The sequence below is a fragment of the Leucopleurus acutus genome (genome assembly GCF_964270905.1).
Source record: "Leucopleurus acutus genome assembly, chromosome: 16".
Classification (NCBI taxonomy): domain Eukaryota; kingdom Metazoa; phylum Chordata; class Mammalia; order Artiodactyla; family Delphinidae; genus Leucopleurus; species Leucopleurus acutus.
This window is the reverse complement of record NC_139158.1, coordinates 51,878,555-51,950,643: the sequence shown is the minus strand read 5'-3', so window position 1 is coordinate 51,950,643 and position 72,089 is coordinate 51,878,555. Positions and strand designations below refer to the sequence as shown.

General features: G+C 39.8%; 1 pseudogene across 1 annotated transcript; it reads right to left on the bottom strand.

Moving 5' to 3' along the window:
* Positions 1-46,514: 46,514 nt before the first annotated feature.
* Positions 46,515-55,386, bottom strand: LOC309973510 (ran-specific GTPase-activating protein-like; annotated as a pseudogene). The gene is made up of 2 exons: positions 54,841-55,386; positions 46,515-46,693 (listed from the first exon to the last, which is right to left on the bottom strand). The product of its transcript is annotated as a ran-specific GTPase-activating protein-like (transcript).
* Between the last annotated feature and the right edge of the window lie 16,703 nt (positions 55,387-72,089).

Sequence of the window (72,089 nt, the reverse complement as noted above, 5' to 3'; positions counted from 1 at the left end):
GTGTCCAGTATCATCAGAAATCTGCTAAATATAACTTCTCAAACTTTATTTGTAGATTTTCGTGTAAATTTTTGAGCCTTAGTCAGTTGTTATGAATTACTTTAAGATGCAAAAAAAAAAGAAATAAGGAAAGTGAGCTGGTGCCTAAGAAAAGAGGTATTTTAATGTTTAAGCCTTTTCTTAGTTCAAGCTCTGGAACTTCTTACGGCAGTTAATTTAATGTGAACCTTGATATATTTTTTTCTGTAAATGGGGCAGTGTCTGGCTGCTGGTGGGGTCAAATGCAAAGGAGAATATGAATGCTTTTGGCCTATTTTTCTGGGTGTACTTTAAGCAAAGTAAGCATTCGTGAAGGGATTCCAAATTTGCTAGAAAGCTTGGAGTTTTGGGCAAGAGATTTAAAAGGAGAAGTTGTGTACAGAGATCTACTTTAAGCATAGGGGTAAAAGTATCTTTACCCCGTTTCTTTTATTATAAGGCCCATCTTTGAAAATGATTAGCCTTTGGTGAAGATTGAACACTTTGAAAAATAACTTTGTAGAGGAAAAGCTGTGTGTGCAATAGTGGTATTTAACTGAGAATACACTTTTTCTTTACCATGGGAAAGTATTGAAATGGGTTAGCTGAAAAAAAAAAAAGGAGTAGTTTATCTTCCTAAAGATAATTCATCCATTATTTAGAAGAAGACCCCAGGTCCTTATACTAATGAATTTTTTTTTTCGCCAAAGATCTGTGTATGGAACATTTGAAAATGATAGATAACTAATAGAAAGGGGGAGGAAAAAATGGAAACATGTTTTATCACATAAGAACCATCCCACAGTAAGTTTGGCTTCTAACACATTTTTCAGGTTAAAAAAAAAAAGATATTAGATAGCTGTCCTGATAGAAATGGTGACTTGCAAAATACTCTGTATTGTTTAAAAATTGGTGGAAGACTTAACCTGAAATAGCAGAGCAAAGAAGATTGTGATTAGGCTAATACAGTTAAGTTTTTCATCTCTGCGCATACCTCACAGACTGTGCACATCTTGTGGCAAAATGATTACCAAATGTTTCAGGGGTGGTGAGTCTATTTCTTCTCCATGAGAATTTATGAAGTTGTTAAATTAGGTTTCTTTGGAGTCATAACAATTTATTTCATTAAGATGTTTACTGGATAAATATTTCCACTAAATTTTCATCAGTTTCGAAGAGGTATTATTTATTCAATGAAAAGTGTTAGCAGTCTGTTGCAAAATACATCCTTTTTTTTTTTTCCTTCAACAGTGGATATTTTCCCCCTTTAGTTCAAATGAGTCTCTTACTTTAAACTGCTTCAGTAGATCTGATATCTTGTGTGCACAGATGCCGTGGGTTTTATTGTAAGCCCACCCACCGGCATCTCCAAGGCACATACATGCAAGCTGTCGTGCATGTGTTTACTATACGTGGGTGGGACGGGGAGGGCTGTTGATTTCTAAGAGAAACTGAAACCCTTGGCACATAGGTTTATTTTGCATCATTTCTAGGTCATATAAGTACATAGTGACTTTTTTTTTGGGGGGGGGGACATGCTGTAGGTATGTAGCTCCTTTGTAATTCCTTACAGCTGTCAAATGAGCTAGAGGTTAGTGTCTGTGTCATGCCAAAGCATGTCTGATTAGTGACATGGGCAAAAAGTAATTGTTCTTGAGGTTACAATGGACCCTCACCCTGCATATATGGTTTTGAGGCCATAAACTGAAGGTTCTCGTGAATGTTATATCAGCTAATGTATGCAATTTATAAACAATATTTTAGTAGAGACCAAAGTGAGGAAGCAGCATGATAAAGCAGAAAAGTGAGAGCTGACATTCCTGGGTTTGAATATCAGGTCTGCCTTTTAGTGAGTATGTGACCCTGGTTTGGCTCCCTAGCTCCCTCTGAACTTGTCCTGGTCTGAAAGGGGAGACCCTAGTGACTAACTGGGATGCGGGGGTGTGTTGTGGAGATTAATGAAATACTGGGTGTAAAGCCCCTAACACATCACCTGGCTTAAAATAGTTTCTTCCTAAGTGTAGTTCTTTCCCCTTTTCTTTTCTTTTCTTCTCGTAGACATTTGAATTAAATATGGTATGTTGGGTCACTTGAACAGTTCATACACCTCATTATATTTCTAGAAAAATCATGATCCCAGACTCGATTTTATTTTGGGGGGATTGCATTCTTTTCATAAAATCTCTTGGAAAAGGAATCTGTACGTTGCTTTGCTCATTTCTTCATTCAGCGGTTGTCAGTACTTGTTACTCACCAGCTTTCCTGAGCCCTAGGAGTTTATGTTCCATCAAGAGACATCAACAATTAAGAGAGAAGTGACTGTAGAATTTTACGTTCCACAGGAGGTACATTGCTGAGGCCCCGTAGAAGCACGGAGTAGGGGCCTCTGAACCAGGATACCCTTCAAGCCCTCAAGAGGTGCCCTCCTTCCTATTCTTGTTTTCTGTTTCTCAGAGATGTTTCATTTCTGATGTTTAGTTTAGCCAGACCTCTAAATATTCCCTTTCCTTCTTTGTTGAGACACACATGTTTTGAAGACTGTCTGAAGTGAGAAGATCCTCCATTTCTTGGTCATTGGAATAGTACTACTCTCTTTTCCTGATGGCTGCCTGCCCTTAATCTTGTTGGCATTTTAGTGTGAGGGATCCTCTTGACAAGTGGGAGCTGTTGATGAGGTAAGCGATGATTACATAACCCTGTTACTGGACAGTTATATGGAGTATCACAGTCACTGGAAATAGAAGCAGCTTCTGAGAACACAGGGGGAAAGATAAATTATATCTGGTGTTTGTTGGAATATTTCTGCCTGTGAATTACAGAAGACAGCAGCTTAAACGCAAAGAAGTCACACCTAACATGAAGTGCGAGGTTAGGGATCCAGACTTGTTGGGAGGGGCAGCATCTCAGCAATGCCACTGAGAACCAGGCTCTTTCTGTCTTTCACTCTTTATCATCTGGCTTTTGTCCCCATGGTGACGAGGTGGCTCTGCACTGTCCAGAAGCTATTCCCAAGAAAGTGGGAAGGGGTTGTCTTCATATCTTGATTGCAGACTTTCTCAGAGCCTTCTTTCTTGCATCTTATTGGTCAAAACTGCGTCACATGGCTTCCCCTTCATTTTCCTAAGGGTGTTCTGGGGAACAGACCATTTTAGCCTGACACATTGCCTCACCCCCCAGAAGAAAATTAAGTTTATGAATGTTGGTTAGACAAATAGCCATGACCACCGTACCTGGGGATTTTATTTTTGTCATTTCTAATGACCTTTGATTTAGATTTCATGATGTGGTATAAGTAACCACCTCATTCATTCTTTTATCTGACAAATATTTATTAAATGCATAGGACTTTGTATTATACTATTCCCAATTTAATAAAACTAGGCCTCGAATTATGGCTGCTTGAATGAAAAATATGTGAGTATGGGTGTAAGCTAATGGAAGTTTCTCTTAGCTCATGTAGTAAATTGCTGGAACCGTGATTTTCAAATTGACAAAAACTCAGTTTTGTTTAGCTGACCTTCATCGTGCAACTCGTTCGTAATTATTACCCCCACACTCCCTTCTCTGACCCTCAGTCCTTTTTTACCAATAAATTTGGAGGCCTGCCTCCTAAGGCCAAGTTGTACTGGTTTTCCCCTAATACTCCCTTTTCCAGCTTTTATGTGCTTATCCATTAAGTCAGACAAATTTCCTTTTCAGAATTTGGCATTGTTTCTTTACTGGAAAGAAAATAAGTTGTTTTAGGCCTGGAAAACTTGAAAAAGAAAACAGAAAACCGTCAACTACTTTTTTTTTTCTTTTTTTTTTCAAATCATCAAATCCCTTGTTAGGATTTTCAGTGTTGGGTCTTGTGCATACTCTGGTCAGAGGGAACCAAAGTTTGTTCTTGTCCTGGCTCATCTTTGAAGCAGGCGTGGCACATCTCGACACATGGTCTTCCCCCAAACCATGACATAAATCTGCTTTTTAACTTATGTCCAGAATTAGATTTCCAGTAGTGGTGTCTGGCAGGGTCAGTCAGTCAAATTCCAAGGCTGTGAGGATGATCTTACTTGGTATGTGACTTTCCCCGTTTATTGTGGAAACTAGATTCTAGCCTTGTATGACCCCTTCTAGTTTCTTCCAAATTCTGGCCAAATTAGTGGTTTTCATATATAAAGTGCCCATATTTTGGCTGATTCCCAGTGACAGATCTCTCAGGTAGCATAAGTGGTTTGGAGATATGATGGTTTATATCTGTGGTCCCAAAGTTTGCACCAATAAAGGACGCTATTTTTTTTTTAATGGTGTCCTCTCAGATCTCTTGTTTAATAGGATATTTGTTCATGACACAGATCATGTTGATATTAGTTGTAGGTCATCCATTTTCCCACTTATATTAATCAAAGGCATATTAACTACCAACAATTTCTGACAAGCATGAGATAACCGGTGTTTCTATGTTGATATCACTTACTTCAAATCAGAGATATTTAAAATAAAAAAAAAAGCTTTATTATCGTTAAATACATACCTCTAATTTGGCTTTTGAAATATTGAAAGGAAGCTTTAAGGCCATTATTATTTCATTTATAAAACCATAACTACAGGCTGTTCATTTTTCCTAGTGTGATATTCAATTAAATTTTTTTTTGCTTATTTCCCTAGATTTTCCATTTTTGGTGAAGGGTGTTTGGAAAACAAGGTTATGGTATTTATGGTCTGTGTATTCCTCTCTTTCTCATATTTTCACACATGAGTTTCATCAGGTGATCATTCATTTTAACTTTTCATCATGGAAAATTTTAAATTTAAAAGTAGAGCAGATATTATAATGAACCTTCATGTGTTCATGGTTAAACTACAGCAAACTCATGGTTGCTTTTGTTTCATCTCTCACTTGCCATCTACGACCCCAACTGGATTGTTTGGAGACAAATCCTAGATATCATATTTTTTTCTGGACAGCCAGTTATGAATTAAAGATCTGCAAGGAGCCCCATCCCAGTAATTACTAAGCCAGAGATTAGGGTTTGGCTCAGTGTGTGCATGTTGACCCACGTTTCTAGATTAGTCATCAATCTGTCTTGGCTTTCTTTTGTTAGCAGGACTTATCTGCAACTGCGATTTCAGAAACTAGAATGGGCAGCTGTGACACTTAGTACTACACTGGCAGTGAGAGAGTAATGCTGGCTGATGTCTAAGTTAAGGAAGCAGGAGAGAAGAGGTCCTAGATGCTCATTTAATCTAGTGATTCCATGTGGGGAATTGGTGTTGCTTTAAAGCAAAGAGGTTCTGGAACTAAATGTAGCCAAAAGGGTCGTATTCAGCCTTGGCTCTTTGCAGGCGTGGGTGTGGTTGCAGGTTTCATGCTCCTTAAGGTAAGACGTTGGGAGAATTTCTTATTTAAAGTTTAGAAAGGATTTTGATTGTCTGAAAAGAAAGGGCAGCCTAAAAAAGCACAGGCTAATCTAGGAGTCCCCATTGAATGTTTCTGTGTGTGTGTGTGTATGTGTGTGAGAGAGAGAGAACTTGTGTGTGTGTGTGTGTGTGTGTGTGTGTGTGTGTATGAGTCCTCTGGTCTGTGATTGCCTTGAATTTATGCCTTGGTGGTCATTTCAAATCGTTGAAGCTCTTTTGGTTCGGAAATCGTGGTCATTGTTTCTGAATCTACACATCCCCCACTGGAAGTTAAATTACTTTTCACATGGAACCTAACGCATCAGGGTCAGAGTCAGAATTACATTCTTGTGAACATTATTCCATTAGCTGTTTTACTTAGATTTGGTGGAAATCGTTAATAGTAGTAGATGATTAACTTGCATTAAATTAAACCATTCCCTTCCTAATTTGTGCTTGAGTGTATAAGGTCAAAATATTAGAATAATTTAATGTACAACAAAAAGTAATTTTGAATAGAAAAGTTAGTATTTATTAGTGACTAATAGATTTTTATGTCAACTATTTATTGTAAATAGTAAATGTAAAATAAAATCAGAGGTATCCTTTTAAAAAATTTATTGAAGTATAGTTGATGTACAATGTTGTGTTAATTTCTACTATACAACAAAGTGATTCAGTTATACACACACACACACACACACACACACACACACACACACACACACACATATATACACATTCTTTTTCATATTCTTTTCCATTATGGTTTACCACAGGATACTGAATTTAGTTCCCTGTGCTATACAGTAGGACCTTGTTGTTTACCCCTTGTATATATAATAGTTTGCATCTGCTAATCCCAAACTCCCAATCCACCCCCCATCCTACCCTCCCCCTTGGCAACCACAACTCTGTTCTGTATGACTGTGAGTCTGTTTCTGTTTCATAAAAGTTCATTTGTGTCATATTTTAGGTTGAGGGATCCTATTTTGATTTGCTTTCCTTTTTTTCTTTTTTACTTTCCTTTCCTGTTTTTCTTAATCCAAAAGTCTAAGCTAAGAAAAACAGAGCCCTTAAATGGCCTATTGGTCTGGACAATAAAAAATGCTTTAACAGAAGGAGATAGTAGCTTATGATTCTGTTACATTATGTTACCTGCACAGGCTATTACAATCTCCTCATATCATTTCCCACTGGGAGTATTGAAACAGGAGTGGAGTTTTATACATTTACTTCTTTATTTATACATTTACTTCATGAAATTAAACTGTTTGAGGCTATGACATTGGGATAGATGTGAAGTGAATATTCAAATTCTAATTTTGAAAAATTCCCATTTATTTTTACCATTTGCTCCTAAGAAATCGTCTTTTTTTTTTTTTTTGCGTGGCTTGCAGAATCTTAGTTCCCCCACCAGGGAATGAACCCTGGCCCAAGGCAGTGAAAGTGTGGAATCTTAACCACTGGACAACCAGGAATTCCCAGAAATCAAGTCTTTGGAATCAAAGTCTTTAACATATTTCATTTAGGTAGAAATTAAGAACTATTTTAAGTCTAAGATGATAGATTGCATTTGTGAATGTTGTAACTGAAACCGTAACATGAGGAAATTATAGCAGGTCTTAAAAGTTCACCTTTGCTACTTTCTGTTATTAGCAGATAGTCTTTCTTCTTTTCTCCCCACAGGAAAAGATGGTTTCTCTACGCTATGGAATCCTGAAACATGATCTTTCTTAAAAGGGTAGGTGTCTGTGCTTTTAAAATTAACTTATTATGACTTTTAAAAAATTTTGTTATCTTGAATAAATTACAACCCAAGCTATTTAATTGAGAAGCCAATTTTAGGCAGCTAATGCATGCCATTGTAAGTTGAATTAAAACCTCAGACCAGCTTTCTAAATTCAATATTGAGTTTTCCAGGCTTTTTAAAGAATGACTATTTTGAGTGAATAGCTGTTATCTATAGTAGTCAATGCATGTGATGTGTAATAAGTGAATGTCTCTCACTAGGCACATTTTTTATTGAAATAGACAATTTCAACCTATGTGGCTGAAATACGTTCCTATTTTTTCAGTGGGTGACATCATTCTGGGAAGCCCAGAGAGTTTGGAAATATACAATGGTCTGTGGCCAAAGTTGTCACATCTTCCATTTTTTCTATGGGATTTCTTTCTCAGAGCATGGATTGTGATTTGCTTGATACTTTATCAGCTATAACAAGGTCGTGGCCACTCTAGGTTTATGGAGGCTTTTGGTAATCTATACAGAGTCTCCAAGAGGTTATTAAATTTCATGGATGGAGCTCCTAGCCTAGCAGTTGCTTTGTTTTCCTGGTAACTTTTACTCTGTCATATGGACCAACATCTGCTGGCTCTTTTGTTCTGAAAGATATGCTTGGGGACTTTGATTCTGATGAGAGTGATGTGTCCAGAAGTCTGTATAGATGCTGGAAAAGCTCTAGACACAAGTGCTGTGGTGGGTCTGATGTGGCCATCACCCCAAACCACAGGATTACCTCTGAGATTTTGGGATGTTCCAAGATCCCAGCAGTCAAACTTGACCTTGAACCACTATCCTTCAATGTGTCCCTCTAGTCTCCTCTCAGATTTTAGGAGTTTAGCTCTTAGATCTTTGGGCAGAGAAGTTATGGTGTGGAAACATTCTTCCCCATTTTATAATCACAGATTTGTGAAGCTGATGGGGTCTGTCTTCATTCTTCTGTCAGCTTCATAAAAGTGGCTTTTCACCTCCAGCTTTCAATGACCTTGTCCAGCTCATGGCCATCTCCAGCCAGGGGATGGTTCAGTTCTCCTCTCTGCCAGAGCTCCCAAAGTTAATTACCCATATATTACTTATAAAACATCACCTGCCTCTAGATAGCAAAAGGGGAGAATTATGACATGGACTAGATCTTTGGAAATCTGGGGTGGAGAACAAACATGCTTTCTTATCTCTGAATTGGAAATAGAGGAGGTGAAACTGAGATGAAATATTTGTCCCATTTAAGATAAATTGAAACACCAGTGTACACTCAGCATTTGGACATAAATACTACAGGGGTGTATTTGTAAACAGAGATATTAAATGGAGAAATTGCAGCTAATTTGCTGCACAAATGGACTTCAGAAATCTGCTCTGTGCAGATTACTTACATGAAGTGACTGCAGAGTTACTAAGTAAATGTTTGCTTTATTTTATTTTTTCCTGAAATTATTTCTTCAGATTTTTGGCTTCAAAGATGACACAGAGAAACATGAGTTAATCACAGGCGGAGAACTGATGAACATTATATAAATGTTGAGTTATAAAAGTACACTTTTAGGAAATCCAAATTGTTAGACCTTGATCTTCGCAGCTAGAATGATAATTGGGCTTCACTGCAGCATAAATAATTTATATTGTACATCTGCTACCAGATATACATTGAAAAAATTTGACTTCCAAGCTTTAGAAAAGTTGCATTTTCTCATTTCTCTAATACCAATCCAAACTCCCCTTGTGAACAAAGACCTACATCTGTACAACATGTATCACATATCTGGTGGATACTTGGGAACATGGTCTTTAAAAGAGGGCTCCTAACCTGTGTGCACAGAGCCCAGGAGGCAGTGGGAGATTGTAAGAGGTCCTAGAATCCATGATAATATCAAGGATTGCTCATATATTAAATAAATAATGTATCCTGTGTTTATGTGTATGATTATTTGAAAACCCTATATAGTTGCTGCTGTTATGAGGAAATATACATGAATATAAGTGCTATTGAATTAAGAGGAGCTCTTTACTATAATAGATTTTCTTAACAGGAGGTAAAGCACAACTATTGTAAACAGTTAATAACCCATTTTGACTTTAAAAATGGGTCCTCACCACCTCACACAGGTTAGAATGATCATCATTAAAAAGTCTACAAATAATAAATACTGGAGAAGGTGTGGAAAAAAGGGAACCCTCTTGCACTGTTGATGGGAACGTAAGTTGATACAGCCACTATGGAGAACAGTATGGAGGTTCCCCAAAAGACAAAAAATAGAGTTGCCATATGATCCAGCAATCCCACTGCTGGGCATAAACCCAGACAAGACTATAATTTGAAAAGATACATGCACCCCTATGTTCATAGCAGCACTATTTACAATAGCTAAGACAACCTAAATGTCCATCGATAGATGAATGGGTAAAGAAGATGTGGTACATATATACAATAGAATATTACTCAGCCATAAAAAAGAATGAAATAATGCCATTTGCAGCAATGTCGATGGACCTAGAGATTATCATACCAAGCAAAGTAAGTCAGAAAGAGAAAGACAAATACTATATTATATCATTTATATGTACAATCTAAAATACAATATAAATGAACCTATCTACAAAAGAGGAACAGACTGACAGACATAGAGAACAGACTTGTGGTTGCCAAGGGGGAGGAGGGGAGGGGGAAGGAATTATTGGGATTAGCAGATACAAGCTATTACATATAGGATGGATAAACAACAAGGTCTTACTGTATAGCACAGGGAACAATATTCAATATCCTGTGATAAACCATAATGGAAAAGAATATGAAAAAGAATATATACATGTGTAACTGAATCACTTTGCTGTACAGCAGAAATTAACACAACATTGTAAATCAACTGTACTTCAATGAAATAAAAATATGGGCTCTCATAATCAGGATTTAGAATTGTTGCTCTAGAACTTTGTGAGGTTATTTAAATCAGGTTAGAATTGAACCCATGATCCAGCCAAGACAGAGCCAGAATGTTTTAAACAGTTACAGGAAAGAAATACCCACACATATTTTTTTACGATATTAGATTGGATTGCTGAGGGCAATGAAGCAACTTCCTTCAGAAGACTTCAGTCTCCTCTCTTATACACTGGGTTGGTTCAACACCACCAGGAAGGGTAGACCTGCACTGTCCACTGTGATAGCCAGTAGTCACATGTGGTTATTGAAATCTAAATTTAAATTAATAAAATTAAAAATTGAGTTTATCATTCACACTAGCAACAATTTCAGTGCTCAATGGCCACATGTGGCTAGAGGCTGCATACCGGACAACGCACAGAACATTTTCATCATCACAGAAAGTTCTTTTAGACAGTGCTGGGAATGACTGTCATCACTAGGACTATTCCCTACCACTTTTAGTAGCTTGATCCTGAGGTCCTGGCATTGAATGGAGAAGACAAAGCCTGGTTTGCCTGGTAGAGTCTTCGGGGATTTTATGGACATGAAACCCGAGGGCATGAGTAGAAAATCGTTTCGCCTATAATCTTCTTTCAGGTTTTCTCCCTCTGATAACAGCCCACATCTCATGACAGGTGGCAGGAGTCTGTGTCTATTAAAGTTGTTAACATTTTATCATGTCTGTAGTAGACATTTGTCACAATTTGGGCTGTCTAGCATCTGGATCCTTTTCCTGAATTTGGGGGAATCCATCATTTTTGAAGGTGGGTGGGTGAGACAGCCCTGTTCCTCTTAGATTCCCAAATAGAAATGCCTACTTTTGTTTTCCCTGAGTTCTGCCAGCTAGAAGGAGCACAGGACTTCAGGCCTGCCAAAGCTGGGACTGTGCCTCTGGAATGAGGACTCAGAGATGCAGAAGATGGTTTAGAATTCTGCCTATCACTGGTGCACGAAGCAGCATCGGTGGCCATGGACAGGAGCCAGCTGTGTTACCAGGGCCAGCAGCTTTGGTAGCAGGTCTGTGTCTATACCTGTTGAGTCAGCTGTTGAGAAAAAAAGAGAAATACTAAGGAAATCAGCCTTTCTAAGTATGTAAGGAGCCCAGACTAGCTTTGCCTATTCCTACTGACATCCTTCTCTATGTGGAGTAATAATAACAGGATAATTAAAGAAAATCAAGAGAATCAGACATCAATATTCCCTTAAATTAGTCATAACACAAGTAAGATATCCCAATATTCTGTAATGGAAAGAAAGCCTTTCATTATCCTTTAATGAAAGAATACATAACTCAGACTTATAAACATCCCACTTTGATTAAAAATGGAATGACTCTGTTTTTTTTTTTTTTTAAGAGATTGGTGTTTATAATTCTGTTTCTTACACTCAGAGTCTAATCAAAACTGTTGCCTGTGAATAATTACACCATATATGACTCCTACCAGCTAGATGGAATAGGCAGTTTTACTTGTTTTCTAGAAGAAGTAAACTGTGGCATATTGTTTGTTTGTTTTTGAATTTTATTTTATTTATATTTTTATACAGCATGTTCTTATTAGTTATCCATTTTATACATATTAGTGTATATATGTCAATCCCAATCTCCCAATTCATCACACACACACACCCCGCCACTTTCCCCTCTTGGTGTCCATATGTTTGTTCTCTACATCTGTGTCTCTATTTCTGCCCTGCAAACCGGTTCATCTGTACTGTTTTTATAGGTTCCACATATATGTGTTGATATACAATATTTGTTTTTCTCTTTCTACTACCTTCACTTTGTATTGACAGTCTCTAGATCCATCCATGTCTCTACAAATGACCCATTTTCATTCCTTTTTATGGCTGAGTAATACTCCATTGTATATATGTACCACATCTTCTTTATCCATTACTCTGTCCGTGGGCATTTAGGTTGCTTCCATGACCTGGCTATTGAAAATAGTGCTGCAATGAACATTGGGGTGCATGTGTCTTTTTGAATTATGGTTTTCTCTGGGTATATGCCCAGTAGTGGGATTGCTGGATCATATGGTACTTCTATTTTTAGTTTATTAAGGAACCTCCATACTGTTTTCCATAGTGGCTATATCAATTTACATTCCCACCAACAGTGCAAGAGGGTTCCCTTTTCTACAGACCCTCTCCAGCACTTATTGTTTGTAGATTTTCTGATGATGCCCATTCTAACTGGTGTGAGGTGATACATCATTGTAGTTTTGATTTGCATTTCTCTAATAATTAGTGATGTTGAGCATCTTTTCATGTGTTTTTAACCATCTGTATGTCTTCTGTGAAGAAATGTCTATTTAGGTCTTCTGCCCACTTTTTGATAGGGTTGTTTGTTTTTTTAAAATTGAGCTGCATGAGCTGTTTATATATTTTGGAAATTAATCCTTTGTCCATTGATTCGTTTGCAAATATTTTCTCCCATTCTGAGGGTTGTCTTTTTGTCTTGTTTGTAGTTTCCTTTGCTTTGCAAAAGCTTTTAAGTTTCATTAGGTCCCATTTGTTTATTTTTGTTTTTATTTTCATTACTCTAGGAGGTGAGTCAAAAAAGACCTTGCTGTGACTTATGTCAAAGAGTGTTCTGCCTATGTTTTCCTCTCAGAGTTTTATAGTGTCTGGTCTTACATTTAGGTCTCTAATCCATTTTGAGTTTATTTTTGTGTATGGTGTTAGGGAGTGTTCTAATTTCATTCTTTTACATTACCTGTCCAGTTTTCCCAGCACCACTTATTGAAGGGGCTGTCTTGTCTCCATTGTATATCCCTGCCTCCTTTGTCATAGATTAGTTGACCATAGGTGTGTGGGTTTATCTCCAGGCTTTCTATCCTGTTCCATTGATCTATAATTCTGTTTTTGTGCCAGTACCATATTGTCTTGATTACTGTAGCTCTGTAGTATAGTCTTAAGTCAGGGAGCCTGATTCCTCCAGCTCCGTTATTTTCCCTCAAGACTGCTTTGGCTATTCGGGGTCTTTTGTGTCTCCATACAAATTTTAAGATTTTTTGCTCTACTTCTGTAAAAAAATGACATTGGTAATTTGATAGGGATAGCATTGAATCTGTAGGTTGCTTTGGGTAGTATAGTCATTTTCACAATATTGATTCTTCCAATTCAAGAACATGGTATATCTCTCCATCTGTTTATATCATCTTTAATTTCTTTCATCAGTGTCTTATAGTTTTCTGCATACAGTTCTTTTGTCTCCCTAGGTAGGCTTATTCCTAGGTATTTTATTCTTTTTGTTGCAGTGGTAAATAGGAGTGTTTCCTTAATTTCTCTTTCAGATTTTTCATCATTAGTGTATAGGAATGCAAGAGATTTCTGTGCATTAATTTTGTATCCTGCAACTTTACCAAATTCCTGGATTAGCTCTAGTAGTTTTCTGGTGGCATCCTTAGAATTCTATATGTATAGTATCATGTCATCTGCAAACAATGACAGTTTTACTTCTTCTTTTCCAATTTGGATTCCTTTTATTTCTGTTTCTTCTCTGACTGCTGTGGCTAGGACTTCCAAAACTATGTTGAATAATTGTGGCGAGAGTGGACATCCTTGTCTTGTTCCTGATCTTAGAGGAAATGCTTTCAGTTTTTCACCATTGAGAATGATGTTTGCTGTGGGTTTTTCGTATATGGCCTTTATTATGTTGAGGTAGCTTCCCACTATGTCCACATTCTGGAGAGTTTTTATCATAAATGGGTGTTGAATTTTGTCAAAAGCTTTTTCTGCCTCTATTGAGGTGATCATATGGTTTTTCTTCTTCAATTTGTTAATATGGTGTATCACATTGATTGATTTGCATATATTGAAGAATCCTTGCATCCCTGGGATAAATCCCACTTGATCATGGTGTATGACCTTTTTAATGTGTTGTTGGATTCTGTTAGCTAGTATTTCGTTGAGGATTTTTGCATCTATATTCATCAGTGATATTGGTCTGTAATTTTCTTTTTTTTGTAGTATCTCTGTTTGGCTTTGGTAGCAGGGTGATGGTGGCCTCATAGAATGAGTTTGGGAGTGTTCCTTCCTCTGCAATATTTTGGAAGAGTTTGAGAAGGATGGGTGTTAGCTCTTCTTTAAATGTTTGATAGAATTCACCTGTGAAGCCATCTGGTCCGGGACCTTTGTTTGTTGGAAGATTTTTCATCACAGTTTCAATTTCATTACTTGTGATTGGTCTGTTCATATTTTCTATTTCTTCCTGGTTCAGTCTTGGAACGTTATACCTTTTTAAGAATTTGTCCATTTCTTCCAGGTTGTCCCTTTTATTGGCATAGAGTTGCTTGTAGTAGTCTCTTAGGATGCTTTGTATTTCTGTGGTGTCAGTTGTAACTTCTCCTTTTTCATTTCTGATTTTATTGATTTGAGTCCTCTCCCCCTTTTCTTGATGAGCCTGGCTAATGGTTTATCAATTTTGTTTATCTTCTCAAAGAACCAGCTTTTAGTTTTACTGATCTTTGCTATTGCTTTATTTGTTTCTATTTCATTTATTTCTGTTCTGATCTTTATGATTTCTTTCCTTGTACTAATTTTGGGTTTTGTTTGTTCTTCTTTCTCTAGTTCCTTTACTTGTAAGCTAGATTGTTTATTTGAGATTTTTCTTGTTTCTTGAGGTAGGCTTGTATTGCTATAAACTTCACTCTTAGAACCACTTTTGCTGCATCCCATAGGTTTTGGATTGTCGTGTTTTCGTTGTCATTTGTCTCTAGGTATTTTTTGATTTCCTCTTTGATTTCTTCAGTGATCTCTTGGTTATTTAGTAACGTATTGTTTAGCCTCCATGTGTTTGTGTTTTTTTACGTTTTTTTCCCTGTAATTGATTTCTAATCTCATAGTGTTGTGGTCAGAAAAGATGCTTGATATGATTTCAATTTTCTTAAATTTGCTGAGGCTTGATTTGTGACCCAAGATGTGATCTATCCTGGAGTATGTTCCGTGTGCACTTGAGAAGAAAGTGTAATCTGCTGTTTATGGATGGAATGTCGTATAAATATTAATTAAATCTATCTGATGTATTGTGTCATTTAAAGCTTGTGTTTCCTTATTTATTTTCTGTTTGAATGATCTGTCCATTGGTGTAAGTGAGGTGTTAAAGTCCCCCACTATTATTGTGTTACCGTCAATTTCCTCTTTTATAGCTGTTAGCAGTTGTCTTATGTATTGGGGTGCTCCTATGTTGGGTGCATATATATTTATAATTGTTATATCTTCTTCTTGGATTGATCCCTTGATCATTATGTAGTGCCCTTCCTTGTCTCTTTATTTTAAAGTCTATTTTATCTGATATGAGTATTGCTACTCCAGCTTTCTTTTGATTTCCATTTTCATGGAATATCTTTTTCCATCCCCTCACTTTCAGTCTGTATGTGTCCCTAAGTCTGAAGTGGGTCTCTTGTAGGCAGCATATATATGGGTCTTGTTTTTGTATCCATTCAGCAAGCCTGTGACTTTTGGTTGGAGCATTTAATCCATTCACATTTAAGGTAATTATATGTATGTTCCTATTACCACTTTCTTAATCATTATGGGTTTGTTTTTGTAGGTCCTTTTCTTCTCTTGTGTTTCCCACTTAGAGAAGTTCCTTTAGCATTCGTTGTAGAGCTGGTTTGGTGCTGCTGAATTCTCATAGCTTTTGCTTGTCTGTAAAGCTTTTGATTTCTCCATCGAACTTGAATGAGATTCTTGCCGGTTAGAGTAATCTTGGTTGTAGTTTCTTCCCTTTCATCACGTTAAATATATCATGCCACTCCCTTCTGGCTTGTAGAGTTTCTGCTGAGTAATCAGCTGTTAACCTTATGGGAGTTCCCTTGTATGTTATTTGTCATTTTTTCCTTGTTGCTCTCAATAATTTTTCTTTGTCTGTAATTTTTGCCAATTTGATTACTATGTGTCTCGGCATATTTCTCCTTGGGTTTATCCTGTATGGGACTCTCTGCGCTTCCTGGACTTGGGTGGCTATTTCCTTTACCATGTTAGGGAAGTTTTCAACTATAATCTCTTCAAATATTTTCTCGGGTCCTTTCTCTCTCTCCTCTCCTTCTGGGACCCCTATAATGTAAATGTTGGTGTGTTTAATGTTGTCCCAGAGGTCTCTTAGGCTGTCTTCATTTCTTTTCATTCTTTTTTCTTTATTCTGTTTCAAACAGTGAATTCCACTATTCTGTCTTCCAGGTCACTTATCCATTCTTCTGCCTCAGTTATTCTGCTATTGATTCCTTCTAGTGTATTTTTTATTTCAGTTATTGTATTGCTCATCTCTGCTTGTTTGTTCTTTCATTCTTCTAGGTGTTTGTTCTTTAATTCTTCTACGTCTTTGTTAAACATTTCTTGCATCTTCTCGATTTTTGCCTCCATTATTTTTCTGAGGTCCTGGATCATCTTCACTATCATTATTCTGAATTCTTTTTCTGGAACGTTTCCTATCTCCACTTCATTTAGTTGTTTTTCTGGCATTTTATCTTCTTCCTTCATCTGGTACATAACCCTCTGCCTTTTCATCTTGTCTATCTTTCTGTGAATGTGGTTTTTATTCCATAGGCTGCAGGATTGTAGTTCTTGCTTCTGCTGTCTGTCCTGTGGTGGATGAAGCTATCTAAGAGGCTTGTGCAAGATTCCTAATGGGAGGGTCTGGTGGTGGATAGAGCTGGGTCTTGATCTGGTGGGCAGAGCTCAGTAAAACTTTAATCCACTTGTCTGCTGATGGGTGGGGCTGGGTTTCCTCCCTGTTGGTTGTTTGGCCTGAGGTGACCCAACACTGGAGCCTACCTGGCTGTTTGGTGGGGCTAATGGCGGACTCTGGGAGGGCTCACACCAAGGAGTACTTTCCAGAAATTCTGCTAGTGTCCTTGTCCTCATGGTGAGCCACAGCCATACCCCACCTCTGCAGGAGACCCTCCAACACTAGCAGGTAAGTCTGGTTCAGTCTCCTGTGGGGTCACTGCGCCTTCCCCTGGGTCCCAATGCACACACTACTTTTTGTGTGCCCTCCAAGAGTGGAGTCTCTGTTTCCCCCAGTCCCATCAAAGACCTGCAATCAAATCCCGCTAGGCTTCAAAGTCTGATTCTCTAGGAATTCCTCCTTCCATTGCCAGACCCTCAGGTTGTGAAGCCTGACGTGGGGCTCAGAGCCTTCACTCCACTGGGTGGACTTCTGTGGTATACTTGTTCTCCAGTTTGTGAGTCACCCACCCAGCAGTTATGGGATTTTATTTTATTGTGATTGCGCCCCTCCTACTGTCTCTTTGTGGCTTCTCCTTTGTCTTTGGATGTGGGGTATCTTTTTTGGTGAGTTCCACTGTCTTCCTGTCAATGACTGTTCAGCAGTTAGTTGTGATTCCAGTGCTCTCACAAGAGGGTGTGAGCACACGTCCTTCTACTCCACCATCTTGAACCAATCTTCTGGCATATTGTTTTACATTATGTTTAAACACATTGTCTGTTCTTCCTGTGTGCTGTTTCCATACTTTGGCACACATAGCAGCTGTGTAACCATTGTGTCATCATGTGTGTCAAATCTGGGACAAGGATTCTGTGCTCTGTCTCCCTTCTTCTTCTGGTTGGATGTAGATGGCTGTGAAGCCAATAATGGATGGTGGGGAGACAGGATTGAAGACATCTGGGTCTCCATAACTGTGTGAAGGAGGGCTCTTCACTAGCCAGAACACCCACATATTCCTGAAGAGAAAATCTTTGATGATCAATATTTGCTGTCTTTCCCAGTAATAACTATGCAATGAAAAAAAGAGCATAAATTATATGAACATGAGAGAGAGAGAGAAATAAATTTCTGTTGTGTTGAGGCCTATTTGTTGGACCTATTTGTTCCAGAAGCTGACATTACTCTTGTACACCCTCATTCAACCATATAAACTCATCATTTCTTCTTAACAGGTGGTGGCTGACATTTTTCTTTTTTTAGTTGCTGATTATCTGGAACGTTATTCCTCACTGAATAGTAGTATGAGTTATACAGAATTATGATGAAACTATTGGAAAAGCTCACGCACATATTACCCTATATTACTTCATGTTGTTTACAGATAGGCCTAAGATAAAGGAGAGCTTAATGACTCATGGAAGAACATTTTGCTAGTTTTGTAAAATGTAGATTAAGCATTTTGAGTGACTTTGTAATCTTCTTGGATCATCATGAAGATTGTGGTGCCTTAGTATCCAAGTTCAGTGGCTAATTTTCACTTCATATACAGAAATGTATAGAAAATCTTTGATAGGCTTATTAGAAAATGTTTTCCAGGCTTAATGGATTCATATAAGCTGTATAGGCAGACAATGAAGGTGGAAAGGATGCTATGAAATCATCTTATATTAAAACAGAGGGAAAAATGTATTTGATGCTCATTCAAAAGTCTCAAATGTGGTGGTTCAAGAGATTTTCCATTTTGCAATTGCCATGATGTATAAATGACTGCTTGGCAGAGAGGAGGTATTAGGGATTTGATGTTTCTGCTTTGTAGTTTACTGTGTATGAACTAATAACATTTTCCTCTTCTAAAATGTGGTAAAAGCAACTGTGTACCTGTGAGGTTATTAACAGAGGTTTTATCTATGCTCATATATTTGAAATGTTTTGAGTCCTTAATAAATTTAATAGTACTTAATAAACACAAATAACTACTTCTGTTAACAGTTCATTTCTGTTTACTTAATACACTTCCATTTTCCCCCCATAATAATGCCAGAACATCTTATAAGCTCTGTGTAGCAGCTTGAGCAAAAATAAGACTATTTAGTGTCAACACTCTGTAACCCTTGCCATACTCTCTAGCATTTAAAGGCAAAATTCAGCAGGATTATTATGAACAAAGTAAAAAGTTTGTACCAAGGAGCCACATGGCTGTCACTTCTGTCTAAATTATGAAGGTAATGATATTTAAGTCTAAGACTTGTTCTTATAGGAACCCCCAAAACTCTTTTTTTTTTTTTTTTTTTTTGTGGTACGTGGGCCTCTCACTGTTGTGGCCTCTCCCATTGTGGAACACAGGCTTCGGACGCACAGGCTCAGTGGCCATGGCTCACGGACCTAGCCACTCCGCAGCATGTGGGATCTTCCCAGACCGGGGCACAAACCCGTGTCCCCTGCATCAGCAGGAGGACTCTCAACCACTGCGCCACCAGGGAAGCCCTAAAACTCTTCTTAAAGTCTGCTTTTCCATTGTACTTTTTAACATATTGGTGTGTACTCTGGGCCATGGTATAGCATGTATCTTGAAATTTTTGGTCTCAGGCCCCTTTATACTCTTAAAAATTTTTCAGGGTCCTGAACAACTTTAGTTTATGTGGCTTATATCATAAATATTTGCTGTATTAGAAAGGAAATGTCCCCATTTTGGAACACTTAAAAATATTTCTTAATTAATTTTAATTAATAATAAACTCATTTTATGCTAACATAAAAACAATTTTTAATTAAAAAAATTGCTATATTTTTCAAAACAAGCTTGGTGAGAAGAATGGCACTGTTTTTTTTTTTTTAAATAATTTTTGCAAATCTCTTAATTTCTGGCTTAATAGAAGATAGCTGGATTCTCTTATTTATTTCTGTAGTCAGTCTGTTGAGATACAAAACACGCTGAGACCCCTGGAAAACTGCAGCTTGTGAGAGAATGAGAGTGAAAAAGGCAAATCATGTCCTTGTATCATTATGAAAATACTTTTGACCTCCCAGATCCCCTTGGGTACCACAGTTTGAGAACTGCTGTGTATACTAACCCATAAAGGTTGTCTTTAGAGTATCTCCATTTTGTCACGTTTATTACTTTGTAACAGAAAATCCCCTTCCCATCCAGTGAGTGGGTGGTTGTAGTAAGAAATCAAAGATTAGAAAAAAAATTGCATACTTTATTTAAAAATTCTCATTTGGATCCATCTACAGAAAGCTTTGCTTCTTAATTCAACCAAATGGAAGCATTTAAAATATCAGTGTATAGGGCTTCCCTGGTGGCACAGTGGTTGAGAGTCCGCCTGCCGATGCAGGGGACATGGATTCATGCCCCGGTCCGGGAAGATCCCACATGCCGCGGAGCGGCTGGGCCCGTGAGCCACGGCCGCTGAGCCTGCGCGTCCGGAGCCTGTGCTCCACAACAGGAGAGGCCACAACAGTGAGAGGCCCGCGTACCACCAAAAAAACCAAAACAAAAACAAAAATAAAATATCAGTGTATATATATCTATATATATTTCTCTAAGTGAGAGGCATATCTCTAAGTGTTGGTAATTAGGATTATGATCTTATATATTTCTGATAAGTTGGTGGCAGTGGACAATTCCCAAAGATTAGCAAGTATATTTGTCAGACACAGTGATTTCTATGTGATAAACCAGTGGCATACAGTAATACTCGATTATTTATCAATTACAATTACTTATTTATATTTTGTTACTTATGTATGACAATAAGTGTTTCTTGTTTGTGCATCTGTAGCTTGGCTGGGATTTGACTTACCTGGGCTGGGCTCCAGACCGTGGGTTGGGTTCAGGATTGCTCTGCATGTATCTCTCCAAGACTTACATGGGACATGCTCCTCTGTGATGGCAGAAGTGTAAAGACCAAGCAGAAACTTGCAGTGTTTCTTCAGGCCTCCACTTGGACCTGACCCACTGTCATTTCAGCTCACATAACACTGATAAAGCAAGTTACATGGCTGAGCTCGATATCAATGTGGCAGGAAAGTATACTCTTCCAGTGGGGAGTGTTGGGGTGGGTGGGGAGAGGGAGTGGCTTTTGACTTTAAAATAATCTACCACAATGTGCAATTCCAAAATATTAGTAAAGAATAGTGTCTACTTACTTAATTCTTATTCAGTGAAATAACTAAGTGGCTAGATTTTAATTGTAATTTTAGGCTGCAGTCCTTCTATTGATTGTATCTTCTGAATATTGCTGGTGTCTAGCTCTATTCCCTCATTCTCACACTGCTTTTCAAGTTGTTTCTTAATCTTATTGATCTGAACTATTGTGAGAGCCTCTAAATTGGTCTCTGTCCTGTTACTATTGCTATGCCACAAACCACCCCAAAATGAAGTGCTTAAAAGAACAGCAATCTTTAATCTGCAGTTAGGGCAGGGTCCAGCAGAGAGGGTTTGTCTCTGTTCCTTGTGGCATCAGCTGGAGTATTTTGACTGGGTGCTAGAGGATCCACTTCTGAGATAATTCACTAACATGCCTGCTAAGTTGGTGCTAAAGACCAGGAACTTGAGTTTATCTCCACGTGAGTTCTCCACAGACTGCTTGGGCTTCCTCATAGCATGGTTATGAGTTGCAAGAGTAGCTGAGTTGCAAGAGTTAGTGTCCCAAGAGATAGGATGTGAAAGTTGCCAGTTTCTTAAGGTGCAGGCCTGGGAACTGGCCCAGTGTCACTTTTACTGGATTATATCAGTCAAGCAGTCACAAAGTTCAGATTTAAGGGGAGGGGACATAGACCCCACCTCTCAATGGAAGGGGTGTCAAAGGATTTTGGACCTGTATTTTAAAACCAGTATACTCTGTCTCAGTGCTTCTCTCCCCCAAATTGCCCATGTTTGCATCCTGCCCCAGATTCATCTTCCTAAAAGCATAGCTGTATTTATCCAGTAGCTCCCCATTTTCTACCGAACAAGAAGCAAGTTACTCTAATCTCTTTTTAGCATACCCTGTGCTCTGGCCAAACTTGGGGCTATTTCTTCTTTTGCCTTTGACCATATGTATTTTTTTCTCTTTCTAGAATATTATCCCTCTGATCTTTTCACATCTTGACATTCTGTGTTTAAAATAAATGCTAACCTCTCATGAAGATTTCCTTAAACTCTCCATCCTTCTGTAATGTATCCTTCTGTAGTCTCCCATAGTACATTTTAACTGTATCCCATTTAAAGACCTCCCAGTTTCTTAGACAATAATATATGCATATATATGTGTTTTATAATCTCTAGTAGATTTTATGTCCCTTGGAGGGGTCCATATTTTTTATACAATATTAATATTCAATTACAATGATACCTTGAGATACATGTAATAAGTGCCTGATTTTTTTTTTAATGAATGACTTGAAAGTGTGACTAGAATTAACAGAGTATGTTTAGACTCACTTGAAAACCTATTAGAAGCACTCTGGTTGTTGACTAAGGTTGCTGGTTGGGTATAAAGTAAATAAGTAAAAATAGATTGATGACTTAACCACCAACATGAATGTTAGAAAATATTGTTAAAAAGAGATTCCATTTACAGTAACAATCCAGCTGTACAATGTTGGAAGTAACTTACTTAGAAATGTGTAGTAACTAAGTGAGGAAAGCTATAGAACTCAATTGTAGGACATAAAATAAGTTTCAAATAAGTGGAGAGAGATACTTTGTTCTTGTAAAGTAAGATTCACTACAATAATGCATACATTTCACTTTTGTTCAATTAAACTACACAATACCATCCTTATCAAAACTGGGGAACTTGCTTAAAAAATTCTGAAGTTCTTCTGGAAGAATGAACCTATAAAATACTTCCAAAATTATGAGAAATATTTATCAGGGGTACTTGCCATCTCAAATATTAATACTATGTCAGTGATGATTGAACAGTGGTATTGGTAAAAGAATACTTCAATGAATAAAATACAGAGAGTCTATTTTTGGATTAGTATATATGGTAATTTAGTATGTCATAAGGTTGGTATTTCTGATTGGAAGGAAAAAGATGAATTATTCAATAAAAGGTGTTGGGACACCTGCCTAGTCATCTGGAAAAATAAAGCAGAATCCCTACCAAACAATTCATGCAAAAATAATTCTAGGGGACAAAAATAATACATGGAACAAGGTAAGCTATAAATGTATGAGCAAAATATATGGATGATTACTTTTACAATCTTGTGGTAGGAAAGGTATCTCGAAGTAGAAACCATGAAGGAAAGGATAAAGAAAATGAAACTACATACCACATTTTAAGTCTTTTTTTTATTTTAGTTCGTGGAAAACCATCTAAACTTGTTGCGGAGACAATGTTCTGGGGAAATATTTGCATAGCATGTGATCAACAAAGGGCTGATATCTCTAATGTACAAACAGTTATTATGATTTTATCAATAAGATAGAACATCTTTATAGAATTGTAGGGAAAAATATAAGCAGGTAATTCATAAGATAATGAATATGGAGCCAGTAAACACATGAAAAAGTATGCAGTCAAAGTGCCAATTAAACCAACATGGGTATATCTTAATAATTGAAATGATAAAAATAAAAAAAAAAATCTGGTGAAGGACCATTTTTTTCCCAGTCTGTGACTGAAACACTTATAGAATACAATAAAAATAAATAGTTAGGGAAAGAAAATGAAAAATATTCAAAATAAAATCTCAAATGCATTTCTATTTATTTATACACTGCTTTCTATATATTTACATATGTATTCTATGTGTATAGAATATATATCTATATGTATCTTATGTACTTCTATAAACTGTTCATCAGCTATAAAATTACTCTGTAAAATTCTCTTAAATCTTTCAACTGCTGAATTCAGAATAGACTATAAGGGGACAAATCCAGAAGGGAAAAAATCAGATACCAGGTTATTGTGATAACCAGGGAAGAGCTGGATGATATTAACTTGGATGAGGGTGGGAAGGGTAGAGGTGGTTTGAAGGGGTCAGAGTCTTGATCTGCTTTGAATCACTAAGATCTGCTCATGGATTCCATGTAGGTATGAGAAAGGGATAGGTAGGTGGTAAGGGTGATTCTGAGGTTTTGGACCTGGGCTCCTGGAAGGATGGAGTTGCTGTTTACTAGAATGAGGAAGACTGCATTACATGAGGTTTGAATGGGGAAGATCAGAAGGTGGCTTTGGATGTGTTAAGTTTGAGATTCCCATTAGACATTCAAGAAAAGATGACTAGCAGATGGTTGGATAGAAGGGTCTGGAATTCAGGGAGCAGTCTGGGCTGAAGGTGTGTAAGTGTGCGAATGTGAGTCTGGGTGAGGTCAATAAAGAGGTAAATGCGTATGGAAAACTAAGAGGTCTGAGGATTAAGCCCAAGGGCGCTCACCCTTAAAGGGCAGGGAGATCAGGAAGAATTAATATTGAGATCAGGGATAAGAGAGAGTTAATGAAGTAGGAGGAACACCAAGGGCATGGGGTGTCTTGGAGGCCAACCAACAAGTGTCATAAGGAGGGAGGAATAATCAGACGGCTGCAAGGAAGAGACGGTGACTTGACCGAACAGGATGCTGAGATGAAAGTCCAACCAACAGGAAGCATCAGCTTGAATTTCCTTATTGATGTGTGAATTGGGAAGCATGGAGATGATGATGATGATACTAATTATTGTTATTTTAAGAATTCAAAAGGAACAGTGTCTTCTTATTTCTTTGTCAGGAATGTCAAATATATACCCTACCATTAAAATTGGATATCACAGCCAAAAAAGAAAGAGAAAGAAACTAAAATTACTGAAAGACAGGTTTTCCATGTCCTGTCAGATTGTTTAAACTAATTATAAAGCTGGTTAATGCAGATGCAGCTGCCCAAACTTGGATTACACATTGGCAGGGAATATCCCTGGGGAGAAGGCCTGCTGAGAAAGTGAATTGGGGGAGAGAGAGAGAGAGAGAGAGAGAGAGAGAAAGAAAGAAAGAAAGGAGAAGTTAGAAATGGAAAACCTAGGAGGATCAGAAGGATTGCTTGAAGCTGCCGGTTGTGGGAGATGTGTGATGTATAGGGAGTAGAAACCAGGTGCCTGGTAAACTTTGTTGAGTCTCCAGAAATATGACACCAGAAAAATGTTAGTTGCCTTTAACAATAGCTTTAGCTTGAATAGATTTGAAAGGTGTACATTTGTCATAGATAAATAGTTTTCCTGGTACTTAAAACAATATGCCGTGATCCCCTTCAGGGAAAGAGGTGTGAATTCATGTCTCTGAGGCTGAATACAATAAAAGTTCATAAAATGATGCTACTAAAAAAGTGACAGTAGTTGTGCCAGATTTTCTTCTCTAGGCATTGATTTGATTCAAAAATGACCACAGTTTTGGTTACTTTCTCTAGAAAATATTGATAAAATATTAAAATAAAACTCTAAAATGTAATTTTAATTGTAAATCAATGACATTTCCATAAAATATATGTTACTATTTGGAAGGGGAAATCTGACCATTTTCACTGGTAGGGAATTCATGTGGGGTCTGACTGTATAAGTTTGGGAAATAGAATGATTTTTTTTTTTTTTTTTTGGTAACAGACAAAAATGATTGCTTCCTGATTTAATAAACATTTTGAAAACTCCCCTACCCGCCCCACCCCCAACTGCAGCACACACACAATGCACATATTCTAGTGCTTATCAAATTGTGAAAGCTGGGTTCAGATAAAATAACAGGAGGATTTTTTTGGCCTTAGCCAAGAGTTATTTGGAAAACAGGCAGAACAAGTTAAAGTGAAGGGAAAGATTTGTGTGCCAGCCATAGATGCACTTAGTTCTTTCTCACATAAATATTATCTCTTTGTTCTTGTCAGAGCTGAGATGCAGTTATTGTCTTAATTAGCGCAAAGAGTTCTCAGTTATGGCTCCAAGACCTTAGTCTTCTGGAAATCGTCCTCTGGCTTCATGTTGCCCTATCAGTGTGACCTTCAATGGGCCATTCAACCAGTGTAGGCCTCCGTATTAGGAGTGATGGGTGTGGAGGGGCAGGCTTACCTCTTGTTTCCAGGTTGTATGTTCTGTGCATCCATTATTCAAGTTTATGGACAAATTTCAACAGAGAAGCTTAGCAGCTTTTCTATTTTTAATAAATGGATATTTTACTCAACAGCACTTAACTAATTTTTGCTGTGTGTTGATATATAGAACATTTTGAAACCCAGCCTAAAAAGTGAGTTCACTATCAAGGCTAATGTACACTTTTCAACTATTTTGCTTGAAATTGTGGTATTTTTTTTTTTTATTTTTTTTTTTTTGCGGTACGTGGGCCTCTCACTATTGTGGCCTCTCCCGTTGCGGAGCACAGGCTCTGGACGCGCAGGCTCAGCGGCCATGGCTCACGGGCCCAGCCGCTCCGCGGCATGTGGGATCTTCCCGGACCGGGACACGTGTCCCCTGCATCAGCAGGCAGATTCTCAACCACTGCGCCACCGGGGAAGCCCGAAATTGTGGTATTTTAAAAAAGTTTTTCAGTAAACATTATAGTTGAAGATAGGCAAAAAAAAATGTATTTTTGTTTGAAAAGATTATATACACCAGTGAGCATTTATTTCAACAAAACTTGGGTCTCTAAAACATGGAATGTAAATGTCTTTCCATTGTTACTAATATAGGCATTACTGTCACACATACATAGAAATGTCTCTCAAGCTATGATTTCTCTTCTATTTACACTATTTTTTGTGGGGTAAATAAACAGAACAGTGTTTAGATTATCGCTACACGTTTAAAATTTCTCCCAATGGCTGAGTGCAATGGTTGGCATCTGAGAGAATAAACAGGAAATTAGAGGCACAAACGTTCCCCTTCATCTCCTGCCAGGGCTGGACTCCCTGCTTCATTTATTTTCATAGGACACCAGAAACCTGAGAGTGGTGTTTAAGCGGACCACAGTTCTTTTATAGCTGGTGTACACATGGCAATCTACAGATTGCCCGATCTTTCTCCTTTTCTCCAAGTTAGTATATTGGCATTCCAAGTACCAAATGTACTTTTCATCAGTGAATGGTTTAAAATGAAGTGGAACAGTGTAGCACTTTCATCATCCTATGACATTGCATTTGTCTTTTTTGAACGATGAAAGTAATACACATGTGTTGTAGAAAATTTGGGAAAGTATTATACCCTGAAGTCTCACAACCCACAGGTCACCACACTTGGTATTTTAGTCTTTTTCTCTAGATCTACCTGTATTTAGTAAGTACTAAGTCTTTTTGTGTTTAACAAACTGTTTCCAAGGGGAGCTGGCAAGAATGTTAATAGATGTTCTGGGGAAAAAGAAAAAAAAAAACTTTCCATGGTCACAGGTGTTTGGAAAATGCCAGGTTGAATCATGTTAGACTTAGCTTTGTCATACATGCCCTCCCCAGGGTGGACCCCCTCAGGACTCTCCTCCACCAGGCAGGAATGGCGGGGACAACCCTGGAAGTACTAACTGGGCACAGCCCCAACTTGACAGTGCACCTGCTAACACAGCACAGGTGTGTCCTGCAGCCGGTTCTGAGCATCACCTTTTGTTTCTGTTCGTTTTGTAAAATTGAGTTTTCATGTTTTTGTAACCTGCTTTTTACACTTAACATAGTATGAATGTTTTGCACTTAAAAATTTTTTTTCCTCCAGATTGCTTTCCCTCCTTGTGATTTTTCAAAATGTTCATGTATAAAGATTCTGTGTAGAAAGCTGGGGCCTAACCCAGGTGAAAGATCATTTCAGCCCTTGGTGATTGTCTTGAAAGGTTCTGAGGTATAAAGTGTTTATACTCCTTTTGGTTTTGCCTTCCACCCACCCACTCTGAACAAAACTTTAATTTTGGACTACTGTTGTTGAAGCATGTGGATTCACAGTTCCCGAAGCCAAGACTAACTTGTTTGCTTTGGGAAGTCCTGATGAAAATAGGCTGCTTTTAATGCAAATGGCTCATTTTCTCCTGTTGGGGCAGTTCATTTAAGAATAGCGTCTTATTTATTGTATTGTAAAAATAGCCTCTTTGGGAAGAATAGATGGTTCTGGGTAATTCTCCCAGATTGGCTTTTCTTCCATATAGAAATGACTGCTTTGATTTAGAGTAGTTTATTGCCTTCGCCAAGTCTTTTTTCCACTACAAAATAGAATTTTTTTTTTTTTTTTTTTTTTTTGCTGTACGCGGGCCTCTCACTGTTGAGGCCTCTCCCGTTGCGGAGCACAGGCTCCAGACGCACAGGCTCAGCAGCCATGGCTCACGGGCCTAGCCGCTCCGCGGTACGTGGGATCTTCCTGGACCGGGGCACGAACCCGTGTCCCCTGCATCAGCAGGCGGACTCTCAACCACTGTGCCATCAGGGAAGCCCAGAAATGTGTATTTAATGTTTTCTAAAGGTCACCAGTACCTTTACTAGTATTACTAGTACCTTTTCTCCATGGTTGATTATCTAAAATATTTTTCTGCAGTTACAGGGAGACACATATTTGCCTCGAGTTTAGCCCAAATTATCAATACAAATGGGTTTCCATTTGTTCCCTTCACCCATTCTTTATTTCCTTTATCACAAAAATATCCTTGAATCTTAGCATTTAACAACAACTGTGACTATTTTTTTATTGTGTAGTTGGAAGTGTTAAGAATCAGAGGAGACTGACTTCAGACTATACTACAAAGCTACAGTAATCAAGACAGTATGGTACTGGCAGAAAGCCAGAAATATAGATCAATGGAATGGGATAGAAAGCCCAGAGATAAACCCATGCACATATGGTCACCTTATCTTTGATAAAGGAATCAAGAATATACAATGGAGAAAAGACAGCCTCTTCAATAAGTGGTGCTGGGAAAACCGGACAGCTACATATAAAAGAATGAAATTAAAACACTCCCTAACACCATATACAAAAATAAACTCAAAATGGTTTAAAGACCTAAATGTAAGGCCAGACACTATAAAACTCTTAGAGGCAAACATAGGCAGAACATTCTATGACATAAATCACAGCAAGATCCTTTTTGACCCACCTCCTAGAGAAATGGAAATAAAAACAAAAATAAACAAATGGGATCTAATGAAATTTGAAAGCTTTTGCACAGCCAAGGAAACCATAAACAAAATGAAAGGACAACCCTCAGAATGGGAGAAAATATTTGCAAATGAAGCAACTGACAAAGGATTAATCTCCAAAATATACAAGCAGCTCATGTATCTCAATATCAAAAAAACAAACAATCCCATCCAAAAATGGGCAGAAGACCTAAATAGACATTTCTCCAGAGAAGATATACAGATTGCCAACAAACACATGAAAGGATGCTCAACATCACTAATCATTAGAGAAATGCAAATCAAAACTACAATGAGATATCATCTCACACTGATCAGAATGGCCATCATCAAAAAATCTACAAACACTAAATGCTGGAGAGGGTGTGGAGAAAAGGGAACCCTCTTACACTGTTGGTGGGAATGTAAATTGATAGAGCCACTATGGAGAACAGTATGGAGGTTCCGTAGAAAACTAAAAATAGAACTACTGTACAACCCAGCAGCCCCACTACTGGGCATATACCCTGAAAAAACTATAATTCAAAAAGAGTCGTGTAGCAATATGTTCATTGCAGCTCTATTTACAATAGCCAGGACATGGAAGCAACCTAAGTGTCCATCAACAGATGAATGGATAAAGAAGATGTGGCACATATTTACAATGGAATATTACTCAGCCATAAAAAGAAATGAAATTGAGTTATTTGTAGTGAAATGAATGGACCTTGAGACTGTCATACAGAGTCAAGTAAGTCAGGAAGAGAAAAACAAATACCGTATGCTAACACATATATATGGAATCTAAAAAAAAAAAAACGGTTCTGAAGAACCTAGGGCCCAGGATAGGAATAAACACGCAGATGTAGAGAATGGGCTTGAGGACACGGAGAGGGGGAAGGGTAAGCTGGGATGAAGTGAGCGAGTGGCATGGACATATATACACTACCAAATGTAAAATAGATAGCTAGTGGGAAGCAGCGGCATAGCACAGGGAGATCAGCTCAGTGTTTTGTGACCACCTAGAGGGGTGAGATTGGGAGGGTGGGAGGGAGATGCATGAGGGAGGAGATATGGGGATATATGTTTATGTATAGCTGATTCACTTTGTTATACAGCAGAAACTAGCACACCGTTGTAAAGCAACTATACTCCAATAATGATGTTAAAAAAAAAGAATCAGAGGAGAAATGAATCTTTTAAAATGTATTTATCTTTATGAAAAAGGGTTTAGGTAAATTTTGGAGCCCTGTTGAAACACTGTCCTACTCTTTATTGGTTGTCTCAGCCTGATTGATAACTGTCACCTCTTGCAGCATAAACGTTGTACCTTTTAAATATTATAAACTGCATTGTAAAGTCCTTTCTTTTATAAACAGCATATCTGGGCCAGGCCTGGAATACATTCACAGACTATGCAATTCCTGGCCATGTGCATCGCTTTTAAAGACTGGAGCTAAAAAGTGTTGCGTTTACTTTTGGCATGGGGATTCCTTGTAGAGTATGCAAATTTCCCCCAAGGAAAACTGAATTTGCATGCAAAAGCTCTCACTGTAATTATAACAATTTCCTCTTTTTTTTAAAATCAGCTTCTCAGCATGCTAAGTATAAGGTTTTCTCCTTCCCACCAAGACAAGTCTTGCGGCAGACTCGGGCTGCTGAAAAGCCTCATGCCAGCTCCCTAAAGTAGCTAAAATGAGACATTATAAGATTTGAAATGCACAGTTTGGGGGACAGAGAGTCTTGGTCCCGTGTGCCTTGAATATCATATATATGTGTGCATGCAAGGTGCCATCTGATTGTAGTTGGAAGAATAAATTAATGGAGTCATTAAAGGGGAAAAAAGGTTTGGTCATCAAGTTTTCCTTTTCCTGAGGGCTGTGCTTACATTGTTTAAATTGTAATAAAAATTAAAATGCCTGAAATGTTTGCGAGTTGGAATTCTCTGCTGCTTTAGCTCATGGGCACCTCCCAGAATGCTCCCTCAGATACCAATACAAAACCCTGGCAGTCCTCCAGGAGAACATTCTTTGAGGTCCTCACTGGCAATTGGGAAAGGGAACTTCACGTTCTGGCTGTGCAGAGTGCAGGCAGGTGTGTAGTCTCCATTCTAAGGTTGCTTGTTGTCATCCGTGTAAAGTGTATAATTTTATTATTTTCTTCAGATATGCCCTAGGTGGGACATCCTTATAAACAGCTGTAGCTTGGTCAGGAAAGTCAGGGAATTGGTGTATTGGGGAAAATCACATATTACTAGAGACACTTTAATTACCTTTGTGGATAATTTGCTTTCTAATAACCACAATTGTTAAAATATTAAATTTTATTTGTTTTCTAATAACCCAAGTTGTGAAATCGCTAAATAATCTAACACACCAGACTGCTAAAGTACTACCAAAATAATTAAAATTTCATTTGATTCTGAACAACTGTGTGACCCTGGATCATTATTAATGTTGTATTAATGTGGAATTCTAGTCGTTGGGGGTCCCTGTTAATAGAATGCCAGACAGATGGAGTCAGGGGACATAGCAGCATTGCATCGTGTGGCCTGTGGCAGGTGACTAGGGGGAGGGCTGGAATCAAGCTCACAACGTGACTTTTGCTCAAGATGTGATGTCTTCCTTATCTGGAGGGCTTACTCCTGTTGCAGGCTCAGATTTCTGATGATCTGGGCTTGACCGATGACTGTGCTTCATAAGATGGGTAGTGCAGATGCTGGGGGCAGAGAAGGGAACACAGGATAACCGGATTGTTGAGTTTTGAGCTAAGCAGTGACCAACTTGTGTAGCATTTGAAGGGGAAGTTAGAAAATGAAAGAAACAGTACAGCTGGAGGGTCAGAGGTGAGGGTGCATATTGACTGTGTCAGGGAGGGTAATGATCCCTTACTCTGAGCTCACTGCACTACAAGGAGGTGGTAAATACTAAAACTGAAGTTGGTTGCAGACTCTCAGCCTTCCCCTTTCTCCCTCTCCTATTCAGCGAGGAAATGAATGAGTGATGACTTTCAGGCGAGGAGCTGAGACAGGGGAGGAAGAGTATCAAGTCCTGTTTGTGCATCACAGAGGAGCAGCTTAGAGCAGTGGCTGGTGGAGATTTTCACATGCCTGGGTGGCACAGGCCTTCTCCTGATGTCAACCGGAATCCTCACTGCGTGTTTCGGCTGCCTGCTTCCCCAGTTAAAGGCCGCTTTCTGGAACCATTTTGTGGCACTCGGGGAGAATTAACATAGTTTTCTGAGATGCCCGAGTAATGACATTTCTTCCTGTCCAAGAACGCTGCTGTGAAAGGACTGGATTCCTTCTGATGGCCTTGATTGACCTCACATTCAAGGGACGGTTACCTGGAGAAGGTGAGCTGAGACACCAGCCTTTGGTCGCTGATGTTTGGCCACAAATCCACCCCGATTGACTGTGAACTTCACACAATACTGGCCTCACTGGCCTCTCCCTTACTGTCATACTTGCTGAGGCATTCCTTCTGCAAATAGTATCCTATGTGGACCTTATTTCGTTTGAAGAAAGATGAAGGACTTTATGTATTTTTCTGCTCTAGTTCCTTTTTTATTTTGAGTAGTGAACCTTATTCTAAACGTTAGTTCCTATGCAGAGGCAATGAGTCTATGGACTACTTTAAAATTTCCATAAATCTTATTTCATGCATTTTTTAAATCTTCAAGTAATAAATCAAAACCACAACAGTGCCTGATGGTTCTCAAAGAAATCGAAGTGTGAACATTCTTGTAAAAAATTAGGTAAATTGGTATTTCCAGGCATAATACAAATACAATTCCCCCCAAATTACAACTTATTTAATAATAAAAACACCTTCATACCCTAGTGCTATATGAATAATAGAAGAATTTCAAAACTTACAGTATAATTAATATGTAACTGTAGTGTAATTAAGTGAATTTATTCAGTTATTTGAATTATTGGCTGGACTCTCCTTCATCCTAGGTAATACTTGCAGACACATGTTGCTGTTCTGCATTGATAAAATTTACCCTGAATTATGTATTAACTATAAGTTTAAGCTCTAAATCTGGTCTTTTTCTGATTTAGAGTATGTTTTCTTTACTAAATATTAAATACGACTTGTAAAGTAATGTAACAGGAGTTTGGAACTCCTATTAACAATAACCAATATCATTTTTGTGCATTTCCAATCCCCCATGTGGACCACACATATTTATAGTTAAAAATGTGACTATATATACAATTTTGTATCCTTCCTCACTCAAAATTACAAAATTAGCATTTCCAGTGTTGTGCTCCACCTGTGTGTGTGTTTGTATAGGGCTTCAAATCTTTTATGAAAGAGAATTAAAAATTTTGAATATATCAGTGCCCAATTCCCCTCAGTCCACTCTCTTTCTCTCACTTCCTAGAAGTAACTCCTCTCCTTAGGGTGCTATTTTTCTTTTCCATTTATATTTTTATACTCTTGACTCATGTACATATGTGGGTATGTATGGGATGTGTGTATACACATACAGACATGTTATACATATGCACATACAAATACACATATACGTTATACATATACACATACACACATGTATATACACACATACATATAGTGTGTATATGTATAATTATATATGTGTGTATATAGGCACACATACAGTACTGTTGTATATTCTAGAAATTTACACGTCTGGACGTGTTTTGACTGCTCAGTTCCACTCTGTTAGTTTTGTTTCATCTATCCTAAAGCCAGTGTCATGTCGCTAAGAAGAGGGTGAGGCACACAAGGCACCCAGGTCACAGGATTTATGGGGACATTTACCCTTAGGCTCTACCTCACTTGCCTCACTCTATTTCATCCCTCACTATAGTTTCATAGTAACTGGGTATTTGGTAGGTTAAAATCTTGCCTATTCTTGGTCACTTTACTTATCGAATTAATTTAAAGAAACAGCTTGTCCAGTTCCATGAAAAATCTGAAAGGAATTTTTGACTTGAATCATGTGGAATATAATGGTTCTGTGGGTGTAAACTTGTCACCAGACTTCTGTATCCTGGCCCCTTGCTCCCGTCTACCCTCCTCTCCCGTTGTTGCCACTGTGCCCCAGCCACACCAGTCTTGGTGCTATTGTTCAGACTTTCATACGTCATTCCACCTCAGGGCCTTTGCACTTGCTGTTCCCCCTGCCGTGGACACTCCCCGGATCTTTGTATGACTATCTCTTCTTCTCATTCATGTTTCCTGCTCAAATGTCACCTCCCCAGAGACCTCCATGGCCACCCTGTCTAAAATATCCCTTTTTGATCACTCTCTTTCCTCTTACTCTGCCCTATTTTCTTCATATATTTTTCATTATCTGAAATTACATAATATTGCTTATTAGTTATTTTTTTGTTTACCATGGATTTCTTCCACTAGAATATCAGGTCCTTGGAAATAGGGCTTTGTCTAAAGTCTTGATTCTCATCATATACCAAAATTTCTAGTAGCATATTAAAAAAGCAAAAGGAAAAAGGTCAATTTAATATTCATAACACTTTTTTAACCCAGTATATCTAAAATATATTTCTGCATGTAATCAGTATAAAAGTTATCAATGAGGTATTTTACATTCTTTTTGTTTTTTTGGGTTAAGACGTAATTTACACATAAGCACATCTCAGATTGGGCTGGCCGCATTTCCAATGCTCACTGGCCACATGTGGCCACATGTGGTAGCTGGTGGCTACTATGTGGAATAGTGGAGGGTAGAACAGTGCCTGACACACAGGAAGAAATCAATAAATATTTGCTGAATGGATGAACAAGTGAATGAATGAATGAATGAATTTAACTTTAGTGTGTGTAAGTAATGAAAACCTGAGTCAAATTAAAAGTAAAATCAAGTTTCCATAAAGGGTGATTTATTGTTAAAGGAAAGCACATGTCCCTTACTGAAACACTATTGTGGTACCCAAACAATTTCAGTTGTGTCACCCGCTATGCATCATACTAGGCACTGGAGCCTGAGGTGAATAAGACAAGGTCCTTAAGATGTCTGATGTCTGGTGAGTTGGTAAGAACTTGATTCTATTGATGCTCTTGTAGGTTGTGTGTGTGGATGAAACAGCTAAGTGTATCATGGATTACATTTCCACACTCTAACTTTTATTAATATTTAAAAACTTAGATTCAGACTTTATAGTTGCAGAAGTAATTGTGGATCATCCTGCCACTTTTTATTGAACACATTTCAGGGTACTTAGCATTATGGTAAGGTGCTCAGGGAGTGTGTCTTTGCCCTTGCACTGTTTCAACATGTATTTCTCTAGGCTGGATTCTTAACTCACCTGAACTGTCCTCTAAGCATGATTCTTAAGTATTTCAGCTATATTTTGGGCACATTGAGATTCTAAATGTGTATCCAGTATGGTCTTTCCTTCGTTTTCAGCTTATAATTGGCGAGTTCCCATAGGAAAAAATCATTATTGGTGCTATAAAAGCACTCCTTATCTGTCACATTTGGGAAATGAAAGTTTTGTAAAGGTCAAAAGAAAGTGTGCCCCCAATTATGATGATGACTTGTACATCACGGAGAGTTTAATAGCTTGGAACCTATCTTAGTCTCCCTGACAGAGTAAAAAGGAGAGAAAAAAAAAAAAAACAAACCTAGTCACTCAGTAGCTATTTTACTGTATAGTTTTAAGAAGGAAGAAAAAGAGCTTATTTAAATGCTTTCATCAACATCTATCTCTACACATTCTCTGTGATTTGGAACTATTTAAAGTATATAAGCCCACAAGTCTATTAGTTCACCTTTATTAATTTACCAAGGTTAATGTCTGCATAATGAGTTGAAGATAAAGATTCTCTAGCATCCATCTGCTAGTGTTTACTCACCGTAGTAAGTTTTATAACTCTTCTTGTAATGTTTCCAAAGGAGATTTCTTTGCCACGGAACCAATTTTTAAAACGCAAACCATGCTGCTGCCTTAGGCAATGTAAGAATTCTGTTCCTTAATCTTTCAGCACATGACAGCCTGTTAGGGAGATCAGATGATGTACCTCTAAGAAGTCCAGGGTGTTTTTGCAGACACTGTTGAGAGTGGGGTGATGCCAGATGGGCAGACACATGACCTGGCGGCTCCTCTTTCCTTCAACAATGTACTTTGGAAGGCTGTCTGCCACTGGTATCTGTGCTAATTATTCTTGCCCCGGCCACAGAGCTGTGGGCACTGCCCCAAGAAGGACACCCTCCATGCTCTCCTTTTGTGAAGGCTGACGTGCACGATGGATGCGAGCGAGCAGACCTACTGTGTGCAGCCTCTGTTATCGATTGATAATGCAGAACTTAGATTAAAAAGGGAGGCCTTAGGAGGGATTCAAGACCCCCTTTGAACATCTTGTTTCAATCCCATTTCATCTGAACTCCCTCAACACGCTCCTTTTCTAAGCTCTTCCTTTCTCTCTCTCAGAATCCACTTGCCATCTGCCTTTCCATCCCTCCTCAAAGCCAGTAATTGCCAGGTGCTCCCCATTCCAGTTCCCAAATCTCTCTCACCTCCATCCTCTTGGCTCCATTTTCAGAATCAGAGTTATTTCTCACCTGCAGAGTGTCGTGTGCTCCCTTACTGGTTCCCCCCATTCTCCTGCCCTCCCCCATTCTCCTGCCCTCCCTCATCCCAAGCTCACCTCACTCATCCTTCTCCTGGGGATGGATCCCACAGCTCTCCGCTGTCATCTTCCGTGGTTTCCCATTGCCTGGGAACAAAGTCCTCACTGAGAGCAAGGCTCCTGCGAGGGGGGATGCCTCCACCCCTCCTCGCCTTGTCTGCCTCCCCAAACCCCAAGCAGAAGGAGCACCCCCCACACCTGGGCCCCCCACCTGTGCAGCCCCTGCCTCTCTCTCTCTCTCTCTCTTTCTCTCCCTGAAAGTTCTCGAAGCTTTTCTCTTTGTGGTGATTCATCCACTCATCATCTGAGACCCTGCCTGTCAGTTTCCAGAAGGCAGCATGGCATCAGCCTACCTTTTTGTCCCCGCTCCCTGCGAAGCATCCATTGAGCGCTTGGCATTCTTTTAACTAGTGAACAAAGCTTCTTCAGCTTCCATACTCCCTGGCTTGGACCTTTTCATCCATTTCCCCTCTTCCTCCGTAAATGCGCTTCGCTGTTTGTTTTTTTGTTTGTTTTTGCTTAGTAACCACCACCCGCAATTATCAGATTCTCTCCCGGCTTCTGGCTTCTCCACAGGGCTCTGGGCTGCTGTCATGTGTCCGTCCACCTGCTCCCTGGTCTTTGGCCTAGTTTCTCATCATTTCCGTGAACGGTTCCTGCTGGTTCTCTTCCCTTTAGCTTTAATCGTGCCAGTCATGATGCCTGTTTCCAAAGCCCGGGCAGCTACTATCTGGTGGAAGTGTAGGAAGTGGCTTGTTTATAATTTCCTAGGACAAGTCGGCTGGTGTTGAACACACTGTTGCAGAGTCTGCTGCTAGAATGTTCTGAAATTCTTTCTGGAGAGTTGTTTTGTTTTCCTGTGGAAGGCAAAGATGTCGCCAGTGGAAACAGCACTTTAATGCAGAGTTTTGAATGAAATGTGTCCAAAACAGGCAGCTCTGACCAATGAGGTTAAAGGACATCAGTCTTAGAAAAGTCATGTTTGTAATGATGCTAATTATTTCCGTTTTTTCCAGTTGCTTGTATTAAGTTGATCATATTTAAGGTTTATTCCTGACACAGAATTTATGTCTGTTAGGTCTAAAACTTGACAAGAATAGTTACAAAATATTACAGTTTTCAATTTTAATTATTACTGGCAGCATTCCTGTCCACTTTGTTTTCCCCAGGGCTATTAGAAATGTTACTTATTTAAATGTTTCATTTTGGGGCCAGTGTTTGCCCTTGAAGATTAAATTAAACATGAAATGTATTCTTGAATCTCCCAGATTCGCAGACTAACCAGATTAATCTCTAGTGGTAATTTTTCATGTATACTAACAGGAATAGACACAAAGGAACATTATTTTTATTAACAAATTTTTTCTAATTGTAAAAATGGTGCTTATTGTAGATAAATTCAAAAATTCAAGAAAACATAAAAATGAAGATCACCATTATTCTCCCACCCACAAAAAAAAAAATCACTATAACTTAATGTTATATGTCCCATATAACATCTATTCTATTTTTTTATAAAATTAGGATTATATTGGACATATGATTTTTATCCTGTTTGTTTTCTCTTAACATTGCATTGTGATTACTTCCTACATAATTTTGTATTAAACATAGCTGTAATGGTTGTATACTTTTAAATCACGAAGCACTATAACATTTCAGGAATATTCTATTACTGGATAGTTAGGTATTTTTGTTCCAGTGCTTTAAAATCATTTCTATTCCTCTTCAAGATGTAGATACTTACAAATTGGCATATTATCGTGTATTTCTTTAAAAAAAAAACCCATAAGATTAATTAGGTGTGTACTCTTGATTTAAATTGTAGTATTTCAGGAATTGGAAATAGGGAGATTAATTTTGAGTAATGTTATATCATACAGGCATTTAAAAACCAGATGCGTTTAAGGAAAGGCCCAGTTTTGCTTGCTTTAATGTTGGCCCAGGTTTGGAGACTAAAGCATTTACAGACCATTAACTGTAATAGTTTACTCTTGAGACCACTTGTCATAATGAGCTGTCAATTGTTGTGCATCTAAGTGTAGTTAAAGGGACCGTTGGGCTTGCACTTTAAAAGCCAGCGTTTATAAATGTGCAGGAATTGAATTATAAATGTGGTGGTTCAAGCGAGGCTCTACTGCGTCATGCCCGTCTGGATGCACTGTCTGGTCTCTGGAAGATTTTGTGTCCATTTAAAAATAAGAAACAGTGAAAATATTGTGTGCTTGAGCATATGGCTACATGATTTTCATGTTCCTTATGATATATTTTGGGAAAAAAATTTTAATCAAGAGTTATGAATCAGTATTTCTTTATTAGGCATGCAATGAATTAGTTTCAGCTGATAGTTTGGAGAGAGAAAGATGGAAATTGAAAATATTTAAATGTACTTTTTCTTTATAGGTGACTCAATAAAGCTATAGTCTCTAATAATGTATAGTCTGTATTCCCTGTTTTATCATGTTTCTGAACAATGCTTGCCTTTTCAAAATATGTGCACTTTAAAAGTAGCTACTCTACTTTTAAAAATTAGTATGACATAACTGGATTACATTTCACATTTTTTTCATGGTTAAGATGCCCTTTGCTTTGAGTGTACAAATTCTAAATGATCACACAGTTAAGAAACTCTTGAAAAATCTTTTTTTTTTTTTTTTTGACATTTCAACTGTTTAATTTTATCCTGTTTTGAAAGGTCAATATTTGGTATGTGAAAAGTTCCCCTTGAAATTTGTTTCTTTCTTTTCCTTTTTTTAACACAAAAGTAGTACCTCCTTGCTAGAATAAAACAATATAGGTGAGTAAAAAGCAAATATTTTATTCAATTCCACTCTCTCTCTTCATTAGAAGTGACCATCATTAGCAGTTTGGTGAGTTTTCTTCCAGACTTTTCGTCTAAGTTTTTACCAAGCTAGGTCGGTAGATAGATGATGATACACAGATGATATGCAGATTTTCCTATGTAAATTACCCAGTTCTTTCAAATAGTATACATAAAGTGATCTAATAGGAGTCTACGATCTATGTTATGTGTTGCTATCATACAGATTAGAATAGAGGTCAGCATACTTTTACTGAAAAAGGCCAGAAGGTATTTTTGACTATGGGCTCCACACTTTTTATTGCGACTCTAGTGTTGTAGCACAAAATAGCCACAGACAATACCTAAATGAATGGGTGTGGTGGCTGTGTCCTAACAAAACTGTATTCATGAACACCAAAAGTTGGATTTCATATAATTATCATGTGTCATGGAATATTATCCTTTTGATTTTTTTCAACCATTCGAAAGTGTAGAAACCAAACTTAGCTCATGGGCTCTATAAAAGCAGATGGATGGCAGGCCAGATTGGTCCACGGGCTGTACTTTGCCAACCTCTGGTCTAGAGTAAAAAAAAAGATAAATTTATTTACAAAATTCAATCATACTTTTTTTTCAGAGTTAAATATCATAGTGAGATTAATAAAGGCAAAGAAAACACTTCTTTTATAGAATACTCACCTGATACTTTACGGATAGTGAATGAAAGGAAATATTTAAGAAGCAAGCAAATGAGAGAAGAACGGCTGAGAGCAGACTTATGTGGGGCCTCAAGTGCTGGAGGGCCAAAGGGGGTTTTGGTGTTATGACCAATTCACAAACTCCCTCAGCACTTCCCCAGGGAGAAGTATCCCCAATCCTGTTTTTGAAGCACAGCATTAGTATAAACTTCTGCTTCACATGGAGACCTGTATTTGCATGTATCATCTTTTTATATGAACTTTGTTTTGTAGTGTTAGTTGACAAGTATCATCTTTGTAATTGACAATTTTTTTTACACACTCTGCAGTGGATTCTTAAAAGTTTATTAATTATGAAGTTTTGTATTACTTATAAGAATGTAAAATAGAAGCATTGAAGGTTGCCCAGGAAATATGTTACCTTTTAAGCGCCCCCAAATAGATGCTTTATAATGTTAAGGCTGTCCAATTGATTTCAAGGATGCTCTCCAAATGCCTCTGATGCTCTTGATTTGATCCATTTACCAGGTGTGTCTCTTGATGGCAATTCTGCTTTCACACCAATGAGAACACTGTGATCCAGTTTTGCTGCCTTGTGGAGTAATTGCTAGTTTTAACATTGTAAAATAAAACAATAGGACACCTATTGTGGTACCTGTGAAATTGTTATTTTCCACCATAATTGCAAAATACTACCTGTAATTCATAAAACAAAAACTTTTTATCATGAAATAAGGAACAATTGATTAAGGATTTATACTATCTGATTTTATATGCTTGGTACGTGGTTTAATGAAAGTGTGTGGTAAAAAGTAAAAATAAATTTATTGTGTGTGTGTTTTTTTTTAAACCACTTGTCCCGTATTTCATTTAGTTCATCTGAAGTAGAGAATAAAATAGTGTTTCATTTTTTTCTATTGTCTAATTTGGCAATTTGAGGAATGAAGGATATTCTTACTAGATAACCAAATACAAGTGTCAAAATACATACATGCATGCCATACACACACATACATGCATACAAATGCACACAAGCATATATGAAAAGGGGTTATATCTTTTTTTTTGAAGTTCTTTGTATAAAAGTGAGAAACTATACATCAGTGTAAAGAAGAATATAAAAGTGTGTGTATTTTTACTACCCAGCCATAATCGCTATTAATAATTTTGGGAATACCTTTCAGTATCTTGTGTCTCTCTCTATACACATATGCACATATACTTATATTTATTTCTTTGGTCCTATTTGTTACTTGTCTACCATGTGCCTGACACAGTGTGAGGCATTGTGGGCACAGAGGTGAACAGAACAAGCCCCTCTTTTCCTGAGGTTTACTTTGTTCTAGTTGGGGGAGATAGGCCATAACCAACAGGTTACTGTATATCTGGTGATGGTGCGTGATGTGAAGAACATTAAGAACAGGAAGAGGGACAAAGAAGGTGTAGGGTGTGTGTGTATGTGTAAGGGTTAGAGTAAACATGGTAAGGGTTATACTACCCATGCACTTTTGTAACTTGCATTTTGAAATTAAAAATACAGCATGAGGGGGCTTCCCTGGTGGCGTAGTGGTTGAGAGTCCGCCTGCCGATGCAGGGGACACGGGTTCATGCCCCGGACCGGAAGGATCCCACGTGCCGCGGAGCGGCTGGGCCCGTGAGCCATGGCCGCTGAACCTGCGCGACCGGAGCCTGTGCTCTGCAACGGGAGAGGCCACAACAGTAAGAGGCCCGTGTACCTCAAAAAAAAAAAAAAAAAAAAAGTACAGCATGAACATTTTCTGTGTAAGTAGACATACTTCTAAATAAGCATTATTCCGAATGGCATACTCTACTGATATGAATGAATGAGTTTTATTTAACTACTTGCCCAATATTATACAACAATTTTTGCTTTTTTAAAAATTTGCTTTTTATGAGCAAGGCTATAAGAAATATTATTTCCTGAAGATAAGCTTTTTTGCACACTCTTAGGATAAATTCCTAATAGCAGAATTACTGGGTTAAAGAATAATCTTTTGTTAAGACTTCGGTTATGTGCCCAGTATGATTAAAAATATACGGCTACTTCGTAATTCAATTTGTTTTCCTTTCCTCTTCACTCTTCCCTCCACATTTTCAAAGTTTCAAATCCAAGCAAAGGATTTAAAGAACTTAAAGGACTTGGTACTGTGATAACATACTACTTTAGTGGTGATTTTTTTGTTTCTGAAATCAGATTCGTATTGTGGGTGGGAAGGCTAGTGCACTTATAATTGCATCATTGCACAAGCTAACAAAGTCCTATTTGTTGCTTACAAAGTTGGTGTGAAACGAAGAGAAAAAAACATTAAGCACAACAAGCCAGGAGCTTTGGAAATGCAAGAGGGTCAGTGCAAGTTTCAACATGTCATTTCATTTGCTTTTTTTTTTAAGGTCTGATGAAAGTCTAAGAATATTGAACTGCATTACAAAAGAAGCATTCAGTCTTGGGAGGAGGCCATTTTATTTTTTTTCAACTTGCCTTAGGATAGTTTTTTTTATCACAATAAAATAAAATTTATTATTTTAGATGAAAATTTCTAATTTACCATCACCTTCCACTGGTTTTCTTTCAGGTGACCATCTATGTAATACTAATGCTAACAATTTTGGCGTATACCTACATAGCATCTACTCTGTGCCAAATACTGGATTACCTCATTTTAAAGCTAGACAGAGAGATTCTTTTCTTTTCTTTCTTTTATATTAATTTTATTGGAGTATAGTTGATTCATAATGTTGTTAGTTTCAGGTGTACAGCATAGTGATTCAGTTATACATATACATATATTCATTCTTTTTCAGATTCTTTTCCCATATAGGTTATTATAGAATATTGAGTAGTTCCCTGTGCTATACAGTAGGTCCTTGTTGGTTATCTATCTTATATATAGTGGAGTGTGTGTGTTAATCCTGAGCTACTAATTTATCCCTCCCCCGCCTCCACGTTTCCCCTTTGGTAACCGTAAATTTGTTTTAGAAACCTATGAGTCTGTTTCTGTTTTGTAAATAAGTTCATTTATATCATTTTTTATATTAGATTTCACATATGAGTGATGTCTTATGATATTTTTCAGGGGGATTATTTTCCACAAGAGAAAGTGGAAACTTTAACACCAAGGTACTAGAGGGTTAGCAGCTCTAAACCCCGTTGTTTTGGGCTCATTTTGACATTCTCTGTGTATTGTATTTTTAATATAAAATGATGTATTTAGTGACAAGCTTGGAAACAGATTAAGAAGTTTCTCGTACCAGAGTTGCTGCTCAAAGTGGAAAAATGCAGCCAGGGGTGTAAGTCAGTCAGAGCCCTGCTTCATTGTCTTTGGGGATTGAGGCTTCTAGTGAGGTGAGGAGGTTTGAACTTTCATTGATCCTTGGGACTTGTTAATGTTAGAGCACTTACAGGCCAACCCTATTTAGGCAGTTATTGCAAAACCACAGAGAGTAAGTCCTAGACCTGCGATTACAGAGGGAAAATGTGCATCTTTTTGAAGACTGCAGCTACCTACCACCTGCCTCAAATCAACAATAAACCTCTAACAATCTGTATGACAATGCAGTGGATTTGGTGGGAGATACATGCATACTTCAGAACGTCTGCTTGCATCCTCCTTTTTTGAATTTAAAAGATAAATTACTTTAATTGATGTGTCGTCTAGCCAGTTTCTAGCACATAAATAACTTTCGAAGTGGAAGGCAGTTTCAGCCACAGAAAATTGATGGTATTTTCACTGCAAGTGTTTCCCCTTAAAGTCGTTGAAAGAGTCCCTTAGCAGATGTTTTCTGTGTTTGGATTGTTTTCCCAGGAAACCCATGAATGATGTTTGCACGTGACGGCGCAGTTGCCTAGGTCAGGAGCAAACTTATCTGATCTCATGTGTTGGAGACTGGACATTGTCTGTGTTGACTTTGCACAATGGCAGCTATTTGGAAAGAAATCATCTTTTTCTTAGTGGGATAAATTGAAGATGTGGTCATGTCAGCAAGAAATTAACATAAAGCACAAGCAAAGCAAACTAGTTTCTCTGTATTAACATAGAACATTATATTCATTATGCCCATCAAAATATAGGAGGGCTAATTGAGACTGAAAAAATAAAGTCAACGCTCCTCTAAGGGTTTCCTGGCAAGGCAGCTCATCCCCTCTAAGCCTCTTGCCTTTCCTTCACTGTGGGCCTCTGGGCTGTCACATAACAGAATCTTGTGAAATTACATTAAATTAGAGAACACTCGGGTGGTATTAATAGCATGTCTTGACATTTTTTCATGGCTCAAGGACCAATAACTGATTATCTACTGTAAGCCAGATCTGCTTTGTGCTGGAGCACTTCTTTCTATCTGTCTGTTAATCTTTCTATCCATCTGTTGACCCATCATTTGATGTATCAACCAATCAACTAAATGATCTGTTGATCTTCTTTCCTTCCTGCCTGCCTGCCCTCCCTCCCTCCCTTCCTGACCTCTCTTCTTCCAAACTAAAATCTAAACAAAGCTAGAAGCAGGCAGTCTCCCGGCAGATGAACTCCGAATTCTAATCTTACCTTGGGTCCTGACTGACAAGATAACACTTGCTCTCTGTGACCTGAAACTTCCTCACCTATTGAATGAAGGGCTGAGATCAGCGCCTTCCAGTGCAGTTGGCAGTTTCGGGCATTTGTAGCTTCTGGATCTGCCTCTATTTTGGTCCTGGCTTTACCACTTCCTGTCTGTGTGACCGTGGGCAATTTATTTAATCTCACTATGCCTCAGTTTCCTCATCTGTGAAATTAGGATCATAATTTTACTTACCAGCTGTTTGGAAGATCAAATGAGGTGATCTGTTTAAATTGCTTAGAACAGTGTATGGTGCATATTAAATGCTCAACAAACATTAACCTTGTTACCATTACTACAATTATCTCTCATTTGTGTGCCATAGATGCTTGACCTCCTTTCCTGTCTCCCAGTTTTCTTCTCCTGTCCATCTTCACAAAGCTCATAGTCTAGTATTGAGACAAGTGTAATTACCTGGCAAAAATAGAGGAAGAAGATGACCTGTAATTGGGTATTAGAGGATGAGAAGGGGTTTGCCAGGGAGAGAAGGCAGGGGGCCATCGTGGGCAGAGGGAACTGTGTTAGTAGGTGGGAAAGAACTCAGCAGGCTTGGTGTACAGCACACAGTTGTGGCTGGTGTGGAGGATGCTTGTGGGGTGATGGAGGGAAATGTCATCCTGCATCAACATACAGAGGGACACACAATCACACCAGAGACACTGGCTCTTCACCACAGTGATTCGCCTCCGTTGGGGGTGGGGCATCCATGATTCCCCAAGGGGTGGGGTGTGAATCTTGGAGAGGCCATGAGGGACTCATGTATGGATTATGAAACCCTCACCATTTTCCCCCTGGGGATACATGCTTCTCTTTTTCTTCACATTGATGTAATTTAATCTCAGGGCTCACTTATCCATTGGCCAAACTTTGGGGGATAAGGAGCCCCAGTTTTTACGCTACTGATTTAATAGCTAAGCAGCTCAGCATAGCACAGAGAGCCCCACGTTGGGTATTGTGAGGCTTCAGGCCTGGATTTGCTTCTAACCAGTGGTGGAACCTTAAAAGCCACTTTCCTTCTCTAGGTCATGTTTATCTGTGGGATAAGAGAAGTGGTTTGGGGGTTCTTATGCACCCCTTTGGCAGTTCGGTGAAGCCTCTAGGAACCCCTTCTCTAAATAACTTTTTAAATGCATCAAATGAAATACACAGAACTACAAAGGAAACTATTACATTGAAATAAAGATATAAAAATAGTAAATACATCTGTGGCATGATAATATGTGTACATCTTATTGCCACATTAAGTGGCATAATAGCTACTGTAATTTTGAATTATTGATGAACACAAGTGATATTTTGTAATATCTGAAATAATTCTAATGTGATAAGAAAATATCTGGAATTTATATTGAAAACCAAGTCATAGGTGGTGTTAATACCCCTGTGGTTTGTGATTTATATTTATAATTAGAGGAAATGCCATACTTCAGTTAGAGTTGAGTGAAAATAATCATGTAATTATTTTTACCATCCCAGTTTATGGAGCCTTGGGTTATATCTGTGGACCTGTTGGGTGGTCCATGGAACTCAGGTTAGTGATTCCTGGACTAGATGACTTCTAGGATATTTCCTTTCCTGATTCTTTGGCTATCAAATGATGTGATAATCTGCATAATAGTCAATTTCCAAATAAGTGAAAAATGTTAAAATTCCCATATAATTTTTAAAGCTCATGTCATTGGTTATGAGAAAAACCAAAGTGCTCAGGGGGCACAGGAGGAACTTTTATCTATGGTATTTTACCGGTGTCTGGTTCAAGAGTGCTAGTAGCCATTGTTCAAGGCCCTCGGTAATAACAATTAAAGAGGTGTCGGTTGCGCAGTTGATCTCATTTACAATAGTTATGTTCCATAAAGTCTCCATGAACGTTGACTTAGTGAATACAGAGCCATTGCTCTTAGTGGACTTGCGGGGATAGGTTCCCATGAGCCTCTGGTCACATTTTGATCAGCTGATCAATATATAACCTTGTTTAAAAGAAATCGTACTTAATATGTATTGTTGATTCATTGACATTGAATTCACGGCCCGCAGCACTAAAACTCATGTCTGAATGAAGCTTGTCTAACACGTATATTTTCTCGGTAAAGCACATCACAGCCTTCTTGAGCTTAGGAGCACTAGACAGCACTTCAGCATGATGCTCAGGGCCTTTTAAAGAGTGAAATCATCAACAAAAAGCACAAAATTTCGAAAACTATGCCACTACATAGACTGTAGAAAGAACACTTGTTTACGGTATGAGAGCTGAATCAAGAAGGTAGAGCAGAGCTTTGTTTGACCTCAGCTGGAATCGTGTGCATCAGTGGCTCAAATTTTTTGCCTCTCTGCACATGTCCACTAAGGACCACCAAAGTGCTACGAGTAGCTGAATTTGCAATACTGGGGATTGACCATATATGTTATATTTCTCTCTGGACCTGAGATCTAGTTGTGACACTGCCACTCTTTGTGTCTGACCTTGGTTTAGTGGTTTCACTACTCTGGATCTCTGTTTTTTTATTCATAAAAAAGGGATGTTGGGATAGATCAGTAGTAGTAGTAGTAGAATTTTTTTTTTTTAATAGTAGAAGTAACTTTATTCACGTGAAAGCCCAAGGTATAAAGCAGTAGTCAGCTCCTTGCCTCCTCCACCTCTCTTGCCCTCCACCATTTTTATCAAGAACATGTGGAAAACTATTGGGCTAGACTTCCAAGGCCATTTTTCCATTGGGTTATATTTTATTCATTTGACAAATACTGAGCTTGGCACAATTCTATGTGCTGTTCTTGCACCAAATTCACTAAAAATTGATTAGAGCTATTTGAAAATGGCCTGCAAATACTTTTTATTTGTAATTCTTATTAAATAGGTTTTCTACTAGTTCTGCATCTTCTGACCTCTCTTAATAATGAATGGCCGAAATTAATCTTTCAAATTTGCTATTGTTTCAAACTCATCAGATTCATTTAGGAGCTCTGTTCAGTCTTCACTCACCCTGGTATGGGCATCCTTCCTCTGTGAGATTAGAATCAGAAACGCCCTCCTCATTGGTCATATCTGAAGGTAGGTCATTTGGAAAACAGGGCCCCCACCCACAAGATAAACCCATTCCAGGGGACACCCAGTATTTTCCTGGGCATCCCTGCCACTTTGGGGTTGATTTTACTGCTCTACTAGAAAGTTGTCATGATGGAGATGCCTCTCCCCTCTGGAGCATGCATTTTCATAATCCCGGTGTGCCAAAATAGTAAAATAATGTAACAGTATACATTAAACAATCTTGAAGCAACCTTCTACTAGTTTAAAGCACATTATAATTTTTACATATGGCAATTGATGTGTGATTTTTCTTAGTCTTCAATGAAAACTAAGTTTTGTACCTAGATTGTACCTGGTTCTTCAGAAGAGATTGATTCCTCTAAGAGGAAAATTGGGAAGAAGGGAATTGACAGTAGACTTGGATAGTTTGTTTTAGTCCAGTGAGTGTATTATAAAAATGAAATCTTCAAATTCACCTGAAGACTAGTACTTAATCTTTAGTGAGGGAATCTTTCATCATTGGTATTTCTGTCCTTTAGGGAATAAAAAATAGGATTTTCCTCTGAAATGCCTTTTTCTTATGAAATGATGAGATTGAATGATTTCTATTTCTGTACTGAGAGCTGGCTTAAGGAAGGCACGAAGGTGTGGTAGCTTCAGTTTTAATTTGGTATGGATCATTTCATGTCTACAATCATTGGTTTTTAATAAATCTGTTGATGTTCAGAAGGTCTGGGCCAAAAAGACGTGGTCTACAAGGAAAGCCTGTTTCAACTGTGGAAGACTGATACCTTGGTGGCCCCAGTGAACTCTGCCTCCCATCACTCAGGCCCTTGTATATTCCCCTCCTCATTGACTTTAGACTTGACCATACAGCTTGCTTTGGTCAAAGGGACACTAGCAAGCATGATGCAAGCAGAGGCTTGGTAAGTACTGGCACATTAGGGCTTGTCCTCTGGGAATGCTCCTTCTTGGAAGCCACCCTTGGTGCTATAGAAAAGCTTAGGCTAGACTCTTAACTGATCGGCCATGTGGAGAGAGAGAGAGACCTTGAAGGATGAGAGCCATCTTGAATGTTCCAGCCCCAGTCAAGCTTCTGACTGAATGCAGCCTATGGAGTGACCTCAGCTACACCACGTGGAATAGAACTGCTCAGCTGAGCCCAGCCAACCCAGTGAATTGTAAGAAATAATCAATTATTGCTGTTTTAAGTCACTAAGTTTTGCAGTGGTTAGTTACGTAGCAATAGATAATGGAAATTATGCCCTACTTCAAAAAAGTGTGTGCAAAGGGACATTATTCTGCAAAGATACCTTGTCCATTTGGTTTGTAGAAAACTGCATTTCATAATGCTGTGATGCTGTGATGTCTTCAGAAGTACAGTGAGCAAGGGTAGGCATGCATGTGCATGTATATGTGTGTATGTATGTGTGTGTGTGTGTGTTCGTGTGTGTGTGTGCATGTGTGTGTGAGTTAGATATTGTGGGATCCTTTCTTCCACCATTGCAGCTGAGTATTATGCATGCAGTATTTTTATTTCCACGAAGGGTATACCTGAGGAAGTTACCTTGAAAAGTAATTGCTCTTTTATTCATTCAGGTTGTGGAAGATACTGAAAAGTATAAAGAAAATAGCCATCACCCAGAATCCCACCACCCAGAGGCTAACTTTGGGAAGCTTTCATATTGTAACAACAGTTAACATAACAAAAAAACTTCACTTGATTCTTCTTTGAAAGTCTATTGTATAAAGTAGGTCCACTGAGAGGGTGGACTCTCTGATATCCTTATAAAAGTGGTTATAAATGTGCACACAAATCTGCAGGTTCACGTGCTGGATTTATAGTTTATGTCCCCTCACTCCATTCTCCATACTGCTGTCAGACTGCTTTTTCTAAAAGGCAAATTTCTGACTTTGTTCTGCCTATGCAGTAGGTCCACACTGCCTCTAGGACGGTGGGTCTCAATTAAGGGTGATTTTGCTTCTGGGGAACATCTGGCAATGTCTAGAGACATTAATGACTGTATTGGGGGTGTTAGGTGTTGCTATTATCTAGGGAGGAGAGGCCAGGGATGCTGCTAAACATCCCACAGTCACAGGACAGGCCCCCACAATAAGGAATTATCCAGCCCAAAATGTCAGTAGTGTGGTCACTGGCTCTAGGGTAAGGCCAAAATAGTTGTGCCCTTTCTGACTTCACACTGACCTCTGACCTTTTATCGCTTGTGCATTTTCCATATGCAGTACTAAATAGATTTCTGTTTTCATATCTTCTCACCTTGTGACTCTTTCCCGCAGTCTGGAAAACCCTTTCCCCAGGGGTAATTTGTTCTTTGTGTATTTTATTACTATGACTCTGCTCACTTCCATTTTTCTAACTACGCTGAATTGCAGTTACTTTTTGAAATCTGTTTTCCCTTCAAGCTGTGAATTCAAGGTGAGCTAGGACCAAACCACATGTCTAGTAAACATTTGGGTGAATGAATGAATGTTTGAATAAAACCAGTGAAAAAGAGGGTGGAGCTGCACACGTTGAGAACAGTACATGGCTCACCCTCAGCAAGTTTTCTTTGCTAGCGGGTGTGACTCCTTCCTGCAAAGGCACTGTGGTCACCAGTTCCCACTGCACATGATTTCAATGTCACTGCACTTCCCAGGGGATCTTCCTCAGGCTTCTTTGCCCCATAAGCCCCATAACAGGCATCAGTATCTGATTTCAGGTGGCTTGAGGGAGAAGAGAGGTAACCTCAGGCATGTGAGGAGTGGGGAGATGAAGCTTTGTGCCCCAGATGCCCACCTGTAAGAACCAGGGAAGGGAAGGTTTTAGAGAAGTGAAGGATTGATTCAAGCCCCTGTCTTTTGCCTTAAGTTACATCAACATTAACTCAGCATGATGTAGAACAGTTGTTCTCAAACTTGTATGCCTGTCACTGTCACCTGTACAGCTTCAAAAAATACTGTCGTTGGTTGTCCAGCCCCCCAGAGATGTTGATATAATTGGTTTTTGGTATATCCTAGGCTTCATAATTTCTGAAAGTTTTCTAGGTAAATCTGTTATCTTTGAGAATCACTGATGTAGACAATTAGGTAGATTATAGCTCTTCATGCTAATATTTCCAAAGTAATTTAATAATTTTCTTTTTGGTAATTTAATATTTCTTAACAATTTTTGTATAAATAATAAATTAGTATTTATAACTTTGTTTAAATTTATATTGGCTGTAAGATAATTTAATATCTAACTTTTTAGTAATTGACATTGTGTAACTTCATTTTCTTCTTTCCTCTTCCTTCTTGAAACTGCTCCTTTCCTCCTTTACCTTGAAACTCATATGAAATATCATAGAGAAGCAGCTGACCATTCTTCGTGTTGGAGGAAATTGGAAGGAAACCATTTATTAGATAGTCTGCCCACAAAGATGCAAAATTAGAACTTTCCTTTTGGTTTGTATCCTCCCTCTTCTGTTTCCCATACCCACAAACTCTGAATTCTTTGTGCCTAAGAGAAAAACTAGGAAGACCCCTCCATCGTCCTAATAGTCCTTCTAAAAGGCTTACTGTACTCTCAGGTTCTGCACTTTTTTTTTTTTTGCGGTACGCGGGCCTCTCACTGTTGTGGCCTCTCCCGTTGCGGAGCACAGGCTCCGGATGCACAGGCTCAGCGGACATGGCTCACGGGCCCAGCCACTCCACGGCATGTGGGATCTTCCCGGACCGGGGCACGAACCCGTGTCCCCTGCATCGGCAGGCGGACTCTCAACCACTGCGCCACCGGGGAAGCCCGGTTCTGCGTTTTATTACAGATGGTGCATTTGTTATGAATATGCTGGGTAAGAAAAAGAAGTGAAAGAGCCTTTCTTTTTTTTTTTCTTTTTTAAAGTCTGGTTATTTTTTGTTACTGAGTTATTTGAGTTCCTTATATATTTTATTTTTAAAAAGATTATTTATTTTATTTACTTATTTTTGGCTGCATTGGGTCTTTGTTGCTGCACGCGGGCTTTCTCTAGTTGTGGCGAGCAGGGTGCTACTCTTTGTGGTGTGCTTCTCATTGCAGTGGCTTCTCTTGTTGCAGAGCACAGGCTCTAGGCTCACGGGCTTCATTAGTTGTGGCACGTGGGCTCAGTAGTTGTAGCTCACAGGCTCTAGAGTGCAGGCTCAGTAGTTGTGGCACACGGGCTTAGTTGCTCCATGGCATGTGGGATCTTCCTGGACCAGGCCTCAAACCTGTGTCCCTGCATTGGCAGGCAGATTCTTAACCACTGTGCCAGCATGGAAGTCCTGAAAGAGCCTTTGAATGCTGTCTTATCATCTTCCTCCCTCCATGTCCTCCTCTGCTCCCTTCTACCCTGCTTCCAGGCATTTTGTTTGCTTGTCATATGTTTCCAGATATTACTGAGACAAGGTCTTGATCACCTGTCAGAACGGTGTTGCTCATGACCAGTGGTTGGACTGATTTTTGCCATTATCTTAAATATGAGAGCTAGAAACAACATTCATTCCATGGCACTGCATGCCCAGCACTGCACTTTTGTGTTTGTTTTTTCCCTTAATATTCAGTTTATGGAATTTGGGATCCAGTGGCTTCTGCCACTAAGTAGGTAAGCACTGCTCTAGTGTGGCCACTCTGGGCAGAGGCAATAGCTTTAAGAGAAGAATAGAATCATTCTGAGGTGCAGAATTTTAGGTCACTATATTCTGTTTCATTTCAAGAGGGAACGTTAGAGTAGGAAGAGTTTGTTGAGATGGTATAGATAGTGTAACCCTATTATGCCTTTTTTTTCCATTTAATAAAACTAAAGCTGAGGGCCCTTCTTTAATTCACCAGTTGATCATTGCTTATGGAAGGACCCTAGGTCCCCCTCTTGGAGGTGCTACTGGGTGTGGGGAATGAGGAAGTGAAATGATTTGCTCAGTGAGACAAAGTTTTGGCAGAACCACAACTATAAAGCAGGTCTCCATTTCTTGAGGTGCTTACTTTATACAAAATTTCCAGTCTTGATTTTTTATAGGTTTTTCCCATAATGGAGTAAGACGATGGTCAATAGATGTTTATACAAGATTTATAAGTTTAAGAATAATTGACTATACGTATGCTGTCAAAGCTAGGAAATTTGACTTAAATTAGTATCTAATGGCCATTTGGTTGATAGGTTCAGTTCTTAATTTCTAAAAGTTATTTTCTTATGTATGTGTAACTGAATAACTTTGCTGTACATCAGAAACTAACACATTGTAAATCAACGATACCTCAATAAAATAAATTTAAAAAATAAAAGTTTTTTTATGGTAATACAAAAGTGCTTTTTGCTTTTTCTGAATTACCTAACTTTAAGAAAACACACCAAAGAGTGGAATTTTGTGTCAGTCCACTGTTGGGCTGTATGATTTATGTCCCTTTTACTGCTGAAAATTTTTAGCAAACTTTAAAGCTGGATGAGAAACTTATAGGTCCTCTTATCTGAGTTCATTGGACAGATGAGGAAATCAAGGCCTGGGGAGGTTGCTATTTGCTAAGGTTCACAGAGCAAGTTCAAGGCCAAGTCGGAGACTTAGAAGTCACATTGTTTGACTTCAAGTTCAGTACATTTTTCCCTGGGTGCAGAGTAACCACAGGCAGGGCCAGTACCACACATGCACATGTGCCCACACTCTCACACATTCTTCATAAGTCTGTTTTCAGAGGCATGGGTTGTGGATTGTCTTCTCCCAAAGCTGGCCTGAGATGAGGGTTGGGGTGCAAATAGCTTACTTGTCAGACGGTCCCAGGAAGCACAAGTAGGGGAGTGGGGATGTGAGATAAGGAAGGAAATGCAGCCAATATAGGGTGTGTGGACCCCAGGTTGATCCCACTGGGGGCAACGGAGTGCTGTCTGCAGAGCACTGTGTTTTGGAGGCGGTGTAGAATAGGCTTCACAGTAGTCTTCTGCAGGGGTGAAGAGCTGGGCTATTTGTTGGAGGTCTTACTTGTAGGCACTTGATGAAAAGCCCACCATCAGAGTCTCGGGTCCTAGAGTAAGGCCTCGTCAGTGTGTGTGGGAGCTGAGTGCCGAGGGGCTGTGGAGGGGTCACGTCTGCAGGCTCACAGGGAAACGGAAATGGGTGTAAGTGGAGGTTCCTACACACAGTGCGATTCCGACAAACATCCCGTCTTGGCTCTTTTCTGTTCTTACCATCTGCGCGCCTAGTGCTCTAGTAGGGGGTAGGTGGGGCTGAGAAGTAGGTACTGCCTGTGATACCGTCAGTGTTGGATAGTCTCTGTTTGGCCCTCCTGATCTGCGCTCCACCTTCTGCATGTGCTCATGTCTGCAGATGGAGCATTAGATGCTGCGTTGATGGGCTTCCTTGCCCTCAGGCGTCTGGACGGATTCAGGAAGTGGGATGCTAGAGCAGAAGATTGGATGGAGGAGGAACAGGAGGTCAGCCTCTATCCCCCCAGGTTTCTTCTTGACACTGGGCTGATGGTTGTCTCTGTCGTCCTCCCGGAAGCCACAGAGTCTGTCCGGCAACCCCTCCTGTAGCCACAGCACTTTCACTGTGTTCAGGTGGCTCTGTCTTCCTGCCCCTCTGGCCTAGGGCTCTTCAGATTCCCTGGTTGTCTTCCTCAAGCCCTGCCCACACCTGGTAAATAATCCCTTATTAAATGCCCTCAGCTGTCTCCTGTGTGTGTTCCATCTGTCTCCTGCTGGGACCTTGGCTGAGACACCATTTTGAAGAGTTTGCTCTCCAGACAGAATTGGATGAGATGAAACAGCTGGAGACGGTGTGAAGATATAAGATAATGAAGTGTAAATTGTACTTGAGCCCTAAGGACACTCAGCAGGTAGGATGCATTAACAAAAGAAGTGGTGCTTATTAAAGAAGACTTTTTGGAGGGCTGCCTTACGTTTTAATTGGTGAACTTTTTTGTTTGGTCTCCTCTGAGTAGTGACTTGAAAATCAGAAGCTCTGCCTTATTAGGACCATGTATGCAGTTAATTATAATGTATCTGACTCTATCAGATGGAATAATAGGTAATTCATAGAAACAGAAGGGTGAAGTGGATCTACCCATCTGGAATTCCAGAGATTTCTCTCATGTACTTTTGTTGTTGCTGGAAGTCAGTTCTTTATATAAAGTCCTTTGTGAAAACAAAACAGAATAAAAACAAACCAAAAAGAAGGGGCAGGGCAAATTAAAAAAAAAAGAAAAAGGGAAAAGACAGGGACAAAGGACACAACGGGACAGGACCCATTGCGCCTCCTTGGTCTCGTCCTCGGGCTCCTTGCCCTCTTTCACCTAAAGAGCTTCTTAGCTTCTCAGCTACTTTCTCGGCACTCTCATTTTTGCCAGATCCTTTCTTTTCTTTCTCTTCAGCCTCTCTCCTGCATTCTTCAAACTTCGTTTTGAATTTCTGCGCATTCTCCGCGTTAATGGCTCCTGCTTGGGGCACTCGTCGGCGAAGTCGGCGTGGGTATTCCAGACCCAGGCGCTGTCGCTGCCTGCGTACGGCTTCAGCTCCATCACCGGCGTGATGCAGTGGTTGGCGCAGATCTTGAGGGCCTTGTCCCTGCGCCTGAGGAGGCGGATGGTCCCCTTCTCCTCGTGCTTCAGCAGCTTGATGTCGCCGGTGCCCCTCTCCTTCCACCCCGGGAGGTCATTCTCCGAAGCGAACCGAAACAGCTTGGCCCGCATTTTAAAAAATTCCTCTTCATCTTTTTCCAGCGTTTTAATTTCTTGCTCGGGAAGAGAAAATATTAGCAAAAACTGGGGGTCATGGTTGGACTCGTCAGCATTCTCGGCGGAGGTGAGGTGGTCCTCGTGGGTGTCCTTGGGGGCCGCCATAGGCGCGGCGGCTACTCGTCGGCTCGGTCGTCGCGGGCTCCGCGGCCTCTCGGCGGCTGCTCGCAGCTCCTTCCTCCGCTTCTGGAGACAGTGCCTCCCGCCCGCCCGCCTGCTCTTCCCTCTGCCCTGCGACCCCTCGTGTATTTTAATGTTAGATAAATAAGTCATTTCCTCCTAATTCCTTCTATTCCTCATCCCTCTAATGGTTTATAATCCACTTTTTGGAAATTTTTTTAAAAAGCTGGTGTGAAAGGCATTTCAAGCAGCTTGGAGTAAGGCACTATAGCAACAGAAAGCACTCAGTCTGTACATGTTTACAGAGGGCCTCCTGTGATTCCGGCCCTTTGCTAAGCACCATGGAGTCAGTAATGAATAGTATTTGATCACTGCTTTCAGGGAAATCACGATGTAGTTGGGAAAATAGACGTTCAAACAAATAATTATGATAAATATTTTAAGTAGTATAGGCGTCTACAAAGTATTATGTGTATCTCAGTGAGGGTGTAGTTAAGCTTGGGAGTGTCTGATAATGCTTCATAGAACCAGTGACATTGAGTTGAGTCTTGAAGCATGATAGTGAGATTCCCAAGGAGAGAAGGGGAGATGGTATGGAAGAAGGTATGGAATTTCCTCGTGGGTTGGAGAATCAATGAGGCATATGATGATTTGGCCAAAATGCTGGTAGCCTTTGGAGGAGTGCCTGGACTTGAGACCAAGGGATAGAATAGTAATCTAATCACTTAAAATAATATAGATGGCACATATACTCTAAACATATTAGGGATGAAGACAAAACAAAAACAACGTAGTTAAGAATCTTTGGGTGTTAACATATGGCTAGACCTCATGGAGCACATGTTCTAAATACTGAGCAATGCATGTTTCTAATTCATGAGCGTCTCAAAGGAGGGAGATAGAGCCATTGGTGTCTTCTATCAATACGTACCTTTGCTCAGATTTGTGCTCCCTTACACCAAATTTATCATGACAGAATTACCTTGTATCACTTTAGAATTACCTAAAATATGGAAATATGGTGGATCACCTTTTCAATTACTAATGATTATGTTAGCATCCATATTTCACGATCACCCATTTAGTAGAACATATCTGACACCCCTGCTATAAGAGATACTTGAGCCTTATTCCTTCTAAGTATTCTTGTCCCTAAACCTTTAGGATTAGTAATCTTGATATCCCAAGGCAGGGAATTGGTGAAGACTGTTTTATCAATTCCATAGTTGTAGACAGTGAAGCAGTAATGAGTGCTGGTTACTTCATGGGGCACTGATAAATAAGAATTCCTCTGCAGAGGCATGAACAAAACGGTGACTGTAATACGGGGGTATTATAGCTAAAGCCTTTACGAACAGAAAGCCCTTAAGCTGGTCATGTTAAAGGCCATTTAATGTCAAGAAGTTTAGATTTGTGGATTACAGAGACAGGAACAAAGTCTGATCAAGTGTCATGGAACTAGAGTGGGAAGGCCCAGAATTAAGCTTGAACTCCCCTGTCATGCAGGGGCTGCATCTCTGCTTTATTCTTTCCTGATTTTATTTGCTACCTTGCTCTATTTCTGCTTTAGTTATCTCTTGCTTTAACTACCTCAAAACTTATTGGCTTAAAACAACCACTACCATTTAGTATCCCTCAGGAGTCTGACTGGGCTCAGCTGGGTGTGTCTTCTGCTCCACATGGTGTTGCTGGGGCTTTAGTTATCTGGGGGCTCAAATGAGTCGAATATTCAACCTGACACTCCCACGTGGCAGGCAGTTGATGCTGGCTGTAGAATGGAGCCCAGCTGGGATGCCAATGGAGCACCTGCGTGCTCTTCCATGAGGCCCCTGTCCACGTGGCTTGGGCTTCTCTCAGCCTGGGGGCCGGATGACAAGAGGGATCGTTACATATGTGCAAAAGCAGAAGTTTCCAGAGCCCTGAAGGCCAGGATTCAGAAGTCCTGGGTGACCATTCCCACTGCGTTCTATTGGTCAAAGCAGTCACAGGGCTAGCTTCCCAGAGAGGGGGAATAGACTTGGGAAGAGTGATGAACAATTTACAAATACTTTTTCTTTTGTATGGGACTCAATATGCCCAACATGTCCCTCAGGCCCTACTGCATGGAAGCTTTTTAGTTCAGTGTTCATCACGAACTGGCTATATAGCCTCTGTGTCTGCAGAGCTCCCAGGTTCAAATGCTCCCAAGTTCAGATGCTTCCAAGAGACACTCATATTGGTTGCTGGCTGTCCAGTCATCGATGGGTTGAGAGGGCCAAGCCTTGTGCTACTGAGGATTTTCTTTGAAGGGCTGAGGTAGGATGGGTTATGTCACGGGTACTGCGGTCTGAGTAGGCAATGGCACATGAGAGCATTAGGGGCATTTGAAGGAATTCTCAGGTCCTGCCCATCCCTCCGAAGCTAGAGAGTTCTTTTCTTTCTATGTTCCCCAAAGCTCTACTTGACCTGCCTTCTGACTCCTTGAGTCATCCCCTCCCTGCTTTGTTTTGTTTTTTAAGTTACTCCTGTGCACTGTTCTCCCTCCTGCCCTCTGTCCTTCCATGGCCCTGGACAAGAAGCCTCTCTTCTCTCTCCCCATCTGTCACTTAGCTTCTAACTTACTCTTCAAATCTCAGCTCAAGTGTCACTTCCTCAGAGGAGTGTGGAACCCTTTGGATTAAGTCTCATGCCCTGTTCCATCTCAGTTTCCTTCATCACACTAATCAGAGTTTGTAATTGTGTACCTGTGTGTCTGCTTGATCGCCATCTGCCTCCCACTGGGCTTTAGAGACAAAGGCACGTGTCTGTCCTCAGGGCATCAGTGACTGTGAGTGGCTCAGGTTGGGTGCTGGCAACTACTTGTTTGCATGAATTAAAAATTGGAGGTAGTTGCCTTGAAGAAGGAGTAAGTGGAGAGAATCTTTGTCTTGATGAGAGAAGTTAAGAGCAGCCTGTTTTGGGGACTACAAGGACAGCATTTCTCAGGGAGTGCCCCCTGCCCCCCACCATGGTGATTTAGGAGTCAGTGAAGTCCTACTGTTAAGGCATGCTAGTGGAGGCTGTGTGGTAGTTTCTGAAATGTAGCAGGAATTCCTGCCTGGAAATTGATTGATAAGTGCCTGGTGAAAAGCCAACTTCTTTTTCTTTTTGCTTCTAGCACCATGTGGCCCCAGTTCTGTACTCAGAGATCTCAGTGATGGCCAAACTTTGTGGGGCCAGAGCTGTGCATTCGGTTCCTGCTTACTCTCCCATTAGGCCAGTGTCTTGTTTGTAAGTCAAATATTGGTTAGATTACAATTTGGGATGTGATATGCTGGGAGCATAATCTCGAGATAACCCCAGCCGTAACTTTTTGTCCAATACTTCTGTTGCACACTATCTAAAAACAAAGTGAGCCAAAGAATAAAAATGGCAGAAGAGAAATAGAAAGATAGAGTAAGAAATAACTCAGATTCTGTTTTATTCAAAGATTCTGTATCCTTTTGAATTCTGGAGGTTTTCAATCCCACACTTTCAGAGACTAAGATGGAAGGTGACATTGTTTCAGTTAATCTATTTCACTGAAATAATTTAATTCAGTAAATATGTATTGAATTTTGTATCTCAGTGGCAGGTGTAAAGAAATACAAGTTGGTCCATGACCATGAAGTTTGTACCTACCCAGGAAATATGGCATGCACCTGTGTCATGAGGTCCTAATAATGAGAGAGTCAGATAAAGAGGGCCATAATAGGACCTGACCTGAATAGGGGCTGGGGTAGTTACGGTGTGTTTTTATAGGGGGAGCATAATTTGAGCTAGTCCCCATGGATGAGTTGATTTAGGAAAGTTTGCACAGAAGGGAGAGAGAGAAAGGGCCTTACAGGCTGGGAAAGCCCCATGTGTGAAAGTTAAAGTGAGAGAAAAAGCAAGAAGGCCCTTTTCACACTCCAGAGGGAGTGAAGGCCTTGTAGGGTAGGGATGAGAAGTTGGAGAATGGAGGGCTATGAAGAGACCCCTAGCCTTTGGGTGAGACCCTTGGAGGCCAAGTTGCAGGTGCTGAATGCTTGCAAGCAGAGGAAGTCACATCATAAAACCTTTACTTTCAGAATGTTATTTCGATCACAATTAGCAAGGGGGTTTTGATGAGAGAGACGTTGGAGCCATTGAGACTGCCTGGAAGGTTGTAGTGGTTGACACCACAATGGTGGCAGGAGAAACTGAGAGGGAGGGAAGTGTACAAAATAGGGTTCACCTCCTGCACTGCTGGTGGGAATGTAAATTGGCACAGCCACTATGGAGAACAGTATGGAGGTTCCTTAAAAAACTAAAAATAGAACTACCATATGATCCACCAATCCCACTCCTGGGCATATATCCAGAAAAGAAGAAAACTCTAATTCAAAAAGATACATGTACCCCAGTGTTCATAGCAGCACTATTCACAATAGCCAAGACATGGAAGAAACCTAATGTCCATCAACGGATGAATGGATAAAGAAGATGTGGTATATATATATATATATATATATATATATATATATATATAGGGGAATATATATAGGGGAATATATATAGGGGAATATATATAGGGGAATATTACTCAGGCATAAAAAAGGATGAAATAATGTCATTTGCACCAATATCGATGGACCTAGAGATTATCATACTAAGTGAAATAAGTCAGAAAAAGAAAGACAAACATTGTATGATATCACTTATATGTGAAATCTACAAAAAGTGATACAAATCAACTTATTTACAAAACAGAAACAGATTCACAGACATAGAAAAAACCTTATGCTTATCAAAGGGGAAAAGGAGAGAGGGATAAATTAGGAGTTTGGGATTAGCAGATACTATATATACTATAGTATACTACTATGTATAAAATAGATAACAAGGACCTACTGTAAAGCACAGGGGACTATATTCAACATCTTGTAATAACCTACAATCAAAAAGAATCTGAAAAAGAATATATATATACACACATACACACATCTGTATACACACATATATATGTATGTATAACTGAAGCACTTTGCAGTACACCTGAAACATTGTAAATCAACTACACTTCAATAAAATAAAAAACGGATAGTACTGTACTCTTACCAAAAATATAGAGTTCAGAGGAAGAACTGGTAGTTCCATGTCTGGATTCACAGTGGAGAAGACAAAGGAAGAAACAAAGGGATATGAAGCCTGGGTGAATGGAAACTTAGTTCACGATCACCAGGACCAAGGTTGGGAATGGATGCCAAGGTGGAGTGGACCAGAGGAATGAGGTATCTTAAAGCAATGGTGGATAACTGGGGGTCGGTAGAAAGATAAAGGCTGGGGATATAAATTAACGCATCATCAGAACCTGGTGAACTAAATAAACCCAATGAACACAAATTTGGAGTTTTACTGGGCATTTAAGTAGGAAAATAACGAACCTGTATAACCTTCAAATACAGACATGTAGTCGATCAATAAGTTATTTGTTGGTATAGAAAACATCCCCAGTTTACCAGTTTATATCACCTTCCTCACTACCTCTGGTCCACTCACCACTGTCCTCTGCCCAAGTGCTGCAGTGGCCATCTGGCTGGTCTTGCTTATGTCCTCAGCCACCTGCAGTCTCTGCTCCACACAGCAGACCAGGTGATCCTTTGCGTGTAAGTCAGATCCTGTGGCTCTGCTTCTGGCCTGCAGTGGCTTCCTACCTCATTCAGAACATAAGCTGAAGCCCTTCAAAGGGCCTTTGGGGCCTGACCCAGCCCCTTCATCGGTCACCGCTTTCCCTCACTCACTCTGTGCTGCCACGCTTGCCAATTGCTGCTCCTCACACACATAGGCACACTGCCCCCAGGACCTTTGCGCGTTCTCCCTTTGCTTGGAACACTCTTCTTCCCAGTGTGTGTAGGACTTGTTCCCTCGCCTCCTTCCAATCTTTGCCAGTTGGGCCTTTCTTTACCCTCCTGTTTAACATGGCCATCCCCCTGACTTTCACTCTGGGCCTGCTGCCCTACTTTACCCTTTTCCCTCTACAGCCTTTAGTGTCTTCTAATACCCAGACTGTTTACTTATCTGTGTGCCAGTCTGCCTCTCCAGAAGGGAGGTTCCATGAGAGCAGGGATTTCTGTCTGTATCACTCACCATGGCAGCCTCAGTGCCTGCACAGCACCAGGGACTCAGTGATCACTTGTTAGGTGAATGAACAAAAGTCTGTTAGCAGCTTCTCTTTCGAGTGGCATTTTTGTGACATCTTTGAGATCAGCTGTCAATAATTTTTATCTTCATATCCAGGGATAGTCAGCACTCAGTAAATGTTGAATAAGTGAATAGAACCTAAAAAGTAAAAATGCTAACATGTTGCATTATCTAGTTCCAGAAATTTCCATTACTAAATGGAACCTTTAAATGGTGATGTGGGGAGGGGTGTGGGGGAATAGTTGCACTTCATTTAGCTGAACTTCCACTTGTGCTTCAGAATTAACATAGCAGTTTGGCAATTCTTTCATTATTACTAGGATTATTAATTGGATGCTATTTTAAAATTTGGCCCCTAAACTCTCAGCTGATGTTTTAGGAGATTATACTATACAGGGTGCAGAGACTGCTGGGGCTGACTGCAACTGTTCATGGCCAAGTAAGGAACAGCATCGGCAAGAAGTACAGGGTGGATTCAGTTGTGCCTCTGGGAGACCTGGTGACGATAATTCATGGTCTCTGGGAAACAGCTGCCTGGGCTTCCTTCCGCAAAAGGGATCTTGATTTTGTTACCTGGTGGGTGCTTTTTATAAATAAATAAACAACCTTAAGAGACTGAGGGGGGTTAAAGAGAGAAAGGGAAGAACAATGTGCAGAAATTGTTCTTTATTTGGGAACATTTACTTGAGAGATCCCTCTGAAGTTTGCTTTTGTTTTATTTGGTATCACTTTCATCTCTTCCCAGGGGATGCATATGTCTTTGGAAGGAATGCATGCAGAAAAATAGGCTGTAGGAGACCCGAATGAGTTCTTGAAAGTTTAACAAGCTTCTGAAGGACAGAGCAGCTCCAAGAAGCTGGGCTGTTACCACATCTTGAAGGTTGAGATTTGGGAGGACCAGTGATGGTGTCCCCTGCTGCCAACATTCATGTGGTTTGTTGATGATATGACTAAAGGGCCAGGTTCTTATTTATATTTTTAGGTGGGGCTTTTTAAGGGAGTTCAGACAGTAGGGAAATAGAGCACACAGCAACTTGGAGAACAGCAGCAGCAGATAATGCCTTTGCTTAACTCGAGGGTTAAAACAATCCATAGAAAATTGTTTGGGGTTTTTCTGGCTGGTGAAAACACTGTACAGCCCTTGTTTTCAAATGCACTGTCTATAAAGAGTCAAAATAAAGCTCAAATAAAATTAAAGCCTAGAGAACGAGGCTGTACACACACATATCCCAATGATCGTCCATGTGACATTCCTTAAGGCTATTGCCTCGCATCTTTTGGCAGGATGTTTAAGTCAATGGCAGAGCTATTTTCCTATCTCTGCCTAAAAGTGCCAGAGATATACTGGGTGTTTGGTCTGGGGTCAAAAGGCATGCGAGAAGAAACATCAGAAACAAGCCTTTTTTGGTTTTAAATTGTCTTATCTGTGTTTGAACTCAGTTCTGTCCTAATTGAAAAGGACAACTCATGGGGTAACCAAGACAGTGAACTTTGGTGTCCAAGGTGAAAGTGAATGAGAAACAAAAATATTTCTCTGGTGAGTTTTGTGATGAGAAGCAGGAAATCTGACCCCATGGAGCTCTAAAGTCCTTCCTACATCTTTATCTTTTCCATCGAAGAGGTCACATTCATTACATAGCACAGTTCTTGGAGAGAGTCCTTCACTTTGAACAAATGAGTTAAAATGTTTATATCCAAAAAATAAAAGGTGTATTTTCAGTAGAGTTTCTTTGATTAGGAAAAGAAAGACACTATTGTGTCCTACCATTTTTTTCCTGATTGTCTGTTGTATTTTTGACAAGTGCCCTCACTTCAAAAAGTCTGTGTTTTAATTCTAAATTCATAATGATCTCTCTTATCCAACTGATAAGATTATCAAGGTTCTTTTTCCTCTGCTGTTACCTAGTGTTTGTAATTATCTTTCCTTAATGTTGGACAGGGGAGGGGATAAGGAGAGAATATACAGCAAAAATCAGTCATGTTTTATTCAGTGGCCCATCCTGTTTGTTGATTTCTCCATCCCTCCATCCATCCACCTATCCATCTATCCATCCATCCATCCATACATACATCTGTCCAACTATCCATCCATCCATACATCCACCCATCCATCCATACATCCACTCATCCATCCATACATCCACCCATCCGTCCATATACGCATTCATCCATCATCTATCCATCCATTCCGTCTGTCCACACATGAACCCATCTTATTTATATTCACTGATCATATACTATGAACCAGGCAAGCTAGGATCTCTCCCATGAAGGAGAGTAGACCTAATTATAGGCATTTATAGGGGAAAAATGTTAAAATCAGGCAAATTCAATCATGGGAGGATGTTATCACCTGTTTTTAGGGGTTTCAGGGAAAGTTTCAGGGAAGAAGTACTGTCTCAACTGATACAGGAAGGGTGAATTGAAGTTTAGCTGGATGAACACTGTGTTTGGTCTTGGGTATGGTTAAGAGGTGAAGAAGAGTTTCCAGAAGAAGAGCTGTGTTTCTGACGTCCTTGCAAATTCAGAACTTCCCTAATTGAAGAATAATTCTGACAAAAGATGGTGGATATTTCCTTTTATCAGCTAATATGGCGCCATCCTGTGGCCACTCCGTAAACAGAGTTTAGCGTTCCCTCGTCTGGGCCAGCTTCGAAACTACAATTCTTGAAGAATTTTAACATTTTGGGTGGATTTAACATTGATTCAAATTAATGTGAGACCATATTAATGTTTTTAATATATTATTTCAAAGCTGCATAATTCACGTTCACATCAAATAGGACCAAATTCTGGAGAGTGTAGCTCATGGCCATTTGATGGAATTGAAAGTAGTTGAGCATGGGTAGCATGTAGACCAGAGAGTAGTAATAGGTTAGGAAGGAGATGGAGGGAAGGAAAAATAGCGGGAGAGGAGATGGGTCATCAAAGGCCCTGATCATCAAAGGCTGTGAACCACAACAAGAGGATTGCAGTGGGTTGCCTTTCAAGAATGTTAAGGAGGGAATGGCAAGGTCAGTCTTAGGCTTTCTTCAAGTTTTAATAGAGCAAGTTGGAATTAGACTGAGGCTATGTATGGGTTTTGGATATTTGCAGAATATTCCCCTTTATTTATAATTAGACTTGGGTTATAAACAATATAAGCTTTCATAGTTTCAAAATACTTTTAAGTTTTTTGTTTTGTTTATTTGTTTTTGAAGAGTCCACTAAGTACCTTGGAAGAGACAACAAAATACATGGCTTCACCCCAAAAAGATTGGGTAGAGGCTCGACCCAGACTTGGGATCTAAGGTTGGGGGAGAATTTGATTAGTGAATCATACTTGGGGGTCCCTGGTAAAATAGGTTAAGGAAAACATGAGTTAGACAAAGTTAAACTTCTTTACTGTGGGACTTCTTAGAGCCTTGAAAGCATTCACGTCTGTTGTGAACCTTTATGATTAAGGCATGTAGCGTGTGCCACACTTATTTCACCACTAAGGAAGCTTCACTCTGGAAACAGTCATTATAGTCTGGCTGAGAGCTTGTTATCTATTGCCACAGTAATGCTGCGTAACAAGCAACTATAACATCTCAGTGGAATACAATAATAAAAATGTATTCAGCTTGCAAGTTTAGGGGGTTCAGCTGATCTTGATCTGGACTTGGCTGATTCCAGCTAATCTCACTCACATGTCTGTTTCTGGTCAGGTGTGGATTGGGCAGGCAGCTCTTCTGATCTGGGCTGGGTTTGCTCACATGTCCGGGAGTTCAGCTGGCTGTTGAATGATCTAGGATAGCTTTAGCTAGGAAGACTGGGGGTCACTTGTCTCTGCTATATATGGCTTTCATTCTGAGGCACGCTAGACCTAGCCTGTTCTCCTGGCCGTGACAGAGGAGCAAGAATGAGAGCGAAGCCAGCAGTGCGTGTATTTTTCAGCACTTTCTTGTATCGTGTTAATATCTCATTGGTCAAGGGAGTCACACGGCCAGTCAGAGTAGGAGGACACTGCAAGGTTACATAGCAGAATGTAGATACAGGGAAGGAGGAGACTCAGGCTCTGTTTGCAGTCAGACCCTGGAACCCAACTTGAGAATTGCCTGTTGAGATCACAGTCAACTGAGAATGAGGAATGAGGTCAGACTTTTCACTATGCCATGGCCACAGACTGTACTTTTAGTTCTGATAAGCAATCTCACAGATAGATGCCTGGCCCAGGTCAAGTGAGAGAGTGTTCATCTGGTTCCCCACAGGACTTCTATTATCTTTCTGTGGAATCATTTCAGGGCTGAAATGATTCTAGTTCTAGTTGCATTATGTTGGAAATGAATAAACAGAGACTCAGAGAGGTTAACCGGCCAGCCTAAAACTACTCAGCTAGCTAGAAGCCAAGCTGAGCCTGGAACCCAGATGTTCCTTTAATCTCATTGGCTTTTAATAACCTCAAAGAAACTGTGTTTGGGGTGAAGGGGAGGTGGTGGAAGGGACTGAAATTGTGTTTGCAATCATTGTATGTGAACAAATCACATTCCTTCTGGAGGGACTATAATAAAAGTAATTTTTAAAATAGATGATAGATGTCTTTGGAAGGACAAAGTAGGTAGTTAAAAACTGAGTTGCTGAATACTGTGACTGGAGTTTTTTTTTCGGAGGAAAAGTGGGGTGTGGTTTGAAGTGGGAAGGGCCCTCGGTTGGGTAAGTCATTTCCCTTACTACAGCCTTTGTTTCCCCACCTGTGAACATTAGAAAAGGAAAGCAAAATGAGGACTGCTTCACAAATTGGCACGTGGTCTTTGCACAGGGGCCATGCTAACCTTTGTATTGTTCTCGTTTTAGTATCTGTGCTGCTGAAGCAAGCACTGATGGGAAATCCTTGGTGACATGTTTTTGTTTTCGGGGTTTTCTCTCCTCTGCTCCCTCCACACTCCCAAGGCTTTCTGCTGCAGAGGACTTCCGAGAAGAGAGGAAAGAATTTGTGTTCTAGCTCCTGCTTTGTCAAACAGCCGATAGAATCATGAAGGCAGATCTAGCCTTCCAGAATAGGAGCTACGTGAACACCTAATTTAGCCGACAGGGGTGGGGAACAATTTATTCTATATAAATCAAATTTTGCTCATGAAATTTTACCCAGTTAAGCATTATCAAATAAACTAGATATTTTTATGATGGAAATACTTCCACAAATATTACGTATATTCCCCTGATTTACTAAACAGAAAACAACGGAAGCTTCGCACCCATTTAGACATCAGTTATTGAACTGGGTGGTAATACAGCAACGTGCTTTGTAAAGACCCATGTAGTGAAAGGCATTTTCTATTGTTATTATTTGTGTTTGCTTAAGGACTGCTGGAGTATGTTGGACTACTTGCCATCAAACTGAGTTTTGACAGACATACTTTTTAAATTCTTTTTTTTTTTTGGCGGTGCCACAAGGCTTGTGGGATCTTTGTTCCCCCACCAGGGATGGATGGAACCCAGGCCCCCTGCAGTGGGAGCGTGGAGTCCTAACTACTGGACCGCTAGGGAAGTCCGACTTTTTAAATTCTTGTATTTTATTTTCAGAGTGTTTCTCCATACTTCCTTATTGTCAGTTGATTAGCTGTATTTTGGGGCTGCTCAGATAGATTTGTTCTCAGATCCATTCTTGACTGTTTCCTGTTCCGCTCCATGTTGCAAGGAACCATATTTCCCAGGCTCTCTTGCCCTCTGGTGTCCAAGGGGAGATGTAAGGGTATCTCTCCGGGCCCCTTTCTGCTTTCTTTGGTATCTCTAGGAACAGCTGTGTCTCTTCCATAGCTTCTGCTCCCACCAAACTTCTTCTTTTTCCACAGCAGCCTATCCTGTTCTAGTCTTGCTGGTTGTCCCCAGTCTCTGGGCTCTGACAACACCTCTTCCTTCCATCATCCGTCCTGCTTAGGCAAGCTAGCAGTTCTCCACAGGTGCTGGTCTCTGGGCTGCCTCCCTGTTCCCTCTGTGGCCTCTCAGCCATTCCATCACTCTGTAACCATGCTCTTGACTTGAAAGATCTGGAGTAGTTTCTGTTTTCGGATTGTTTTGACGGATAACAGAGGTTGCCTTCTCTTGCAGCTGTCTCTCATTCTAATTTGCTTCTTGCCATCTACTCTGAGGACACCAGCCAGCTTAACCAGTTTACTTTATTGGACGTAAATATGCAAACCTGACTGAGCACTAGAGCAGAATAATCTAGAGCCTGGGCTCTGGCAGCACAATGTATGGGTTCCAATCCCAGCCAGACCACTCATTAGCTGTGTGACTGGGCAACTTTCTTAACCTTTCTGAGACTCACTCTTTTCATCTGAAAGATGAAAGTAATTGCAGTACCCATGCTGTCTCTTAAGGGCAACACCTATGGAGGGGAAAGGAGGGATGTGAGATTGGGCAGGGGGAGGAGCTGGGCTGCGATGCAGTCTTAACAGCAGCCTCAGTCAACCCCGCAGGGAGCTCTAAAGCGGGTCGGGCCTTTATTCACTGATGTTGACTGCTGGAGGCCGCTGACAGGGGATGGTGCTTGACCTTGGGCGGAGCAGCTCTCGGAGTAGCAGGGGAATCAGTTCTTCAGTCCCCGGAGTGGTCTGGTCATTGCATCACAGTGTCCACCACACGTTTCTGTGTGTGCAGTTGTGAAAGATAAATGGCTAATCCGTGAGAAGTGTGTTGTTTGGTGCCTAGTACTTGGTGAAGTCTCAACGATAGTAAGTATCATTATTGATGGATTAAATATAGAAGTCCAATAAGTGGACTTTATGATACCTAGTTAGGTATTTGGAGAGTTTTTCCTGACTTCCTGTCCATGACCCCATCCTAGAGAGTCCAGGAAAACCTGCATAAGTGGCTTGTGGGTAAATAAGGTGCTGTGGCTTCTGCACATACACTATTAAACACATTTATATTTTTATACTAATGTTAATGTGGTACCTTTAAATATGGCTTACCCATAGGTTCTTTTTTTTTTTTTAATAATATTTATTTATTTATTTTTGGCTGCATTGGTTCTTCGTTGCTGCGTGTGGGCTTTTCTCTAGTTGCGGAGAGTGTGGGCTACTATGTTGCGGTGCACGGGCTTCTCATTGTGGTGGCTCCTCTTGTTGTGGAGCACGGGCTCTAGGTGTGCAGGCTTCAGTAGTTGTGGCTCACAGGCTCTAGAGCACAGGCTCAGTACTTGTGGCACATGGGCCCAGTTGCTCTGCGGCCTGTGGGATCTTCTTGGACCAGGGCTCAAACCCATGTACCCTGCATTGGCAGGCGGATTCTTAACCACTGCGCCACCAGGGGAGTCCCCCATAGGTTCTTATATCTTTATTTTCTGAGGTATTCAGGTATTTAGCATCAAATTCGATAGGCATTAATACAGCCCTTGCTTTTTGAACACTTATCATGTAGACACGGGGCTAAGCATGAATTATCTCATCAGTTCTCAGGACAACTCTCTGGGTGCTAAGAGTACCACTTAATGGTGAGGACCCGAGGTCAAGGAGGTTAAATGATCTGCCCAAGGTCACCCATTCAAGGAGTGGCAGCTAAGTTCCCCCACCAGGGCTGCAGCCCCAGACTCACATGCGCCTACGCTTTCAACTACACATTTTCACAATTTAAACAGCAGTAGGGGAAACCTTCTCCTCTGAAAATAACTCTAGCACAGTGTAGGTGTTGTTTTGGTAGAAACATTTCAGCTGCTGCCATAAAATTCGTCTCCCAAATGGCTCTGTGAGAGCAAAGCTGGGCAGACTCTGCTTGTGTTTAAGAAGCGAGCCTTATGGCTCAGCCACAACACAAATGATTTGTTTTCCTGGCCTTGTTGGCGAAGTGATTTAATTTCTGGATTTCCCTGAGGAAAAAGCTGAAACAAATAAATTTCTTTGTAATTGGATGTTTAAGGAGGAGCCACGTGGGAAAGTCATGATGGGAAGCCAGGTACGTTTTCATTCACTGAGTGATGCAGTGAGCAGGGCAGGGTCGGGGAGGGGGGTAAGTGCATGGGCAGAATTCACTAGGTAGTTTTACTTCCTAATATTTGGCTCTCTGCTTTTCATCAGTAAATGATTATTATAATCATCTAAAGCCCCACAAGCAAGGTGGGTGTTTAGGAAAGTGGGTGTCCATTGTTGTTGGAGTAGAGCAAGTTAGGTCACATTTCTTTATATCTGAATAGAAGTAATGCCTCTTTTTCTGTAGAAAAAAATACTTTTTCAAAATTGGGTGTATGGCACTAATGAGAAGTCTAGGAAGCTGTAAGGTCAGGGATTTCTAAAAGTGTATTCTGAGGATCTCTATTTCTTGGATATATCAGTTAGGATAGTTTGGGCCATCTATAGCAAAAATGTAAAGTGACTGTGACATAAAGTATAATATAACAGTGAAAATTCATGCAAAAATATTCAGAGTTAGGCCCTCTGTGATTTCACAGTATTGTCAAGAGTCCAGGTTCCTATCTTTCTGTCTCATCCTAATCCTGTGGCTTCCATTTTCAAGGTCACTCTGAGGCCAGTTTAGTTTTGGCCACCATGTCTGCAGTCCAGATGGGCAACAGAAGGGAGGCCTCTTAGTGGAGGCAGCTCCCTCAGTTTCTGCAGCCTTCCTGGAAATTCCATAGAACACTTCCATTTATATTTCATTGGCCAGTATGTGGTCACATGGTCAGACCTAGCAGCAAGAGAGCCAGGCTGACAATACATTCTGTGATGTTGGGCATGTTACAGCCCTCTGAAACATGCAGTCACCTCATCCATTAAAAGGGTGCTTGGTGATCCCTATCTCAGTGTATTCAAGAAATTATCTGAAAGTCACATACAACCATTGCTCATAATGCCTAACGCTGACATGGTACTAACCCTGTGCTGGGTGCAGTTCTCCACAAACCTGTGAGGTAGGTGCTCTGATGGTCCCATTCGTAGTTGATGCTACTGAGGCATGAAAAGGTTAAGTAACAAACCAAGGTGTTGCAGACCCGAGGTTTGCACCCAGGCACCAGGCGGCTGGTCCTGTCTCACAGTCAGGCTGAAGAATTGCCTCTGAAGTGTGAGTCACTTAAAAATGAGAGAAATAAAGGTCTAATTTTGACAGAATTGAGAGGGATGGGAACATGACTTAGGTTTTTAAAATTAAGTTTGGATTCTTAGTACAGAGCCTGCCCTGACAATTTAAATACCTATTTCTTGCAGGTGCATTTGACATTCAAAAGCAATCAGATTGTATTCTCTGTTCTTTGAGGGATTACTGGGTTCTGTGCATCTTGAAGGTTACATTTGCAATCAGCATTAATTTCATTGTTAAGCATTTTCCTTCACATTAGTTACAGGGTCCTTTCTTTTTCTTTTCGTTTTTTCGTCGTTTTTTTTTAAGACTAGTCGGGTTCTAGTGGAGATGATAAGTTGTGAGATTAGGTGGGACAACGCACTCAAGTTCCTTGTTCAAAAAGCCGTATTAGCTGCAGAGAGTGAACTCAGAGCTTGGCTGAACCCTGTGGGTCGCTAATCTAGTGTCACAGAGCAGTGTGCTTTCTTCTTCCCCTTGAACTGGAGTGGGGTGAGGAAGGCACAGGACGTTAATTGATTCTCCCACTACATTTTATGATTCATTCAAGGGAGTCACACTAAACTCCATAAACAAAGGGAGGAATTCCCCTGGAAGCCAATGTCAGAGAAAATCATATGAAGAAAAAGATAAGTGATGTCCATTTGCTTTTCTATTTGTCTGAGTCCATTCAGGCTGCTATAACAACCTACCACGAACATGGTGGCTTATAAACAACAGACATTTATTTCTCACAGTTCTGGAGGCTGGAAGTCTGAGATCAGGGTGCCAGCAGGGTCCAGTGAGGGTCCTCTCCTTGGTGCAGACATTCCTTGTATCCTCACATGCTAGAAAGGGCTCAGGAGCTCTCTGGAACCTCTTTTTTATAAGAGCAGTAATCTTATCCTCCACCCTCATGACCTAAGCACCTACCAAACGCCCTACATCCTAATACGGACATCTTTGGTATTTCATGAATATTGGGGGGACACAAAATTCAGATCATAGCAATATTCAAGCAGATTTTTAAAAAGTCATTGCATGTAGAATGATTATAATTTAAACAAAAAGTCATTTACTGGAGCAATATTTACGAAAAGAGAGCAGTGCTTGGGATGCTGCATAATGAGGCAGAATGTTAAAATGTTGGTGGGAGGACCCGTGTGCCTGGCTGTGATTACATTTTGGTTGGTGCCATATGGATAAGGAATGGCAGCCTCGTCTTTAGCTCTTAGTATATTGAAATATTGGGATCTCTAAGTAGAGAGGAAAGGAAACTATAATGGAATTCAAGACACTGCACTTGATTTTCTGGCTTCCAGGGCATCACATGGGTTTAAAACCCTCCTTAATTGGCTGCATTTTTAATTAAAGGAAAACAGAAGGAGCTTTTCCTTTCACCTATACATGAGCCCATGAAGAAATCTCTACCTTATCGTGTAATCCACAGGCCAGAGGATCGAGTTTGAATAGATCATTATTTACCCAGATATATTTATAAAATACTAGTAATTTCA